Below are 72,089 nucleotides of genomic sequence, written 5' to 3'. Positions count from 1 at the left end.
GGTGTGAAAGAGGCACAAGGTATGCAGAAAGAAACAACAGAGGTATAGAAAGAAGCAAGAGCTGCAGAAAGAGGGAACAGGGGTGGAGAAAGAGACAAGAGAAGTGCAAAAAGAAGCAACAGAGATGCAGAAAGGGATAAGAGGGGTGGAGAAAGAGTCAAGAGGGGTGCAGAAAGAAGCAAGAGATGTACAGAAAGAAACAAGAGAAGTGCAGAAAGAAGGAACAGATGTGCAGAGAGAGGCAAGAGGGGTGCAGAAAGAGGGAAGAGGGGTGCAGAAAGAGGCATGAGGGGTACAGAAAGAAGCAAGTGAGGTGCAGAAAGAAGCAAGAGAAGTGCACAAAGAAACAGCAGGGGTGCAGAAAGAGGGATAGGGGTGTAGAAAGAGGCAAAAGAAGTGTAGAAAGAAGCAACAGAGATGAAGAAAGGGGGCAGAGGGGTGGAGAAAGGGGCAAGGGGGAAGCAGAAATAAGGTAGAGAGGTGCAGAAAGAAACATAAGAAGTGCAGAAAAAAGGAACAGAGGTGCAGAAAAAGGGAAGAGGGGTGCAGAAAGAGGGAAGAGCAGTGCAGAAAGAAGCAACAGAGGTGCAGAAAGAGGGAAGAGGGGTAGAGAAAGAAGCAAGAAAAGTGCAGAAAGAAGCAACAGAGGTGCAAAAAGAGGGAAGAGGGTTGGAGAAAGAGGCAAGAGGGGTGCAGAAAGAAGCAAGAGAGGTACAGACAGAAACAAAAGAAGTGCAGAAAGAATGATAATAGGTACAGAGAGAGGCAAGAGGGGTGCAGAAAGAGGGAAGTGGGGTGCAGAAAGAGGTATGAGGGATACAGAGAGATGCAAGGGAGGTGCAGAAATAAGCAACAGAAGTGCAGAAAGAGAGAAGAGGGGTGTAAAAAGAGGCAAGAGAAGTATAGAAAGAAGCAACAGAGGGGGAAGGGGGAAGAAGGGCGGAGAAAGATGCAAGAAGAAAGCAGAAATAAGCAAGAGAGGTGCAGAAAGGAACAAATGAAGTTCAGAAAGAAGGAGCAGAGGTGCAGAAAGAGGCAAGAGGGGTGCAGAAAGAGGGAAGTTTGTTACAAAAAGAGGCACAAGTGGTTCAGAAAGAAGTAAGAGAGGTGCAGAAAGAAGGAAGAGAAGTCCACAAAGAAGCAACAGAGGTGCAGAAAAAAGGGAAGAGGGGTGGAGAAAGAGACAAGAAAAGTACAGAAAGAAGCAACAGAAATGCAGAAAGGGGGAAGAGGGGTACAGAAAGAGGCAGGTGGGGTGCAGAAAAAGAAAGAGAGGTGTAGAAAGAAGCAACAGAAATGCAGTAAAGGGCAAGAAAGGCACAGAAACAAGCAAGGGTGGTTTGCACACCATTAGTACCAACTTAACAGCCACATTTAGCAATAAGTAACAGGTGACCATTCTAGGTTTGCAAAGGGGCTTCCACCATGCTGTAACACTTGTCGCTACAATTTTGGTAAGGTTTGAGCCGTTTGAGCTAGAAACAAGGTTTTTTTTGTTCAAATCTGCAGATTATGCGGTAGATGATGGATTATGTGGCAAATGCGGAAAATGTATAATTGTGCGAAAGTCGGTGCAGTCAAACAGTCACATGATTCCAGTGGCCCTGCTCATACCTCTGACTAGGTCCTGAAGTGTTCCTCAGTGGTTCCTTCTTTTTTGTCTCATTAAGTTTATAGCTTAACTTCTATGGAAAGGAGGAAGACTAAACATGAGGTTACCACTCCACAACACAGACTACCACACCATGTAGTTACTCTCCATAACACATAATCCCCCTCTACATAGTTCCTATACACTAAATACCATATACTTTCCATCCACATAATTTCACTGCACAACATACCACATAATTGCACTACACACAACCTACATCCACTCCACTCCAAAAAACATTAGTAAAAAGCTTTTACATCTGCAACGCCAATAGCTCTAACCCTGGCAAATGCAAGACCTATTACATTAAAAATGCTTCTTTAACTGGTAGTCGCGTTTGCAGAGTGGTGGAGAAAGTGGGCTGGACCTCCAAACAGCACCCAGAAAATTCGGCTTCTTGGCCCCCAAAGTCCCCCAGGAGTAAAGTGGACTTCATCCCCCAACCCATAGTGTGCCAAGAGGCATGTTTACAGAGTGGTAGAGAAAAGTGGGGCATGGCCTCTGAAGACCTCTTAGCAATCCCACTGTGTGGGATTTACTGGAGGTAACAGGTGGGGTAGTTGGCCCCCAAGGACAACCTTGGGTGCCTACTACCCCTCCTTTTACCTCCAGGAAGTCCCACACAGCAACATTGGTAAATTTTAATAGCAGGCCATGCCCCCTTTGACCACCAGTCTGTAATCGTGCTCCCTGGCATGCTCTTCGATGGGGATTAAAGTCGCTTTCGCTGCTGGGGGTCCTGAGGGGCCAACTAGCCTACCTGATAGCTCCAATAAACCACAGATAGTGGGATTGCTGAGAGGTGGACACAGACAACGCCCCTTTCTCCACCACTCTACAAATGCACCTCCCCTTGCCTTCTGAGGGTCCCTGGGGACCAACTAGCCCTCCTGTTATCTTTAGTAAGCCTGACAGCTGGATTGCTGAGAGTGGTCTGAGGTCACACCCCCTTTGCACCACTCTGCAAACTCCCCCCCTGGCGCACTGCTGCTTGGGGAATGAAGTCCACTTTAGTCCTGAGGTCCTCAGGACACAAGAGGACCTCATCACCCCACCAGCAGTGCGCCAAGAGGCGCGTTTGTAGAGTGATGTAAAAAGGGGCATGACCTCTAACCACCTCTCAGCAATCCCACTGTGCGGTGCTTACTGGAGGTACCTGGTGGGCTTGTTGGCCCCCAGGGACCTACAGGATACAAGCAGACTTTATTCCCAAAATTAGAACGCGCCATGAGGTGGTGCAATAGAGTGGGCAAGGCCTCCGGCGAGATGCAGGCTTTATTTTTTATCAGAAGGGGGCTATTTAGCCCCCCCTTCTCGGAATATTTTGTGGGCCCTGAGGGGCTGTGCCATTTTGCAAATATTGTTTTTTTTTAAATGGTAGGGGCCAGGTTGCCCCCCTCCCAAAGCCGATTTCGGCCACGGGGACCCCATCCCCCAGGCCATGGCCACCAATTTATTTATTTTTTAAAGGATGGGGGGCCGCGCAACCCCCTCCTGAGGCCATTATTGGCCCTGGGGACCCCCTCCCCCGGGGCATTGCCTTATTTCATTTTTATAAATTAATGACATAGAAGGGGGGCCGTGGCCCCCCTTCCCCTGGCCACTTTTGGCCCCAGGGACCCCATCCTTTGGGGCCTAGCACAGGTTGGGGACCGCGGAGGGAGCCCCAATGCCCATCTGGTCCCAGCCAGCTCCCCGCATCCTGCGAGAGCTGCCATTGCTTTTGGACAAGGGGAGCTGCTAACATGCAGCTCCCTTTGTCCGAAAGCAATTCTGCTTTGCTTAATGGAAGCAAGAGCATGTTTCCTGCTCTCGCTTCCATGAAGTGAAGCAGAGTTTGCAATCACAGGGCAAACTGCAATGTCCTGGGGTTGGGCACCCCGGGACATTGCTGGAGCAGGCCCTGGAGGATGGTGGTCCCCAGGGCCATAGAGGGCTCCACGATGGGGGCCATGCCCCAGGCCATGGCCACCTATTTATTTATTTTTTAAAGGATGGGGGGCCGCGCAACCCCCTCCTGAGGCCATTATTGGCCCTGGGGACCCCCTCCCCCGGGGCATTGCCTCGTTTCATTTTTATAAATTAATTAAATAGAAGGGGGGCTGTGGCCCCCCTTCCCCGGGCCACTTTTGGCCCCAGGGACCCCATCCTTTGGGGCCTAGCACAGGTTGGGGTCCGCGGAGGGAGCCCCAATGCCCATCCAGTCCCAGCCAGCTCCCCGCATCCTGCGAGAGCTGCCATTGCTTTTGGACAAGGGGAGCTGCTAACATGCAGCTCCCATTGTCCGAAAGCAATTCTGCTTCGCTTAATGGAAGCAAGAGCAGGTTGCCTGCTCTCGCTTCCATGAAGTGAAGCAGAGTTTGCAATCACAGGGCAAACAGCAATGTCCTGGGGTTGGGCACCCCGGGACATTGCTGGAGCCGGCCCTGGAGGATGGTGGTCCCCAGGGCCATAGAAGGCTCCACGAGGGGGGCCATGCGGCCCCCCCCTACCAAGGTAAACATAACCCTGGGGAGGTGGTAGACCCCAGGGCTGGGGTCTGCAATGGACACCCACCCTTAATTTAAAATTGTCCCGGGGAGGTGATGGTCCCCAGGGCAGTGTGGGGAGGGGCAGGAGCCCCCCACACTTTCTCTTTGAAATAAAGCTCCGGTAAGGTGGCAGTCCCCGGGACACAGGGCCCCCCACCCCATAATAAGGAATGTCCCAGGAGGTGGCGGTGACGGCCCTAAGGTCCCCAGGGCAGTGCGGGGGCAGGTGCCCCATGCACATTTTTAAAGAAGACACGGAGAGGTGACGGTCCCCACGTACCCCCTGCAAAAAAGCCCTGGGGAGGTAGTGGTCCCCGGGGCAGCATAGGGGGGCAATAGCCCCCATGCAGTTTTTTTGAAGAAGCCCAAGGGAGGTGGCCGTCCCCGGGGCTGCGGGGGCCCGCGCAGTCCCGCATATATTGACAACATTGCCCCAGGACCTGGCCCACCCAGGAGCTTATTAAAACGAGGCGCAGTAGTCTGCACTTCATTTTATATTATGTTTTCGGTGGGATTCGCGCACCCAGCCCGAATCCTGGCAAACTTTTTTTTTAAAATGCTTTTTCTTGCCTGAGCAGGCCTAGGGGGTCAGGGTAATTCTACCCTGCCCCTTATCTTGTTTTTTCAACCTTTTTTCTTGTGACTCTGTTCTACCGAGTCACAAGATGGCTGCCAACACTTTTTGGTTTAGAGTGTTGGCAGCAAATCAGAATTAAGCTTGTGCTTAGGAGAGTTCGCGGATCCACAGCGGTTACCAGATATCAATATTTTTTATTTTTGAATTTCTCTGGAACTGCTGAACTGATTTACACCATTTAAAAACGCTTTCTGAACCAAGAGCTACCTTTTTGCCAAATTTGGTGTACTTCCATTCAGCAGTTCGGGTTGTAGCTTTGTCTAAAGTTTCCCAAGGAAATTAACATGGGGTAAACGCGTTTTGAGACCCCCTTTTTCCTCGGCCCCCGCTTTACGAATACCCCCAAAACTTTCAAAACAGGAGCTGACCAGAGCGCCCCATTAGTTTTGAAAATTTCTTGATGATTCTTCAAACGGCGCCAAAGATATTGGTTAAAGAAAAAATGCTTTTTGAATAGAAACGAGGCCCTAAGGAAATATATATATATATATATATATTCACTTAAAAAACCATAGGTTTCACACATGTTATAGTTAGGAATTAGCATTTAAAAAACCTTGCAAATTCACTTAAAAAACCATAGGTTTCACACATGTTATAGTTAGCTGGACATTTCACTCGTGAAAAACCATTGAAATTCCCCCGTTATAGTTAGTGCAGGCAACTATAACTCACGCAACCGCAATCCTCTGCTGATGACGTCAGATATTACATCACTGTATTTAGACACTTATTTACCCATGTCTTCTTCCATTCATTTTTAGCTATACATATATTACAAATATTTTTTTTCAGAAAGACTCATATGTCATCAGTGATGTAATATCTGACGTCATCAGCAGAGGATTGCGGTCGCGTGAGTTATAGTTGCCTGCACTAACTATAACGGGGGAATTTCAATGGTTTTTCACGAGTGAAATGTCCAGCTAACTATAACATGTGTGAAACCTATGGTTTTTTAAGTGAATTTGCAAGGTTTTTAAATGCTAATTCCTAACTATAACGTGTGTGAAACCTATGGTTTTTTCAGTGAATTTGTACGGTTTTTTAAATGCTAAGTTATATATATATATATATTTTTTTTAAGGTTATTCACCGTGCGTGTACCATACGCGCATGGTGCGCTTCGCGCACTGTGCACGCGCTGTGGGCACGCGGTGCGATTCACGCACCGCGCGCCCACGTTACGCAGTTCGCGGAATTTTTCCCTTTCTACCGTACGCGCACGCTACGCGTACTCCACGATTTTTCGCAAAAGAATTAAAGGAAATTTTGGCCCTTGGGGGTCCTTCTGGGACCCCCTGACAAAGGCTAGGGGGTCAGGAACTGTCCACCCTGCCCCCTTTTCACGTTCTCCACCTTTGTTTTTCACCCCCTCAGACTGCGAGAGACAAAATGGCGGCCGACACTTCCTGGTTTCGACCGACTCGAATGTTTACTAAGATCTAGCAATCAATCAGAATCGCGCTCGCGCACGGCAGCGTGCGCGTACGGTAAGTTTTACCGTACGCGCACGGTGCACGCTTATAGATATATATATGCTTTTAAATGGTATTTTCTCAGGAAATACTGAACAGATTTACACCAGACCTGCAAAAGGCACATCCCTGACCCGAGGACTACCTCTCTGCCAAATTTCAAGTAATTCTGTTCAGCCGTTCGGGCTGTAGCTTGGACCAAAGGTCCTATGGAAAAATGCATGGGGAAAACGCGTTTTGGGACCCCCCTTTTTCTCAGCCCCCGCTTGACGAATCCCCCCGAGACTTTCAGGGAAGGAGCGGAGCGAAGCACCCCATCTATTTTGAAAATTTCGCGAGGATTCGTCAATCGGCACCAAAGTTATTCCAAATAGAATGTTGCAGATTTCCTATGGAAACTCGATCCTAACTATAACTATCTACTGGCGACCGCCAGTAGATAATATATATATATATATATATATATATATATAAAATTAAAAAACCATAGGTTTCACACATGTTATAGTTAGCTGGACATTTCACTCGTAAAAAAACAATGAAATTCCCCCGTTATAGTTACTGCAGGCAACTATAACTCACGCGACCGCAATCCTCTGCTGATGATGTCAGATATTACATCACTGTATTTAAACACTTATTGTGTGAAACCTATGGTTTTTTGAGTGAATTTGCAAGGTTTTTTAAATGCTAATTCGTAACTATAACGTGTGTGAAACCTATGGTTTTTTCAGTGAATTCGTACGGTATTTATAATTTTTTTTTTTTCAGATTTTTCACCGTGCGCGCGTTGTGGGCACTCGGTGCGCGGAGCACCCACGGTTCGCAGTGCGTGCCGTGCGCACGCGGTGCGCGCACCTCGCGATTTATTTTAAAAAAAAATATTGTTTTTTTCTCACTTGGGGGTGCTTCTGTGACCCCCTGACCAAGGCTACGGGGTCAGGAACTGTCCACTCTGCCCCCTTTTCACGTTGTCCACCTTTTTTTTTCACCCCCTCAGACTGCGAGAGACAAAATGGCGGCCGACACTTCCTGGTTTCGACCGATTCGAATGTTTACCGACATCTAACAACCAATCAGAATTGCGCTCGCGCACGGCATGGTGCATGCACAGTGCGGGGGGTCCCAAAACGCATTTTCCCCATGCATTTTCCCATAGGACCTTTAGTCGCAGCTACAGCCCGAACGGCTGAACAGAATTACTTGAAATTTGGCAGAGAGGTAGTCCTCAGGTCCGGGATGTGCCTTTTGCAGGTCTGATGTAAATCTGTTCAGTATTTCCTGAGAAAATAGCATTTAAATCAATATATATATCTATAGGCGTGCTCCCAGCGCGTACGGTAAGCTTACCGAACGCGCACGCTGCCGTGCCCGAGCTTAATTCTGATTGGTGGTTACATGACTGTAAACATTCGAATCGGTCGAAATCAGGAAGTGTCGGCCGCCATTTTGTGTGTCTCACACTGATAAACAAAGGTGTAGAACGTGAAAAGGGGGCAACGAAGAGAGTTGCAGACCCCTAGCGTTTGTCAGGGGGTCCAAGAAGGTCCCAAAAGTATGAAAATACATTTTAAATTTTTTTTAAAAATCGCGGGGTGCGCGTACGGTAAGCTTACCGTATGCGCACGGCAGAAAAAAATCATTAAAAAAAATAGAAGTAAAAATCAAATATATATATATATTCACTGAAAAAACCATAGGCTTCACACACGTTATAGTTAGGAATTAGCATTTAAAAAACCTTGCAAATTCACTTAAAAAACCATAGGTTTCACACATGTTATAGTTAGCTGGACATTTCACTCGTGAAAAACCATTGAAATTCCCCCGTTATAGTTAGTGCAGGCAACTATAACTCACGCGACCGCAATCCTCTGCTGATGACGTCAGATATTACATCACTGTATTTAGACACTTATTTACCCATGTCTTCTTCCATTAATTTTTAGCTATACATATATTACAAATATTTTTTTTTCAGAAAGACACATATGTCATCAGTGATGTAATATCTGACGTCATCAGCAGAGGATTGCGGTCGCGTCAGTTATAGTTGCCTGCACTAACTATAACGGGGGAATTTCAATGATTTTTCACGAGTGAAATGTCCAGCTAACCATAACATGTGTGAAACCTATGGTTTTTAAGTGAATATATATATATATATATATATATAGCGAAATTCCTTCTACTTTTCCGAGGCTCTCCCCGAGGCTCTCAGTAAAGGATCACAGCACCACGAACGACACTTCAAACTGATGCTTTATTCCTCACAAGTTCGTACAAGGCAACATAGACGGTAAGGACGGTCTACGCGTTTCGGCACCCAGCCTTCTACTGGACCATAGAGTCCTGGAGCCCAGAATGTCATTTTAAAGTGCCAGTGCATTAGTAAACAGTGAAGACATACTAGACATGTAAAGCATCGACAATTTTCAAATAAAGTTATTTTTCTAAGTGTTTTTCAAATTAATCCATATTTTAGAATGGGAGAAAAAAGGAATTCAAAATAATATAATAATATAATGCAATATTTGGTGTACTTCCATTCAGCAGTTCGGGTTGTAGCTTTGTCTAAAGTTTCCCATGGAAATTAACATGGGGTAAACGCGGTTTGAGACCCCCTTTTTCCTCGGCCCCCGCTTTACGAATCACCCCAAAACTTTCAAGACAGGAGCTGACCAGAGCGCCCCATTAGTTTTGAAAATGTCTTGATGATTCTTCAAACGGTGCCAAAGATATTGGTTAAAGAAAAAATGCTCTTTGAATAGAAACGAGGCCCTAAGGAAATATATATATATATATATATATATATATACATGCAAGGAACTTCATCTTCAGATTCCAATCCACCGGGAAAGACGACCACGGACCCAACGAGATAAAGTGCAAGGTGTAGTTTTTATTTCATTCGTGCACCTCGTACCACCATGACGCGTTTCGGCCTCAACACGGAGGCCTTGATCACATGACGCTTAGGGCGGAAGCCAGAAAATTTAAAGTGCAAGTGCAGGCAACACGTGATAGACAAGCCAATAGACATAGAAAAAGTATATCTTGTCACAAATGCAATCGTACATATTGTTAAGCGTCAAGACAGTCAACACATTAACCTGAACTCAGGCTATTATAAATCTGATCTAAATATTCCAGATTAATAGTGTAGATTAGTCAATGTTTGCATAAAAACAAATTGTGTCAAACACTGCAAACTATTAAAGATGCAAATGACTGTTGGTACCATGCCACCTATATTAAAGTAGATGAAATAGCAAAATTGCCTTTAGCGCTATGGATCTGATTGTGCCACCACATCTATATAGATGAGGTATAAATATATACACAAAAATAAGATTCTCCTCTTTTCCAGGAAATAATCGTCCAGCACTCCAGATGGGTTAGGTCTCTCGGTTCTTTTTATTTCAAACGACAAAACATCTACGCATTTTAGCAGTCTCAGCTGCCTTGTTCACGATGTTGGAGCGCCATCATTTTTTCATTAAAATACTCTATCACAGAGTAAGAACAATGAGAAAGGACTACCAGGATTTCAACACATTAGCCTGCTCGCTCTTTTTTTGTTGTTAAAAGTGGTGGCCATATTTGAATGTATAAGGTGCATACATAAATAACAAATCACAAGGATAGTTCCATTTTATACAATCTATTCTGTAGGAATAAAAACACAGAATACTCCTTATTCATTGATGTTCATGCCATATTTCAACTTTGTTCTCCTGGATATATATCATTAGCAGAGATATTTAACCCCTTGCATTTCTAATCCAGTTTGCCTGGTAAAAAAAGAATTATTTCTGGCTCTCTTGAACATCCAATTATAACAGAATAACATTTGTATGTCTTCAACCTATGAATTCTACAATGTATGTGTTTCTTTATATATTTCCACAGTGAAAAAAGGAAAAGTTTAACGGGGAAATAACGATGGTATCGTTTTTTGATCATGTATATCATTAAAAAACAAATTCTCAACTTTTATCCAAAAGTGCTAGTGCTTTGTGCAAATAAATCCTTGAAAGTGCCAGTGCTTCGAAATATATTCTCGTACACATTTCATAGACTCATTAAAAAAACACCTTATCAAAAAAATACATAATTAAAATATCATTACATATTCCAAAATTTGAAGTTTTATAAAGTGCAAGTGCTTTACAGTACATTATTATACATGTTTCATACACTTATCAAAACACTTTATCATAAAATTATATAATTAAACTATCATTATATATTATAAAACTTTTTACAACATGTGTTACTCTTCCAGCATTATAAAAATGTCCACACTTGATATACAGAAAAAAACCATCACCCCTAACTTCCTTTTTAGGCAGTTAAAAAATAGTATAAACAAGACCATACAATCTGACAGGGCCATTCCTTTTCAAAAGGAAAAAGAAAAAGAAAAAAACCCTATTTTTCTCCTTGCACTTCAGTCCTTTAATCCCATTATGTCCTTTTTTTCTCATCGTCTCAATCTCTCTATTAAAAAACAAAGGTCTCATTATGTGCAGCTTCTACCCTTAGCATCCCTCATCTCACTATCTTAGCATAGGCAGGTATACAAGTCCTCATCGACATTCAATCCATGAGGTTCCTTGCTATTGAACTCCAAGATGTAATACGTCTCCAATTTCCTGAGTTCCTTTTCTCTATCTCCTCCTCTCTTTTTACAGGGGATCTCAGCTATTGAAGACTAGAGGGATTGCTTTGATTAAATTTCTCAAAGTGTCTTGCGATTGGGTAAGTTCTGTCTTTGAATAAAATTGCTCTTCTGTGTTGGAGAATTCTCTTATATACAGGTAGAGTTGTACTTCCTATATATACTTTCAGACAATCACATTGCAATAAATAGACAACAAAATCTGATCTGAAGGTTAAAAAGCTTTTAATGTAAATAGTTTTATTGAAAAATATTTAAAATTTGTGCCATTCAATCCATGTTGGCACGCTTTACATTTAAAAAATTTTTTAAAACCTGCCTTTGGTTGGAGCCAATTCGATGGCCAACCTTTCCTGTCTTGGAACTCGCTACTCACAATAAGATCCTTTAAAGATTTAGATTTTGTAATCTAGAAGTAATATTTGGCTGTCTATCCAATTCTGAGACTATTTAAGGGTCTCCCCGAACCAGATACCAATGTTTTTTTTAAATGGTTCTGATTTCTTTATGATTGGTGTTAAATGTCATAACAAATCTCGGATTCTCTACATCTGTACTATCCTTCTTTTTCTGAGTTCGTGATGGTTCAAATAGTGCTTTTTGTCTATTAAGATTCCTAGCTTTCCTGGCTGCGCCTTTTATTACTTGTGGAGAATATCCTCTTTCCCTGAATCTATTCGCCATTTCTTGTTCAATTTTTCAATATTCCTCCTGGCTGCTGCATGCCCGCCTAGCCCTGTAGAATTCCCCAAAGGGAATACTCCGTCTCAATGGTGCTGGGTGGGCACTATCTGCGTGGAGAATAGTATTCCCTGCAGTAGCTTTTCTGAATATCGTGGTCTTAAGTTTCTCCCCCACTGATTGAATTCTAATATCCAGGAAATCTATGGTGGTCTTACTACACTGTCCCATAAATTTCAAATTCAACGAGTTCTGGTTTAGATGCATGACAAATTGTTCTACATCAGTTTCCGAGCCCTGCCACAGCACGAAAACGTCGTCTATGAATCTTACCCAGAGTAAAATGTTACTAGACCACTGCTCCAGGGGTGGCCCCCCAAGCACCTGCTCCTTCCACGAGCCTAGATGTAGATTGGCACAACTGGGGGCGAAGCAGGTGCCCATCGCCGTTCCCTGTTCTTGCAAGAAGAGTTCCTCACTAAACAAAAAAATATTTTTCGTTAGCTATAGCTCCATTAGTTTCAAGAGCATTTGGTTATGTTTCATGAATCTTAGCGGTCTCCTATTCAAAAAATACTCTGCTGCTCTTAGACCATCAATCAATCAATCAATCAATACATTTATAGAGCGCACTACTCACCCGCGAGGGTTTCAAGGCACTGAGGGCGGGGGGATGCTGCTACTGCTCGAACAGCCAGGTCTTGAGGTGTCTCCTGAAGGTGAGAAGGTCTTGGGTCAGTCGGAGGTGGGTGGGGAGGGAGTTCCAGGTCTTGGCGGCGAGGTAGGAGAAAGATCTGGCCCCTGTTGTTGTTCTTCTGGTGCATGGTTCGGTGGCGAGGGCAAGGCTGGCTGAGTGGAGTTGGCTAGTCGGGGCGTAGAACGAGAGGCGTTTGTTGAGGTATTCGTGTCCGGCGTTGTGGAGCGCTTTGTGTGCATGGGTGAGGAGCTTGAACGTGATCCTCTTGTTGACGGGGAGCCAGTGCAGTTCTCTCAGGTGGGCGGTGATGTGGCTGTGGCGGGGGATGTCCAGGATGAAGCGTGCAGAGGCATTCTGTATGCGTTGGCGTCTTTTCTGTAGCTTAGCCGTTGTCCCTGCATAGAGTGCGTTGCCATAGTCGAGCCGGCTTGTGACAAGGGCTTGGGTGACAGTCCTTCTTGTTTCCATGGGGATCCATTTGAAGATCTTTCATAGCATGCGGAGGGTGTTGAAGCAGGAGGAGGAGATGGCGTTGACTTGCTTGATCATAGTGAGCGATGAGTCCAGGACGAACTCTAGGTTGCGTGCGTGGTCGGTGGGTGTCGGTGCTGTGCCCAGGGCGGCGGGCCACCAGGAGTCGTTCCAGGCAGAGGGGGATGGTCCAAGGATGAGGACCTCCGTCTTGTCTGTATTCAGTTTCAGGCAGCTGATCTTCATCCATTCGGCGACGGCCCTCCTTCCTTCTTGGAAGTTGGATTTGGCGGTGACTGGGTCTCTGGTCAGAGAGAGGATCAGCTGTGTGTCGTCCGCGTCGGAGATGATGTTGAGGTCGTGTGCGCAGACGATGTCGGCGAGGGGGCTCATGTAGATGTTGAAGAGCGTCGGGCAGAGTGATGATCCTTGGGGTTCTGTCGGTGAGGAAGGAGGAGATCCAGTCCAGTCCAGGGCCTTTCCCTGGATCCCTGTGTTGTGGAGACGTGTTTTTCGGGTGCGGTGGCAGACCGTGTCGAAGGCAGCTGAGGGGTCTAGGAGGATGAGGGCTGTGGTTTCTCCGTTGTCGAGCAGGGTTCTGATGTCGTCGGTGGCGGCGATGAGGGCGGTCTCGGTGCTGTGGTTGCAGCGGAAGCCAGACTGGGACGGGTCGAGGGAGCTGTTGGTTTCGAGGAAGTTGGTCAGTTGCTTGTTGACTGCTTTCTCGGTGACCTTCGCCACCAGGGATGAGGCGCAGGCGGGAGCCTGCGGGTGGAGGAGGGCCTCGAACTTCCAGTAGTAGCAGCAGTAGCGAGGGGCAGGGACACGGCACCAGCAGGGTGTGCTGATGCGGCGGGGGAGCGGCCAGCCTGAAACAGGATAAAAGGCTGCTCCCTCGCCGCGTAGCGGCCTGCATTAAGAAGGGGTGGAGGGAGGGAGGAGCAGCTGGGAGGCGGGTAGCAGGAGCCAATGGGAGGGAGGGGGGCGGGCCACAGGGGACGCAGCGGTGGGAAAGAGTGGGAAGCGGGCGGCGGGGAAAGCAGGAAAGGACGGCGAAAAAAGCAAAAAAGACAAGGAGGCAACTTTATTCACTCAGGGGGGGGAAGCAGAGGGGAGCAGAGGCAGCACAACGGGGGATCACGGAAAACGGAAAGAAAGCGAGGTAGACAGACACAACGCAATCAGATGGACAGAAAACAAGCACAGATGAGCAGAGAGAGTGAAAGCAGACAGAACACAATCGGATGGACAGAGCAAGCACAAATGAGCAAATAAAGAGGGAAAGCAAACAGAAACTGGCAGAGCAATACTTACAATACTTACAGCCCACCATCTGCATTACGTATGCTTGTGTACAATGTAGAGATATCTAAGGTTATTAAAAACATGGTGGTGGCATCCCAGCGAATATCAAAAATACATTTAAGAAAGTCCGTGGAGTCCTTGATTTGTGAAGTCAATGTTTTTACAATAGGATTAAGAAAAAAATCGATATACCTCGATGCATTTTCAAATAAACTGCCACATGTAGAGATTATAGGTCTTCCCGGAGGTGTGGTAATACTTTTATGCATCTTTGGGAGCATATAAAATACAGGTATTACTGGTTTCTCTTTTTTAATGAATTTAAATTTATCACAGCTTAATAATTCATCTTGTTTCCATACCTCAAGTTTTCTGAAGAAAAGATCCTTTATGTCTTCGTATTCTTTCATGCTAATCCTTCGATAACATTCAGGATTATTTAATTGACTTAAAGCTTCTTTTTTATAGAGTTCACATCCCCACAAGACAACATTGCCCCCTTTGTCAGAGGGTTTTATCAAAATTCCGTCTTATTTTTGTAGTTTAACCACGGTCTTATGTATTATGTGTATATATATATATATAGTCACTTAAAAAACCATAGGTTTCAGGCACGCTATAGTTAGAAATTAGCATTTAAAAAACCTTTGAAATTCACTGAAAAAAACCATATGTTTCAGGCACGTTATAGTTAGAAATGAGCATTTAAAAAACCTTAGAAATTCACTGAAAAAACCATAGGTTTTACGGAAAGTTATAGTTAGTTGGACATTTCACGCGTACAAAACCCCAGAAATTCCCCCGTTATAGTTAGTTCAGCTAACTATAACTTGCGCCTCCGCAATGCACTGCTGATGACGTCACATATTACATCACTCATGACATGGTCAGTGACATCACTGATGACATCACTGATGACATCTTAAATGACGTCACTGATGATATCATCCAGTGACTTTGTGTTTGTGTAAAGTTTAAATATGTTTAATATATATAGGAAAAGGTGAATTGAAGAATGGGTGGGTGTATAAGTGTCTGAATGGATGATTTAGTAGGTGCGTGACTGACTCTATAAGTGAGTGATTAAACGTATCTTACTGAATGCATGGGTTAGTGACTAAACTGTGTGAATGTCTGTATCCGTCTGTCTGTTGGTGTATAAGTGGCTACATGGGTTTGTGAATAGGTACATGAGTGTCTATATAGGTTATTGATTGGTTGTCTGAGTATCTATATGGGTGCCTGAGTGTTTGTATGGGTGGGGTGTGTGTGACTGTGCATAGATGTGTGAGTGGGTGATTCACTGGGTGCATGGTTTCAATAGTGCCTCTGTGATGGACTGTATTTGTGGGTGAGTGTGTGTATGGGTGTGTTAGTGAGTGAATGTATATGTCAGTGGTACATGTGTGAGTAACTACATATGTGAAAGGCAGTATATATGTGTGTTGGAGTATATAAATGGTTATAAGTGAGAGTGTGTAATTGTGCGAGTGCCTGTATGGATGAGTGTGTGATTGTATCAGTGATTGTGTAAGAACGTAAGAATGTTCTAGTATTTGTATGAGTAATTGAGCTGGTGCATGTATAACTGTATAGGTGAGTAAATGGCAGTGTGATTAATTATTTGCGTGACTGACTAAGTGAGTGAGTACCTCTATGGATGAGTGGCGGTGTGTGAGTGTCTATATAGGTGTATGAGTACATATGATAGTTCTGTACTGAGTGACCATAAGTATGAGTGACTGTATGGGTGAGTGAGTGGATGTGTGTATAAACCTATGAATCAGTGATTGGGTATGCAGTTATTGGTGTTGGGGTGTCTATGATTTTGAGAATGGCAGTCTGTAATTTAGAGTGGGTGTATCAAAGGCTATATTAGGGTGTGAGAAGTTGCATCAAATTACCACATGGATGATGTCATCAGTGATGTCATCAGTGATGTCACTGACCATGTCATGAGTGATGTAATATGTGACATCATCAGCAGTGCATTGCGGGGGCGCGAGTTATAGTTAGCTGAACTAACTATAACGGGGGAATTTCTCTGGTTTTGTACGAGTGGAATGTCCAACTAACTATAACTTTCCCTACAACCTATGGTTTTTCAGTGAACTTCTAAGGTTTTTTAAATGCTAATTTCTAACTATAACGTGCCTGAAACCTATGTTTTTTCAGTGAATTTCAAAGGTTTTTTAAATGCTAATTTCTAACTATAACGTTCCTGAAACCTATGGTTTTTTAAGTGAATTTCAAAGGTTTTTTAAATGCTAGTTTCTAACTATGCCTACAGAGGTAGGACATGTGAAGAAAGAAGAAAAAGTGCACAGAAAGAAGCAAAAGAAATGCAGAAAGAAGCAACAGAAGTCCACAAAGACGAAGAAAAGTGCAGGAAGAAGCAAGACATGTGCAGAAAGTACCAACAGAGGAGCTGAAAGAGGCCTTGTTGCAAAATCATCCTGTGCCCACAACTTTTTCAGATGGGTACTGGTGGTAACTGACTCTGACTAACCAGGCCTAGACCCAGTGCAATGCTAAAAGACACTTAGAATACAGTGAAAACACCTACATACACTAGGGAACACTATGCATTGGGGTATCCCTGTGATTAGCATGACCTCCTCTGTAAGGCCCTAGTACATACTAGGGCAGGGGGATTAAAACTACCTCTAAGTCAGAGGTGCAGAAATATGCTACTTTAACTAGTAGTCGCGTTTGCAGAGTGGTGGAGTAATAGTGCTGGGTATCCAACCAATGCTCAGGAATTCCGCTGCGTAGGACTTACAGGAGGTACCAGGAGGGATTTTTGGCCCCCAAACTCCCTCGGGACTAAATTGGACTTCAACCCCCATCCCATAGTCTGCCACGAGGCACGTGTGCAGAGTGGAAGAGAAAGGGGGCCATGGCGTCCAAAGACGTCTTAGCAATCCCACTGTGTGGGACTTACTGGAGGTAACAAGAGGGGTAGTTGGCCCCCAAGGGCATCCTTGGGGTCCAACTTCCCAAACTATTACCTCCGGTCAGTCCCACACAGCAGCACTGATAAGTACTGTGCCAGGCCACGCCAACTTTGCCCACCACTCTACAAACGCGCTCCCTGGCGGGCTCTTGGATGGGGATTGAAGTCCCCTTCACTTCTGGGGGTCCTTTAGGGGCCAACTAGCCTACCTTTTACCTCCAGTAAGCCCCATGCAGTGGGATTGGTGAGAGGTAGACGAAGGCCATGCCCCCTTTCTCCTCCACTCTGCAAACGCACCCCATGGCACATTGTAAGTTGGGGGATTAAGTCCCCTTGAATCCTGAGGGTCCCTGGGGTCCAACTAGCCCAATAGGTACCTCCAGGAAGCGCCACAGAGCTGCATTGCAGAGAGGTGTAAAAAGGGGCGTGGCCTGGACCACCTCTCTGCAACCCAGCCCTGTGGTGCTTACTGGAAGCACCAGGTGGGGTAATTGGACCCCAGGGGCCCTCAGGATTGAAAGGGCATTAATTCCCCGACTTAAATGGCGCCATAGGGCATGTTTGCACACATGTCACCTCAGGCCCCGCCCCCTCCCTTCACCACTGTGCAAACGCGCCCTGTGGCGTGTTTTAAGTTGACGGATAAAGTCCCCTTGAATCCTGAGGGTCCCTGGGGTCCAACTAGCCCACCAGGTACCTCCAGTAAGCGCCACAGAGCTGCGTTGCAGAGAGGTGTAAAAAGGGGCGTGGCCTGGACCACCTCTCTGCAACACAGCCCTGTGGTGCTTACTGGAGGTACCTTGTGGGCTAGTTGGCCCCCAGGGACCCTCAGGATTGAAGGGGAATTAATTCTCCAACTTAAAATGTGCCACAAAGTAATTGCGACAAAGTTATTGTATTGCAGAAATATACTTATATGTCCTGCCCAAGTGGGCCATGTGATTTACTTGTGGAAAAAAGTGCAAAGTGTTAGTGCAAAATTCACAATTATTTACACTGTTCCAAATCACAGCCGTGATTTGATATGTAAAAATACAAAAAATCTTGAAAAATACTATGTTTAAAAATAAATGGGGAGGCACCAGTGTGACTGTTCCAGAATAAACAGTGCGAGTGGATTCAAATTTTTTTTATAGACAAGTAAAAAAGTCCTCACTCGCATTCAACCCATGGGGTTCCTTACAGTCCAACTCTAGGATATACCTAGTCTCCATTTGTCTTAGTAGTTGTTCACGGTTGCCACCCCTTCTCAAAGGCAAGACCGTATCGATGACAAAGTACTTCAGATGTGACAAATTGTTGTCATGTTTCTCCTTGAAGTGCCTTGCCACCGGATATGCGGCGTCACTGTTAGTGATGGCTCTGATGTGCTGGAGCTCTCGTTTGTGCACCTGCAGTTTCGTGCTCCCTATGTACTGCAAGCCACATGAGCACTCCAGCACATACACCGCATATTCAGTCTTGCAATTGAGAGATTTAGTGATTTTAACTGGTTTAGGCTGAAAAGGCGTATGGTATGATGATGCACTAGTACCGTATTTACATGCTTTTTAGGATGCACATTTGAAGAACCCCGTCCTACTGTTGAGCCATGTTTTAGTTAATCTAGTTTCAGGGCTACTCCTGACAAGAGAGTTACTCATGGAGCGCGCCTTTCTGAAGGCAATGCTGGGGATTTGACCAATTCTTTCCCCAGTACAGGATCATTGCATACTAGGGGCCAGCTTTTATTGATGATCCTGCTCAAGGTTTTGTGTTGCTTATTGTATGTCAGTATAAGGCGCGTAGGTTGATCCTGACTGTCTTTAGTAGCAACTCTATTTGTTAGTACAACAGCCCTCTGTATTTTGTTTGCTTTGGTCATGGCATTGTTGAGTATATTTTCAGAGTAACCCCTATCCAGGAATCTCTCTCTACACTCAAGTTGTGCTTGTGTGCACTCCCTGTCAGAGCTGCATATCCTGCGAATCCGCAGCATCTCCCCAAAGGGGATGCTTTTTATCAAATGTGGCGGATGATGGCTGTGTGCATGTAGGACTGTGTTACCTGCCGTGGGTTTCCTGTGGAGTCTTGTTTCCAATTTGTTATTACTTACAAAGACTCCCACATCCAGGTAGAAAATGCTTTTCTTACTCATTTGGGCAGTAAATTTAAGGTTCAAATTATTAATATTAAGTTGTTCAATAAAATGTTGTGCAGACTGCTCTGTGCCCTTCCAGATTAAAAACAGGTCGTCTATGTACGTATACCAACACAAAACCTGTGTGTTCAAAGTGTCACCATGGCGTGTCATCAGGACCTGCTCCTCCCAGAGTCCCATGTGTAGACAGGCGTAACTTGGAGAGAAGCTGGCCCCCATGGCAACACCTCTGACCTGTTGAAAGACCTGGTTTTGGAACAGAAAAAAGTTATTCTCTAGACAGGTAGAGATCATTGTCAAAAGCATTTTGTTGTGCAAATACCTATTCATGGGACGTGTGTTTAAAAAGTGTTCTGCAGCTTTTAAACCATCCTTATGATGGATACTCGTATATAACGAGGCTACATCTAAAGAGATGAGCACACAACCTGGTTCCCATTTCACATGTTTGATTTTGCGTAGGAAATCCCCTGTGTCCTGTATATATGAGGGTAATTTTTTAACATGATCCTGTAAAAAGAAATCAACAAATTTAGATGCATTTTCCATAATGCTACCTTGGGCAGAGATAATGGGCCTGCCCGGGGGTTTACATGCGTCCTTATGTATCTTAGGAATGAAATAAATAACAGGAATAACGGGATGTTCTATTTTTTAAAACTTAAATTCATCCATTGTCAACAATCCTGCTGTTTTTCATACCATCAATTTAGTATAAAAGTCATTCCATGACACTTTAACTGCTTGCATGTCTCTATGTTTATAGCAATCGCTGTCATTTAAATGGATGAGGGCTTCTTTCATATAGAGCTTGCATGGCCATAGAACTACATTACCCCCTTTGTCTGATTGGCGGATGATGATGTAGTCATCTGCTTGCAGTCGTTTCATCAATTGAAAATACACGTTATCTTGTTTTGTGTATTTTCTTGGGGCATGTGTAGTAGAGATTATAGGTCTTCCCGGAGGTGTGGTAATACTTTTATGCATCTTTGGGAGCATATAAAATACAGGTATTACTGGTTTCTCTTTTTTAATGAATTTAAATTTATCACAGCTTAATAATTCATCTTGTTTCCATACCTCAAGTTTTCTGAAGAAAAGATCCTTTATGTCTTCGTATTCTTTCATGCTAATCCTTCGATAACATTCAGGATTATTTAATTGACTTAAAGCTTCTTTTTTATAGAGTTCACATCCCCACAAGACAACATTGCCCCCTTTGTCAGAGGGTTTTATCAAAATTCCGTCTTATTTTTGTAGTTTAACCACGGTCTTATGTATTATGTGTATATATATATATAGTCACTTAAAAAACCATAGGTTTCAGGCACGCTATAGTTAGAAATTAGCATTTAAAAAACCTTTGAAATTCACTGAAAAAAACCATATGTTTCAGGCACGTTATAGTTAGAAATGAGCATTTAAAAAACCTTAGAAATTCACTGAAAAAACCATAGGTTTTACGGAAAGTTATAGTTAGTTGGACATTTCACGCGTACAAAACCCCAGAAATTCCCCCGTTATAGTTAGTTCAGCTAACTATAACTTGCGCCTCCGCAATGCACTGCTGATGACGTCACATATTACATCACTCATGACATGGTCAGTGACATCACTGATGACATCACTGATGACATCTTAAATGACGTCACTGATTACATCATCCAGTGACTTTGTGTTTGTGTAAAGTTTAAATATGTTTAATATATATAGGAAAAGGTGAATTGAAGAATGGGTGGGTGTATAAGTGTCTGAATGGATGATTTAGTAGGTGCGTGACTGACTCTATAAGTGAGTGATTAAACGTATCTTACTGAATGCATGGGTTAGTGACTAAACTGTGTGAATGTCTGTATCCGTCTGTCTGTTGGTGTATAAGTGGCTACATGGGTTTGTGAATAGGTACATGAGTGTCTATATAGGTTATTGATTGGTTGTCTTGTGGTAAATAAAATAAATATTACCGGACTGAATTTCATGCGGAATCTTAAATTAAAGTAAATAGCTCAAAATAACAAGAGGCAGAATCCGTGGTATAAGAGGTTTCTAATGGGCTTTATTCCATTCAAAATGGCCGACTCGAGTCGCGGCCCTCAGGTTCCGTCACCACGAAGGTTCAGGAAGTGAAGTACAATACTTTATTAACAGACATGTATTTTTATAATAAGTACATTACAATGAAACGAATGTAGAAGGCGTAACATTTGATAAGAAAAATGACGTGACAGTGACATAATCGAAACTAGGCGTAATAAGGAATAAAAGAAACATGATTGGTTAGAATTATCAGGCATAGGTGGATCTATAAGATAATACTTGGCATAGATGCGCGCGCGGCAGCATGACGTGTAATTGACGTGCAACTAGGGGGTGAAGGGGACTTGACATTTAGCTCTACATGTGGAGACGAGAAGTCTGGGGTCAAGTCATCCTAATCCCAAATCATATCTAACATCCTATGTTTAAAGAACTATGTTATCCACAAGGAAGAACTCTCGGACAGAATCTATTCTATACTGACTGTGTGCGTGTACAAGCGTCTAAGTGTCTATATGAGATGCGAGGGATAGAAAACTTTCCATGGCAACAGGGCTATGAATCACTTGCAGGAGGACGGAAAGGCTGAGTCCTTTGCTTGTGAGCCAAAGGAAATGTTTACCTAAATCACTGGACAGGAATGCATCGGCTGAAGAGCAAAATAGATAATTCGAAGGTGAAATACAACTTCTTGGCAGACAGGCGAAAACTAGCCGAGGCAGGCACCGTTAGCTGCACAGGGAGTAGGACAAAGTTCATGGATACAGATGCGAGCTCAAGCTGAAGCTGTCAGAGACAGAGAGCAGGGAAAGGCTTTGAGGACAGAATCGGGCCTACTCGCCTGAACTGTAAAAATGGAGTAACTTAGCCATATAAAGTCGGTGGCCTTTCATACTAAGGAATCGAATATCCAGCCCATTGATGGCGGATCTGACAGAGAACATGTTGACAGTAGACACACATATGTTTGCGTCTTAGAAACTGGAACTGGAGGGAACATACATGTACTTGTAACATGCATATAAAACCGTTGGGGTCCAAGATAGGGGACATAACTGATCAGGAAAATCCACATTTCCACATTCCCTCCTTGTCCCCTTCTTGCCCTTCACGAGACATCAATCTTCATCATTCCATTGATTTGCTCATGGAGCATCATTTCTTCTTCTTTCTTCTTCCGGGATCTTGAGCGAAAACTTTGATGTGGAATACACGATGTGGCACACAGACCACAAATCGTTGGTCCACATTGCAGGCATAGACAACAACTGAAGAGCATAAGAAGGCCAATACCTAGGAAGGATAGAACTCTCCATCCCCAGGCTGATATCACACTCCAAAACCACCCGGACCACGTCCAAGTGCCTGGATTCTCGTGTATCTGGCTTACAATCTTATGAAGGCGTGTTATAGCTTTATATACAGATGGCGAATTTTCTGGTATGAATATACAGCAGCTGGATCCGATGACCCTACAAGCTCCGCCCCTATCGGCCAGGATGACGTCAAGGACAAGACGATTCTGGAGAACAACAATTCTCATCACTGATTGTTCCTCTGTCAGATTGCCTAGGGCGGCTATAGTCTCGTTTACTACAGCTTCAAGAGTCTTGGTGAGTCTGCGTATCAGCTTACTATTTGATATAGTACCTATATAGGGAAAGATACCTTTATTGAAATCTACATACTTGTCCCATGATGTCTCAGTATAATCGACAACTGGGAGATCTCTTTGCTCTCTATTGTGTACTAAATGAACATTTCGATAATAATCAGGGGGAGCTAGGAAAACAGGTGGCAAAAGGAATGCTATGTAACAGGTACCATCCCAATCTAGAGGCAGACGCATATATGCAGTCTGACCACATATGAAGTAGGAATGGCGAGAAGCTCTAAATGAAGATTTACCTTGATCACTATATTCTACTGTAGTAACGCATTGGCTATGGCCCATATGTATGGAACCAACTTTTCTTACACATAATTCACCCTTAACTGGAAATACTGACATAGTGGGCAAAATTAGTTCAACTTCGGATTTGACATTCAGAATCATAAGATTAGGTGTAAAATTACCTAATCTATACACTTCATTTTCTAAATCAGTTCCTGTTCTACTGAGGTGACCCTCCTTATTAGGGTGACAGACTTTGAATAAAACTAGATTCAGATTTCCCCATATCCAATGTTGTTGATAAACTGCTGTGTCTGGGTCTATGGAATTTAATAAACTAAACCATGCTCCACAGGAGCCATTGTGTGTGAATGGATGTGGAAAGAAAGGCAGAACTCCTTTGTTATTCTGATAGGGAGGGAGTCGGCCACACACCCAACAATTGGTCGCATTACTAGTCTGATGGGAATGATGTAACATACTAATGAATGTGTTATTGCGCAGCGCAAGTCTATAGGATAATTCATGTGGCGGTAGGTCACTAAAAGAATGTTCATCAGTTATATTGAGAACACGTTTAGAAACAGGATAATACATATGCAACAATATACTTGTAATAACTATTAAAAAACTCAAGGAAAACAAAATTAATAAAGTCACAATACAGTGGTTACGCAGTAATTTACAATAAGCATGTCGTTTCATTATGATTCTGGACTCTACATCATTCAGACCTAAGGGATACATGTCGGGACAGATTCAACCGCTTCACCTTGGAGAGGACTTAAACAATCAAATCGTCCGACAGTTTAGATCTGGACCTGAGTTTCTGTTTATAGCACTGAGAGTCATTCAGTTCAACAAAAGGAAGTTTTGAATCAGTCTGTGAGGGAGTGCAGGGCACAGTGTCTATATCTGAAGGTAGTCCATGAAATTTTTTTATATGGGTGGAATGCACCCATCCTTTCCGTCCTTCGATCTTCACAGCTGTTCTGGTCGTCAGCAGGACCTGCTTAGGCAACTTCCACCTAGGATCCAATTGGCTTTTCCTATCAAAATTCCGAACCAGGACAAAGTCCCCGGGGACCACGTCATGGGGTTTCGCCTCAGTGTTGTCGGGAAAGGCTGCAGCTACCTGTGAACGAGAAGATTGTAGTGCAGACATCAAGGAAGCCAGGTAATCTGTCAGCATATTACAGTCAACATCAGTTATTTTACGTGGTATAGGCGTCCCCCACATATTCGGCGGTCTACCAAAGATCACCTCATACGGGGATAGCCCTGTTCTAGAGTGTGCTACCATTCTCATGTAAAAGAGTGCAACTGGTAATGCTACTATCCAGTCGACACCTTTCTCTCTACATATTTTGGACAGTCTGATTTTCAGTGTCTGGTTATGTCTTTCTACGAGACCTGCTGCTTCGGGGTGTCGGACACAGTGGAATTTCCACTGATATCCCAACAAGAGTGAGACATGTTTCATTAATTCGGATGAGAAAGGCTGACCGTTATCTGAATATACAACACGTGGTAAACCGTACCGTGGGAAGAATTCTCGAACTAGCTGCTTGGCAGTAGTCGAGGCAGTGTAATCTGATACGGGATACGCCTCTGTCCAACGAGAGAGAGCGCAGACAACTACGAGGACATATTTGAATCCTCGACAACGTTCCATCTGAATATAATCCATCTGGAGGACTTCAAAAGGATGGTCAGGAGGCTGAAATCCACCCTGCTCTACGGGAACACTCTTTCCTGGATTAAACTGACAACATATCATACAGGTACGAACTTTTTGTTTAGCTGCTGCTCGTAAATGTTTGTTGAACCAAATGTGCTGAATGCTGTCTAGCATAGCCTTCTCTCCTAAATGTGCTGGACTGTGAACTGTAGCTATAATGGCTTGAACCATGGAATCGGGGAGAAACCATACAGATTTCTCCTTCGTCATCCATCCTTGATCTGTCTGGATCCCTCCTAATTCAGTCCATTTCTTTATTTCTTCTGCTGTGGCATGTGTCTGTATGTCAATTACGTCAAGTGTGGGATCCTTAATTGCCATACACTGTGTTGGGGTCTGAACTATTGGCTTTGTCATGTCTAATGTGCGATTCTGAGCAGTCTGTTTAGCTGTTCTGTCAGCTAAATCATTGCCTTGAGAAATGGTATCAGTAACCTTCGTGTGTGCTTTACATTTCATAATCGATATAGCAGTGGGTAGATGTATTGCGTCTAACAAGGCATGAATGAGGGGTCCGTGCTGAATATGTGTTCCATGAGAAGTTAAATAACCTCTCTCTCGCCATAGCACGCCGAAGTCGTGTACAACTCCGAATGCATAACGTGAGTCAGTGTATACATTAACTTTCTTATTTGTGGCTTGAATACAGGCTTGCGTTAGAGCAATAAGTTCTGCTGCTTGGGCTGACAGAATATCTATACAATGTGTCTCAATAACTTCAGTGTCTGTTGTGACTGCATACGCGGCCACTAAATCTCCTTTACTTGTTCTCATGCATGATCCGTCTACATACAACGTCAGGTCTGGATCTAACAATGGAACGTCTGTCAAGTCTTGTCTAGGTTTCGTCTTTATTTCAATGATTTCAACACAATCATGAGCTAGTGGGTCTGTTCCAATTACAGGTAATAGTGTAGCAGGATTCAATGTATTACACCGTCGGATCTCTATGTGTGGTTGAAACAATGTCAGTTCATAACCAGTAAGTCTTGCTATGGTCAAGTGTTGTGTTTGCGTTCGGTTCACAAGAACCTCTACTGCATGTGGTACTTGTACTGTCAATGGATGTCCTAATACTATGGCATCGCTTTGTCTGATTGCTAAAGCTGTCGCTGCCACTGATTTCAGGCATGCAGGCAAAGCCTGAGCTACGGGATCTAATGTACTGGAAAAATAAGCACATGGCTTACATGCTCCTGCTTGTTCCTGAGTGAGTACCGCCAAGGCAGTACCTGCACGTTCTGTAACAAAGAGTGTAAAAGGTTTGCTATAACATGGTGTTGCTAAAACAGGTGCTTGACATAAAGCTTCCTTTAGGCTTTCAAAAGCTTGTGTATGTTCCTGAGTCCAAGGGAGAACAGTCGATGTGGCTGCCTCCTGTGTGGTTAACTGAATGAGTGGTTTTGCTAGAAATGCGTATTGGGGAATCCACTGTCTACAGTATGAAGTGAGGCCTATAAAAGCCCGCACTTCCTTTTGCGTCTGCGGTATTGGCATGTTTGCAATTAACTGAATGCGATCAGGTGTAAGCTGCCTTCCCTCCTTGGACAGCGAGTGACCAAGATAAATAACTCGCTGAACACAGAATTGCAGCTTAGAAGGGGACACCTTGTGTCCTTTGTCTGCTAGGAAATGTAAAACTGTCAATGAGGCTTTTTCACATTCGTGTTCGCTTCGTGCGGTGATCAGCAGATCATCGACGTATTGAAGCAATGCGGTGTTAACGGGCATGTGTATACTGTCAAGTTCTCGTTTCAGTGCTTGGCTATAGATGCTGGGGCTTTCTGTAAATCCTTGGGGAGCGCGTGAGAATTTAAAGCTGCGCCCATTTAAACTGAATCCGAACAAGTATTGGCTTTCCGGATCTATTGGGACGCTGAAAAAGGCATTCTTGAGATCAATTACAGTAAAGAATGTTGCTTCGGAATCAATTGCTGTCAACAATGATGATATATCAGGGACCACAGGGAATTGTGGTACAATACACTTGTTTAGTTCACGCAAATCAATAACCAATCGGTACACTGGGGGAGCAGTAGGATCAGTTCGTTTAAGAATCGGAATTATCGGTGAATTACATACATTGGAGTCTGTTTCTACAACTACTCCCTGGGCAATTAGCTCATCAATGATTTTCAACAAAGCCACTACAGCATCATGCGGTAACTTGTATTGTCGCATTCGTGGTAATACCACTCCTGCTTTCAATGTAACTCGATAGGGTGTAATGTTCATGCAGCCAACATCCGTAGGGCCTTGTGCCCATAGATGTACTGGTAAAATCTGTAGTCGGGGATCCATGTCTCTAGACACATAGTGACCTTTAAAATCACGCAAAAACAACCTTACTCCTTCCGGAGAACAACATATTATGGCTCCTAGTGCTTTCAGAGTTTTTATGCCTAACAAATTTTCTGGGCATGATTTAGTAAGCAATAAATCTGTAGTTCGTGTCAAAGGTCCTATCGTAAGTGGTAGAGGCTGTGATACTTCATTAACAATAGGTTTTCCTGAAAAACCAAGGGAAACATTTTGAGAGCCTGAGAGGGGTGCCCCTGGAACTTCACTACGTTTTATGGTTGTTCGACTTGCCCCTGTATCGAGTAAGAATTTTCTATCTTGACCTAATAATTCACTATGTATATAAGGTCCTTCTTGATCTACCGGAATCTCGATAAGCGGTAAGTCAACTTCCCTCTCTAGGCTGGTTCATGCGTAACGCTGATACTCAGGGTATTCATACTGTGCAGTCTGATACATTTGTTGTGTTGTGGTTTGTGTGGCAGTAGTAGGCAACGGTGGTGCAGCTGGCACAAACTGTATGGGTTGCTGTGAGGCTGGCATAGACTGTTGCTGAACTGGCACGGACTGTCCATGCTGCATAGCTCCTTTTTCATTCTGATCTTGTCTAACTAATCGTGGTCTCTCTTTTGCAATACCTGTAGCTATATTTCGTTTCAGGACTTGACAATCATGTACATAATGGCCTAGTTGTTTACAGTAATTGCAGGTTCCTTTTACAGGAACTGCAGAATCACCAGAATGTGTCACACCCTTTTTGTGACCATCTGCTGGTACTGTCTGAGAAACTAGCATTTTCATTTTTGTATCCTTCATGCGTCTATGCTCGTGTTCTTGTTCATCCCTAATTCTATTGTGATGATACTGTAACATTTGTAGCATTTGCGACGGAGTGTTACTTTGCCAGGTACTCTCGAATTTCAATATTCTATTCTTCACTGGAGGCAATGCATTTTCCACTAATTTTGTCACAAACAAATGTGGATATGAGTCACTACTTGCTTTTATACCACTATTTATACCAAAACATTTTTCAAATCGAGCATAATAATCGCTTGTGTCTTCATCTTGCTTTTGTTTACAGGCTGTGATTGCACCCCAATCTTCCTTTTTTGTAGTTAATAAACGTGGCAGTACCTGTACTAGTAAACCTGGTAATAGTTTAACTTTATCCCCGAGCCCTGAACCTGCGGCTCGGCCCCTTTCTTCCTCTGCTAATGCTGTCCAGTCTATCTTTTGGTCTCCCACTTCCCACTCTTTTTCTTTCAGTTTTTCATATATGCCAGCAGGCAAAAGCACTTTTAATATTGTCATAATATCAGGAAAGGTGTACTCTCCCATCAGTAACATGTCTTTAATTTCTCGGTGGAAACCCGCTGGATCTTTGTCATGACTAGGTACTACTTTTTTCATTTCTAATAATTCCATTTTTGATATGGGTGTGTAAACAAATACACGGTGAAACTCATTGTCTTCGCCTTTTATTGGGTGCACTTCTCGTAGAGGATTTTGTCTATCCATGTAGTACGGTGCTCTTTCTCTGGGGGGCAGGGAGAGAGAATCTGGATTTACAAAAAGGACGTACTGCTTACGTGACACTAATATCTCTTTAATTAACTTGTTACTAGAACCTTTCCATCTGTACGTGAGTAGTTCCGTTAATATATCAGGTAAAGGACCAGGATCAGCATGTTGGCTCTTATATAATATGAGGAGTTGCTGAATCATATAGATTCCAGCTAAACGTTGTTCATCTGTACTGAGGTTGAGAAACGTGTGTGCTACGGTCTCATCACCGTATTTTTCAGGACTAACAATCCAGTGAACGGCTGATCTGACTAATTCTTGCTCATCCATGGAATCGAGGAGGTGGTAACCTCTTCGTTCTCGTAGTATTTTATCTGCGGCTTGAAACGAATGTTCAGGAGACTTCAGATTTATTACAGGCGTCGGATACGTTCTGCTATTATTTGGACATACAGAGTGTATTGGATCAGAAAAACATCTAGTATTTTCACAAGATCTTCCTCTGCCTACATAGGCTATGGTCTCTGACTGTCTTGCAGAGTCCCCTGATTCGGACACTTCATCTTGCTCAAACTCGTCTGTTCCCAATCTCTCTTCATGAATACGCTCTATTTCTTTACGTATTTTTCGGCACATGGCTATTATACAATTTTGCTTATCGTGTCTCCCTTCTGATATATTCTGACTCCATCTTGTAAGAATAAGCATTGCATTCCGGTCTACCCCCGGACGATCTTGATTTCTGATCACACAGTTTATGAGGAAACGTAACAGTTCCCCTTGTATCTCTACTTTCTGGAATTCCATAGCTCTGTTAATACATCCTGGATCTCGTCCTGTTTGAACAAAATGATATATGTTATCTAGATGCGTAGCCATCCCTGGTAACCTTGCTAAATACTCTGCGGCTCGTCTGATACGTAATGATGCCAGGACCATTTCGTCCTCTTTACCAACCACCGGGTCATATCTACAATTTACAAGAAGTTCCTTAAGCGTACGTTCATTTACGAACTTAGGTGTACGTGAATGTGCTGACTCTTGAAAAACAAGTTTATTTATTCTAGGTGGCGTGAAAGTACTGCTAGCACCTCCCGTGGCCCCATCTGGGGCGTCGGGTGTGAAAGGGTTCGTCGAACGTGATACAGCAACTATGGGTGTCGATACCCCTGTAGAGTCGACTGCGGAGACAGATGCGGAAACAGATGTGCTTGCCGGAGCTTGCATCGGGACTTGCTGTTGCACGGGGACAGATACCTGATCCTGACGTTGAATCCCTCCGCCAGACGGTCTATGTGGTGTGGCGTTAGCATACTCGGGGGCTGCATCATCTAGATATGAGGAAAGGAAAACATCTTCTGCGGTTCTGGGATGCCCCTTTGGATGTACCTTAATTGGAAATAACGGGGGTGGCAAGTCTTTTGGCACCTCCGTAACAGCCTTAGGTAGTCCTTCGGCTAGAAGGGGATACATACCATTCATAAGAGCATTTCTTTGTCTATTTACTTGTTCTGATTTCACTCGGATACCTTCCTCAATTAATAGATTTTCTTGAACTTTATTTGAACTTTCTTTACTCCTCTCTTCTTGTCTACGTGCTTTTTCTGTTCGTCTATGAGATTCTTTACGCCATAACTCAACGGCGTCTTTCTGTGACTGTCTGACCTTTCTTTTCCATAACTCTTCCTCCACTTTCATGATGCACTCTGCATCCCAGGTTCCCGCTATGGGCCACCTTTGACTTTCCGGTAATCCCTTGGTATAATCTACCCATAGATCAAGAAACAATATGGCATCTATGCCATGTTTATGGTACATGAAATGTCCTGGAGTGTCTCTAGGAGGAATAGGAACTGCTTCTTCAAGCACCCCTTTTCTGGTAGTAATCTGTCTTAACTTCGAGAAGAGCGGCATATTGACAACTGATCTGATACTTACTCTTGAACTTACTTAATACGAGAAACACAATAATGAACAGTGAACAATGAACAGTCATTCATACCACAATATGCACGACATTTTCTGAATACTTTAAACATTAAACATTAAACATTATAACAATGATCGACAATGATGACAGTCTGCCTAACTAATCACCACGCTGAATTCTTGACAATAACTGAATACTTCGGAATACTTGATATACTGCTAAACAGTACATATACACTGCTAAACAGTGCAGACCGGATTTGTGTACCCAAATCCGTCTTGACCGGCACAACCTATGTGCGCGTCAACACGCCTCCTCGGCGATGGTACTCACCGAGTAGCTCCTTGAAACGGAAGGCCTCAGAGAATGGACAGGACTCGATAACTGCGGACATCGGACCCTCTGGACGTCGGAATTTCGGAAAACCTGGTGGGCCTCTGTATACCTCGGATCTTGCTCTCTCAGCTAGGCTCTGGTCGGGATACTTCGCACTTCTCACCGCCTCGTCTGGGTTGATCGCAGCCTCAGTCGCCCCCGCTTGACCGGAGGGAGCTTACAGGAAATCCTGCTGGTACGCGTTTATGGTCCGTCCAGCTGTGGCAGGAGACCGGGCCTGCAACGCACCGCCGGCGCGTGAGATGAGAAAGTGTCCCTATTCGGGCGCCATTATGTGGTAAATAAAATAAATATTACCGGACTGAATTTCATGCGGAATCTTAAATTAAAGTAAATAGCTCAAAATAACAAGAGGCAGAATCCGTGGTATAAGAGGTTTCTAATGGGCTTTATTCCATTCAAAATGGCCGACTCGAGTCGCGGCCCTCAGGTTCCGTCACCACGAAGGTTCAGGAAGTGAAGTACAATACTTTATTAACAGACATGTATTTTTATAATAAGTACATTACAATGAAACGAATGTAGAAGGCGTAACATTTGATAAGAAAAATGACGTGACAGTGACATAATCGAAACTAGGCGTAATAAGGAATAAAAGAAACATGATTGGTTAGAATTATCAGGCATAGGTGGATCTATAAGATAATACTTGGCATAGATGCGCGCGCGGCAGCATGACGTGTAATTGACGTGCAACTAGGGGGTGAAGGGGACTTGACATTTAGCTCTACATGTGGAGACGAGAAGTCTGGGGTCAAGTCATCCTAATCCCAAATCATATCTAACATCCTATGTTTAAAGAACTATGTTATCCACAAGGAAGAACTCTCGGACAGAATCTATTCTATACTGACTGTGTGCGTGTACAAGCGTCTAAGTGTCTATATGAGATGCGAGGGATAGAAAACTTTCCATGGCAACAGGGCTATGAATCACTTGCAGGAGGACGGAAAGGCTGAGTCCTTTGCTTGTGAGCCAAAGGAAATGTTTACCTAAATCACTGGACAGGAATGCATCGGCTGAAGAGCAAAATAGATAATTCGAAGGTGAAATACAACTTCTTGGCAGACAGGCGAAAACTAGCCGAGGCAGGCACCGTTAGCTGCACAGGGAGTAGGACAAAGTTCATGGATACAGATGCGAGCTCAAGCTGAAGCTGTCAGAGACAGAGAGCAGGGAAAGGCTTTGAGGACAGAATCGGGCCTACTCGCCTGAACTGTAAAAATGGAGTAACTTAGCCATATAAAGTCGGTGGCCTTTCATACTAAGGAATCGAATATCCAGCCCATTGATGGCGGATCTGACAGAGAACATGTTGACAGTAGACACACATATGTTTGCGTCTTAGAAACTGGAACTGGAGGGAACATACATGTACTTGTAACATGCATATAAAACCGTTGGGGTCCAAGATAGGGGACATAACTGATCAGGAAAATCCACATTTCCACAGTCTGAGTATCTATATGGGTGCCTGAGTGTTTGTATGGGTGGGGTGTGTGTGACTGTGCATAGATGTGTGAGTGGGTGATTCACTGGGTGCATGGTTTCAATAGTGCATCTGTGATGGACTGTATTTGTGGGTGAGTGTGTGTATGGGTGTGTTAGTGAGTGAATGTATATGTCAGTGGTACATGTGTGAGTAACTACATATGTGAAAGGCAGTATATATGTGTGTTGGAGTATATAAATGGTTATAAGTGAGAGTGTGTAATTGTGCGAGTGCCTGTATGGATGAGTGTGTGATTGTATCAGTGATTGTGTAAGAACGTAAGAATGTTCTAGTATTTGTATGAGTAATTGAGCTGGTGCATGTATAACTGTATAGGTGAGTAAATGGCAGTGTGATTAATTATTTGCGTGACTGACTAAGTGAGTGAGTACCTCTATGGATGAGTGGCGGTGTGTGAGTGTCTATATAGGTGTATGAGTACATATGATAGTTCTGTACTGAGTGACCATAAGTATGAGTGACTGTATGGGTGAGTGAGTGGATGTGTGTATAAACCTATGAATCAGTGATTGGGTATGCAGTTATTGGTGTTGGGGTGTCTATGATTTTGAGAATGACAGTCTGTAATTTAGAGTGGGTGTATCAAAGGCTATATTAGGGTGTGAGAAGTTGCATCAAATTACCACATGGATGATGTCATCAGTGATGTCATCAGTGATGTCACTGACCATGTCATGAGTGATGTAATATGTGACATCATCAGCAGTGCATTGCGGGGGCGCGAGTTATAGTTAGCTGAACTAACTATAACGGGGGAATTTCTCTGGTTTTGTACGAGTGGAATGTCCAACTAACTATAACTTTCCCTACAACCTATGGTTTTTCAGTGAACTTCTAAGGTTTTTTAAATGCTAATTTCTAACTATAACGTGCCTGAAACCTATGTTTTTTCAGTGAATTTCAAAGGTTTTTTAAATGCTAATTTCTAACTATAACGTTCCTGAAACCTATGGTTTTTTAAGTGAATTTCAAAGGTTTTTTAAATGCTAGTTTCTAACTATGCCTACAGAGGTAGGACATGTGAAGAAAGAAGAAAAAGTGCACAGAAAGAAGCAAAAGAAATGCAGAAAGAAGCAACAGAAGTCCACAAAGACGAAGAAAAGTGCAGGAAGAAGCAAGACATGTGCAGAAAGTACCAACAGAGGAGCTGAAAGAGGCCTTGTTGCAAAATCATCCTGTGCCCACAACTTTTTCAGATGGGTACTGGTGGTAACTGACTCTGACTAACCAGGCCTAGACCCAGTGCAATGCTAAAAGACACTTAGAATACAGTGAAAACACCTACATACACTAGGGAACACTATGCATTGGGGTATCCCTGTGATTAGCATGACCTCCTCTGTAAGGCCCTAGTACATACTAGGGCAGGGGGATTAAAACTACCTCTAAGTCAGAGGTGCAGAAATATGCTACTTTAACTAGTAGTCGCGTTTGTAGAGTGGTGGAGTAATAGTGCTGGGTATCCAACCAATGCTCAGGAATTCCGCTGCGTAGGACTTACAGGAGGTACCAGGAGGGATTTTTGGCACCCAAACTCCCTCGGGACTAAATTGGACTTCAACCCCCATCCCATAGTCTGCCACGAGGCACGTGTGCAGAGTGGAAGAGAAAGGGGGCCATGGCGTCCAAAGACGTCTTAGCAATCCCACTGTGTGGGACTTACTGGAGGTAACAAGAGGGGTAGTTGGCCCCCAAGGGCATCCTTGGGGTCCAACTTCCCAAACTATTACCTCCGGTCAGTCCCACACAGCAGCACTGATAAGTACTGTGCCAGGCCACGCCAACTTTGCCCACCACTCTACAAACGCGCTCCCTGGCGGGCTCTTGGATGGGGATTGAAGTCCCCTTCACTTCTGGGGGTCCTTTAGGGGCCAACTAGCCTACCTTTTACCTCCAGTAAGCCCCATGCAGTGGGATTGGTGAGAGGTAGACGAAGGCCATGCCCCCTTTCTCCTCCACTCTGCAAACGCACCCCATGGCACATTGTAAGTTGGGGGATTAAGTCCCCTTGAATCCTGAGGGTCCCTGGGGTCCAACTAGCCCAATAGGTACCTCCAGGAAGCGCCACAGAGCTGCATTGCAGAGAGGTGTAAAAAGGGGCGTGGCCTGGACCACCTCTCTGCAACCCAGCCCTGTGGTGCTTACTGGAAGCACCAGGTGGGGTAATTGGACCCCAGGGGCCCTCAGGATTGAAAGGGAATTAATTCCCCGACTTAAATGGCGCCATAGGGCATGTTTGCACACATGTCACCTCAGGCCCCGCCCCCTCCCTTCACCACTGTGCAAACGCGCCCTGTGGCGTGTTTTAAGTTGACGGATAAAGTCCCCTTGAATCCTGAGGGTCCCTGGGGTCCAACTAGCCCACCAGGTACCTCCAGTAAGCGCCACAGAGCTGCGTTGCAGAGAGGTGTAAAAAGGGGCGTGGCCTGGACCACCTCTCTGCAACACAGCCCTGTGGTGCTTACTGGAGGTACCTTGTGGGCTAGTTGGCCCCCAGGGACCCTCAGGATTGAAGGGGAATTAATTCTCCAACTTAAAATGTGCCACAAAGTAATTGCGACAAAGTTATTGTATTGCAGAAATATACTTATATGTCCTGCCCAAGTGGGCCATGTGATTTACTTGTGGAAAAAAGTGCAAAGTGTTAGTGCAAAATTCACAATTATTTACACTGTTCCAAATCACAGCCGTGATTTGATATGTAAAAATACAAAAAATCTTGAAAAATACTATGTTTAAAAATAAATGGGGAGGCACCAGTGTGACTGTTCCAGAATAAACAGTGCGAGTGGATTCAAATTTTTTTTATAGACAAGTAAAAAAGTCCTCACTCGCATTCAACCCATGGGGTTCCTTACAGTCCAACTCTAGGATATACCTAGTCTCCATTTGTCTTAGTAGTTGTTCACGGTTGCCACCCCTTCTCAAAGGCAAGACCGTATCGATGACAAAGTACTTCAGATGTGACAAATTGTTGTCATGTTTCTCCTTGAAGTGCCTTGCCACCGGATATGCGGCGTCACTGTTAGTGATGGCTCTGATGTGCTGGAGCTCTCGTTTGTGCACCTGCAGTTTCGTGCTCCCTATGTACTGCAAGCCACATGAGCACTCCAGCACATACACCGCATATTCAGTCTTGCAATTGAGAGATTTAGTGATTTTAACTGGTTTAGGCTGAAAAGGCGTATGGTATGATGATGCACTAGTACCGTATTTACATGCTTTTTAGGATGCACATTTGAAGAACCCCGTCCTACTGTTGAGCCATGTTTTAGTTAATCTAGTTTCAGGGCTACTCCTGACAAGAGAGTTACTCATGGAGCGCGCCTTTCTGAAGGCAATGCTGGGGATTTGACCAATTCTTTCCCCAGTACAGGATCATTGCATACTAGGGGCCAGCTTTTATTGATGATCCTGCGCAAGGTTTTGTGTTGCTTATTGTATGTCAGAATAAGGCGCATAGGTTGATCCTGACTGTCTTTAGTAGCAACTCTATTTGTTAGTACAACAGCCCTCTGTATTTTGTTTGCTTTGGTCATGGCATTGTTGAGTATATTTTCAGAGTAACCCCTATCCAGGAATCTCTCTCTACACTCAAGTTGTGCTTGTGTGCACTCCCTGTCAGAGCTGCATATCCTGCGAATCCGCAGCATCTCCCCAAAGGGGATGCTTTTTATCAAATGTGGCGGATGATGGCTGTGTGCATGTAGGACTGTGTTACCTGCCGTGGGTTTCCTGTGGAGTCTTGTTTCCAATTTGTTATTACTTACAAAGACTCCCACATCCAGGTAGAAAATGCTTTTCTTACTCATTTGGGCAGTAAATTTAAGGTTCAAATTATTAATATTAAGTTGTTCAATAAAATGTTGTGCAGACTGCTCTGTGCCCTTCCAGATTAAAAACAGGTCGTCTATGTACGTATACCAACACAAAACCTGTGTGTTCAAAGTGTCACCATGGCGTGTCATCAGGACCTGCTCCTCCCAGAGTCCCATGTGTAGACAGGCGTAACTTGGAGAGAAGCTGGCCCCCATGGCAACACCTCTGACCTGTTGAAAGACCTGGTTTTGGAACAGAAAAAAGTTATTCTCTAGACAGGTAGAGATCATTGTCAAAAGCATTTTGTTGTGCAAATACCTATTCATGGGACGTGTGTTTAAAAAGTGTTCTGCAGCTTTTAAACCATCCTTATGATGGATACTCGTATATAACGAGGCTACATCTAAAGAGATGAGCACACAACCTGGTTCCCATTTCACATGTTTGGTTTTGCGTAGGAAATCCCCTGTGTCCTGTATATATGAGGGTAATTTTTTAACATGATCCTGTAAAAAGAAATCAACAAATTTAGATGCATTTTCCATAATGCTACCTTGGGCAGAGATAATGGGCCTGCCCGGGGGTTTACATGCGTCCTTATGTATCTTAGGAATGAAATAAATAACAGGAATAACGGGATGTTCTATTTTTTAAAACTTAAATTCATCCATTGTCAACAATCCTGCTGTTTTTCATACCATCAATTTAGTATAAAAGTCATTCCATGACACTTTAACTGCTTGCATGTCTCTATGTTTATAGCAATCGCTGTCATTTAAATGGATGAGGGCTTCTTTCATATAGAGCTTGCATGGCCATAGAACTACATTACCCCCTTTGTCTGATTGGCGGATGATGATGTAGTCATCTGCTTGCAGTCGTTTCATCAATTGAAAATACACGTTATCTTGTTTTGTGTATTTTCTTGGGGCATGTGTAGTAGAGATTATAGGTCTTCCCGGAGGTGTGGTAATACTTTTATGCATCTTTGGGACCATATAAAATACAGGTATTACTGGTTTCTCTTTTTTAATGAATTTAAATTTATCACAGCTTAATAATTCATCTTGTTTCCATACCTCAAGTTTTCTGAAGAAAAGATCCTTTATGTCTTCGTATTCTTTCATGCTAATCCTTCGATAACATTCAGGATTATTTAATTGACTTAAAGCTTCTTTTTTATAGAGTTCACATCCCCACAAGACAACATTGCCCCCTTTGTCAGAGGGTTTTATCAAAATTCCGTCTTATTTTTGTAGTTTAACCACGGTCTTATGTATTATGTGTATATATATATATAGTCACTTAAAAAACCATAGGTTTCAGGCACGCTATAGTTAGAAATTAGCATTTAAAAAACCTTTGAAATTCACTGAAAAAAACCATATGTTTCAGGCACGTTATAGTTAGAAATGAGCATTTAAAAAACCTTAGAAATTCACTGAAAAAACCATAGGTTTTACGGAAAGTTATAGTTAGTTGGACATTTCACGCGTACAAAACCCCAGAAATTCCCCCGTTATAGTTAGTTCAGCTAACTATAACTTGCGCCTCCGCAATGCACTGCTGATGACGTCACATATTACATCACTCATGACATGGTCAGTGACATCACTGATGACGTCACTGATGACATCTTAAATGACGTCACTGATGACATCATCCAGTGACTTTGTGTTTGTGTAAAGTTTAAATATGTTTAATATATATAGGAAAAGGTGAATTGAAGAATGGGTGGGTGTATAAGTGTCTGAATGGATGATTTAGTAGGTGCGTGACTGACTCTATAAGTGAGTGATTAAACGTATCTTACTGAATGCATGGGTTAGTGACTAAACTGTGTGAATGTCTGTATCCGTCTGTCTGTTGGTGTATAAGTGGCTACATGGGTTTGTGAATAGGTACATGAGTGTCTATATAGGTTATTGATTGGTTGTCTGAGTATCTATATGGGTGCCTGAGTGTTTGTATGGGTGGGGTGTGTGTGACTGTGCATAGATGTGTGAGTGGGTGATTCACTGGGTGCATGGTTTCAATAGTGCATCTGTGATGGACTGTATTTGTGGGTGAGTGTGTGTATGGGTGTGTTAGTGAGTGAATGTATATGTCAGTGGTACATGTGTGAGTAACTACATATGTGAAAGGCAGTATATATGTGTGTTGGAGTATATAAATGGTTATAAGTGAGAGTGTGTAATTGTGCGAGTGCCTGTATGGATGAGTGTGTGATTGTATCAGTGATTGTGTAAGAACGTAAGAATGTTCTAGTATTTGTATGAGTAATTGAGCTGGTGCATGTATAACTGTATAGGTGAGTAAATGGCAGTGTGATTAATTATTTGCGTGACTGACTAAGTGAGTGAGTACCTCTATGGATGAGTGGCGGTGTGTGAGTGTCTATATAGGTGTATGAGTACATATGATAGTTCTGTACTGAGTGACCATAAGTATGAGTGACTGTATGGGTGAGTGAGTGGATGTGTGTATAAACCTATGAATCAGTGATTGGGTATGCAGTTATTGGTGTTGGGGTGTCTATGATTTTGAGAATGGCAGTCTGTAATTTAGAGTGGGTGTATCAAAGGCTATATTAGGGTGTGAGAAGTTGCATCAAATTACCACATGGATGATGTCATCAGTGATGTCATCAGTGATGTCACTGACCATGTCATGAGTGATGTAATATGTGACATCATCAGCAGTGCATTGCGGGGGCGCGAGTTATAGTTAGCTGAACTAACTATAACGGGGGAATTTCTCTGGTTTTGTACGAGTGGAATGTCCAACTAACTATAACTTTCCCTACAACCTATGGTTTTTCAGTGAACTTCTAAGGTTTTTTAAATGCTAATTTCTAACTATAACGTGCCTGAAACCTATGTTTTTTCAGTGAATTTCAAAGGTTTTTTAAATGCTAATTTCTAACTATAACGTTCCTGAAACCTATGGTTTTTTAAGTGAATTTCAAAGGTTTTTTAAATGCTAGTTTCTAACTATGCCTACAGAGGTAGGACATGTGAAGAAAGAAGAAAAAGTGCACAGAAAGAAGCAAAAGAAATGCAGAAAGAAGCAACAGAAGTCCACAAAGACGAAGAAAAGTGCAGGAAGAAGCAAGACATGTGCAGAAAGTACCAACAGAGGAGCTGAAAGAGGCCTTGTTGCAAAATCATCCTGTGCCCACAACTTTTTCAGATGGGTACTGGTGGTAACTGACTCTGACTAACCAGGCCTAGACCCAGTGCAATGCTAAAAGACACTTAGAATACAGTGAAAACACCTACATACACTAGGGAACACTATGCATTGGGGTATCCCTGTGATTAGCATGACCTCCTCTGTAAGGCCCTAGTACATACTAGGGCAGGGGGATTAAAACTACCTCTAAGTCAGAGGTGCAGAAATATGCTACTTTAACTAGTAGTCGCGTTTGCAGAGTGGTGGAGTAATAGTGCTGGGTATCCAACCAATGCTCAGGAATTCTGCTGCGTAGGACTTACAGGAGGTACCAGGAGGGATTTTTGGCCCCCAAACTCCCTCGGGACTAAATTGGACTTCAACCCCCATCCCATAGTCTGCCACGAGGCACGTGTGCAGAGTGGAAGAGAAAGGGGGCCATGGCGTCCAAAGACGTCTTAGCAATCCCACTGTGTGGGACTTACTGGAGGTAACAAGAGGGGTAGTTGGCCCCCAAGGGCATCCTTGGGGTCCAACTTCCCAAACTATTACCTCCGGTCAGTCCCACACAGCAGCACTGATAAGTACTGTGCCAGGCCACGCCAACTTTGCCCACCACTCTACAAACGCGCTCCCTGGCGGGCTCTTGGATGGGGATTGAAGTCCCCTTCACTTCTGGGGGTCCTTTAGGGGCCAACTAGCCTACCTTTTACCTCCAGTAAGCCCCATGCAGTGGGATTGGTGAGAGGTAGACGAAGGCCATGCCCCCTTTCTCCTCCACTCTGCAAACGCACCCCATGGCACATTGTAAGTTGGGGGATTAAGTCCCCTTGAATCCTGAGGGTCCCTGGGGTCCAACTAGCCCAATAGGTACCTCCAGGAAGCACCACAGAGCTGCATTGCAGAGAGGTGTAAAAAGGGGCGTGGCCTGGACCACCTCTCTGCAACCCAGCCCTGTGGTGCTTACTGGAAGCACCAGGTGGGGTAATTGGACCCCAGGGGCCCTCAGGATTGAAAGGGAATTAATTCCCCGACTTAAATGGCGCCATAGGGCATGTTTGCACACATGTCACCTCAGGCCCCGCCCCCTCCCTTCACCACTGTGCAAACGCGCCCTGTGGCGTGTTTTAAGTTGACGGATAAAGTCCCCTTGAATCCTGAGGGTCCCTGGGGTCCAACTAGCCCACCAGGTACCTCCAGTAAGCGCCACAGAGCTGCGTTGCAGAGAGGTGTAAAAAGGGGCGTGGCCTGGACCACCTCTCTGCAACACAGCCCTGTGGTGCTTACTGGAGGTACCTTGTGGGCTAGTTGGCCCCCAGGGACCCTCAGGATTGAAGGGGAATTAATTCTCCAACTTAAAATGTGCCACAAAGTAATTGCGACAAAGTTATTGTATTGCAGAAATATACTTATATGTCCTGCCCAAGTGGGCCATGTGATTTACTTGTGGAAAAAAGTGCAAAGTGTTAGTGCAAAATTCACAATTATTTACACTGTTCCAAATCACAGCCGTGATTTGATATGTAAAAATACAAAAAATCTTGAAAAATACTATGTTTAAAAATAAATGGGGAGGCACCAGTGTGACTGTTCCAGAATAAACAGTGCGAGTGGATTCAAATTTTTTTTATAGACAAGTAAAAAAGTCCTCACTCGCATTCAACCCATGGGGTTCCTTACAGTCCAACTCTAGGATATACCTAGTCTCCATTTGTCTTAGTAGTTGTTCACGGTTGCCACCCCTTCTCAAAGGCAAGACCGTATCGATGACAAAGTACTTCAGATGTGACAAATTGTTGTCATGTTTCTCCTTGAAGTGCCTTGCCACCGGATATGCGGCGTCACTGTTAGTGATGGCTCTGATGTGCTGGAGCTCTCGTTTGTGCACCTGCAGTTTCGTGCTCCCTATGTACTGCAAGCCACATGAGCACTCCAGCACATACACCGCATATTCAGTCTTGCAATTGAGAGATTTAGTGATTTTAACTGGTTTAGGCTGAAAAGGCGTATGGTATGATGATGCACTAGTACCGTATTTACATGCTTTTTAGGATGCACATTTGAAGAACCCCGTCCTACTGTTGAGCCATGTTTTAGTTAATCTAGTTTCAGGGCTACTCCTGACAAGAGAGTTACTCATGGAGCGCGCCTTTCTGAAGGCAATGCTGGGGATTTGACCAATTCTTTCCCCAGTACAGGATCATTGCATACTAGGGGCCAGCTTTTATTGATGATCCTGCGCAAGGTTTTGTGTTGCTTATTGTATGTCAGTATAAGGCGCGTAGGTTGATCCTGACTGTCTTTAGTAGCAACTCTATTTGTTAGTACAACAGCCCTCTGTATTTTGTTTGCTTTGGTCATGGCATTGTTGAGTATATTTTCAGAGTAACCCCTATCCAGGAATCTCTCTCTACACTCAAGTTGTGCTTGTGTGCACTCCCTGTCAGAGCTGCATATCCTGCGAATCCGCAGCATCTCCCCAAAGGGGATGCTTTTTATCAAATGTGGCGGATGATGGCTGTGTGCATGTAGGACTGTGTTACCTGCCGTGGGTTTCCTGTGGAGTCTTGTTTCCAATTTGTTATTACTTACAAAGACTCCCACATCCAGGTAGAAAATGCTTTTCTTACTCATTTGGGCAGTAAATTTAAGGTTCAAATTATTAATATTAAGTTGTTCAATAAAATGTTGTGCAGACTGCTCTGTGCCCTTCCAGATTAAAAACAGGTTGTCTATGTACGTATACCAACACAAAACCTGTGTGTTCAAAGTGTCACCATGGCGTGTCATCAGGACCTGCTCCTCCCAGAGTCCCATGTGTAGACAGGCGTAACTTGGAGAGAAGCTGGCCCCCATGGCAACACCTCTGACCTGTTGAAAGACCTGGTTTTGGAACAGAAAAAAGTTATTCTCTAGACAGGTAGAGATCATTGTCAAAAGCATTTCGTTGTGCAAATACCTATTCATGGGACGTGTGTTTAAAAAGTGTTCTGCAGCTTTTAAACCATCCTTATGATGGATACTCGTATATAACGAGGCTACATCTAAAGAGATGAGCACACAACCTGGTTCCCATTTCACATGTTTGATTTTGCGTAGGAAATCCCCTGTGTCCTGTATATATGAGGGTAATTTTTTAACATGATCCTGTAAAAAGAAATCAACAAATTTAGATGCATTTTCCATAATGCTACCTTGGGCAGAGATAATGGGCCTGCCCGGGGGTTTACATGCGTCCTTATGTATCTTAGGAATGAAATAAATAACAGGAATAACGGGATGTTCTATTTTTTAAAACTTAAATTCATCCATTGTCAACAATCCTGCTGTTTTTCATACCATCAATTTAGTATAAAAGTCATTCCATGACACTTTAACTGCTTGCATGTCTCTATGTTTATAGCAATCGCTGTCATTTAAATGGATGAGGGCTTCTTTCATATAGAGCTTGCATGGCCATAGAACTACATTACCCCCTTTGTCTGATTGGCGGATGATGATGTAGTCATCTGCTTGCAGTCGTTTCATCAATTGAAAATACACGTTATCTTGTTTTGTGTATTTTCTTGGGGCATGTGTAGTGGAACAATAAAGTTTTTTCAATTCAGATGTTATGTTATCATGAAAGAGGTCCACATTATCACGTATCATAATAGGACAGAAAGTTGATTTGGCTTTAAAATTGGTTAGAGTACCACCTCCTGGATATATGGATTCCTGACCTCCTGCCATGACATCTTTGTTGTTTTCATCCTGAAGTTGTTGCATTGCCATAAGGAAATCTGCATCACCTGCCGTAAGTGCTTTTTCATTCTCCTGCACTTGCAGAGCATTCACTGATCTTTCTTTATTGTGTGTACCTTGAATCAGATGATATTTGCACAGTTTTAACTTGTGAACAAATTTGTAAATGTCAATCCTAGTCTGGGTGTAATTGAAGTCACTAGGTGGACTGAAAGACAGTCCCAAAGCAAGCACATTTCTGTCATCATCACTTAGCACGCAATCAGTTCGATTTATTACTGATTGCGGGTTTAACCCTTTCATTACTTGCGATTCCATTTTTTGTTTGTTTGTTTTCTGTTGTTTTTGCCGTTGGCACCGCTGTTTGCGCCGGGCCGTCTTTTTTAATTTCGTCCTTGTTGGTGCTTGCATTTTGGGCACGAGGTCGTAGTGTTCTTATTCTGTCCTGCCTTACATAATCCAGTTCCTGGGCAAGACTTGGCTTTGGAAACCCCAATCTTCTTGCTATTGCCAATTGTTCATTATCGGATTCGCTATCTATGGCAGAACTCAAATCCGAAGCAGACGTGGATGCTGGTATTGTGCCGCTGGTGTTTGGTTGTGCAGGTTTTGGGGCACCCGGTATATTTGCCGCTTTCACCGCATCATATTTTTTCTCAAAGGTGAACACACGACCCTGCTCGTAGTCCACCTTTTCTCTTTGGAATTTAAAAGCTTTGCGTTTTTATTACTTCCTCATCTTTTTGTAAACTAAACATCATATCTTCTCTGTGTTTCTGAGTCACAGACGTGATTCCAAGCTTTTCTATCTCTGCGTTTGTTTCATCAATTTTTACCTGAAGGGCTGCTCTGTCACTTTCATATATATATCCTCAAACCACTGCACTGTAAGCGAGCGCACACTCTTTCTGGGGTAAATTACTTCCACGAAGCCATAAATCCAGATGCTTGGAAAAGTTCTTTTATTTTCTCATCACAAGCTGGAAAACTCTATATTTATATATATATATTGTTTCACTTAAAAAACAAAAGTTACATGTACGATATAGTAAGGCTCAGGTTTCACTCGTACAAAACCAGTGAAATTCAGCAATTATAGTTACCTGAGCTAACTATAACTCACTTGCCCACAATGCACTGCTTATACCCTCACATATCACATCACTCATGACTTGATCAGTGGAATCAATGATGACATCTCAGATCAATCACTGCTGACATTATCCAGTGACTGTGACTGTCATTAAACAGTTTATGAATGTTAAATATACAGACCTGGGTGTATTTGTGAATCAGTGAGTGTATGAGTGCCTGTATGAATGATTTATTGGTTGTGTCACTGACTGCATAGTGAAATATGAAAGTACTTTGAGCGGTGCATATGCTAGTCTCTTATTTGGATTGAGAAGGATAGTGGAGGAATAAAAGAGGGAAAAGGTTGCATTTTTATAGTTCTTGCTACCCCTGATGAGCTGTAGAAGGGATTTTTTGGCAAGTAGCACTCTACTCCGGAACCCATAAAGGATTAGTGGTGAATTACTATAGTGAAATATGAAAGTAATTTGAGCTGTTGATATGTTAGTCTGCTATTTGAATTGAGAATGATAGTGGAGGGATAGAAGAGGGGAAAAGGTTTGCCTTTATATAGCACTTGCTACACCTGATGAGGTGTTAAAGCGTTTTTCGGTGAGTAGCACACTACTCTGGAACCCAAACAGGATTAGTGGGGAATTAGCAGAGGGAAATATGAAATTATTTGAGTAGTGGACATGTTAGTCTGTTATTTGAATTGTTAAGGAATAGTGGAGGGATAGAAGAGGGAAGGGTCTACAATTTTATTTTTGTTTTCTTTTGGAGTTCCTAGCAGTAGGAGGGGTTTGCAATGAGTTAAGGGGAGTTGGAAGGGGAAGAGTCAGAGTGAAGGGTATAGAAAAGTATTTTTGGGAGATCTGAACAGTAGAAGAAGTATGAGACGATGCAAGGCGGCGCAGAAGAGGAAGGAGTCTAAATAGGGTTATTATGAGGATCATTGTAGTGGTGTTGGGTTTGGGATAAAATAAAGAGTATATGTAGAGGATATATTGATAGAGCTATAGTATGAGAAATAGGGTAGTGCATTGGATATGTGAAAGTCTGTAGATGTGAGTGATGGGGTATATGAGTGAGTGTATGGGTGTGTGAGTGATTGTGAGACTTGCTCTAAAGTTGAGTGTGTGCTTGTGTCAGTGACGGTATAGGTGAGTGAGTATGTGTTAGTATCTGTATGAGTAAGTGAGTGGCCTTGTGTTTAACTGAATGGGTGAGTAAGTGACGGTGTAATTCACCGTATGCATGAGTGAGTAGGTGTGTGAATAGCTCTATGGGTGAATGTCTCAGTGGCTGTATAGGTGTATGAGTGGATATGTCAATGGCTGTATTACTGAGGGGTGGTGGTATGAGTGGCTGTATGGGTGACTGAGTAGATGTTTGTGTATACATAAATGTGTGAGTGGGTGTGTAAGTACTGGTATGGGTGTGTAAATAAGTTTGAGAATGGTAGTGTGGAAGTTGGAGTGGGTGTATGAAAGGTTATATGGGGGTATGAGTGGGTGCGTCAGTAATTCTGTGGATGATATCATCAGTGATATCATGAGTGATGTCACTGATCATGTCATGAGTGATGTAACATATGATGTCAGAAGGAGTGCATTACAGGGCTGCAAGTTATAGTTATCTCAGCTAACTATAAAATTTCACTGGTTTTGTATGAGTAAAACCTGAGCTTAACTATAACGTCCCTGCAACCTTTGTTTTTTCCAGTGAATTTCTAAAGTTTTTTTATTACATTTCCTGACTATAACATCCCTGTAACTTTTGGGTTTTTTCAGTGAATTTCTAAGGTTTAACTAGGAATGGTGTTTCCAGAGTGGTGGTGAATGGGGCGGGCCTCTGACCAGCTCTCTGACATCCCACTGTGTAGGACTTACAGAAAGTACCATGATGGGCTTCTTGGTCTCCAGGGTCCCTCAGCATCCAAAAGAGCTTCATTCCCCAACCAGTAGTGTGCAAGGAGCCCCTTTGCAGAGTGGTGGAGAAAAGGAACGTGGCCCCCAAGGACCTCTTAGCAATCCCACTGTCTGGGATTTACTGGAGGTAACAGGAGAGGATGTTCGCCCATTAGGCCCTCAGCATCCAAGGGGACTTCATCACCAAATAGTAGTGTGCCAGTGGGGGTGTTTGCAGAGTGGTAGAGAAAGGGCCAGTGCTATAAAGACCTCTTATTAATCCAGCAGTGTGGGACTTACCGAATATAACAGGAGGAGTAGGTAGCTCACAAGGACGTCCTTTGGGACCAACAAATCCTCCTGTTACCTCCAATAAGTCACACACAGTGCAATGTATGGTGGTGGTCCCCGGGGCATGGGGGCAGCGTACCTTCCATACAATTTAATGAGATCCCGGAGAGGTGGCTCACTCGCAGCTGTAGGGGGGTCACATGTGCCCCCGTATTATTTTACATATGCCCCAGAGATGTGACCGTCCCCGTGGCTTCAGGCTGGCCCAGTGGGCCAGCCCGCACACATGATAAGAAGTGCCCTGAGGAGGTATCAGTCCCCCGTGCCTTCATAAGCCCTAGGAGGGGGGTACCGTGCATCACCCACTATTTTTATTATATGCCCCTGGATGGTGAAATCCCACCAGGGAGAGACAAACAAGCGTTCTTGAACACTGATATTGGGAGCCTAGTGGACTCCATTTCCCATTATGTCATGCGTCCAGAGACGTGCAGCATTATCACGTTAACCAGGTGCCTTCATAATCTCTTCTAGGGCACTTAACGCTGCTGATTAGTCTGTGTACGCTGACAGAGGGAGGTCTGGTGAGCCGGTCCGGATAAGGGTACTTTCTGCACCATCTTTACTATTTGCTTAGTGCTCTTTAGGCGGGAGCCTTTGAGGAATCGTGAGGTGCGGTTCCTGTAAAATTGTGATCATAAGCATTGCGTGTTCTCCTCTGTTGGCAAGTCTCGGCTGAGACTCATGCAGAGGGGAAAACGAGTGCTGGTTGGTTTTCCCTTATGTAATGCAAAGGGGTCTTTTCTCTCCATTGGTGAGTTTCTGAGAAGCTCAAGCGGAGAGGAAGGTAAACAATCAACGAGATCCAAGCCTTCTGATATATACTTATATTTCATGGTAAAGACGAACCCGAAGGAGTGAGGTACACTCCAGCAGCTGGGAGCTAGACTATTGTTACTGTGTCTAAGGGTATTTTCATTACCCCTTGGTACCTGAAGTGGGAGCCGTCTTTTGCCTTTGGATTCCCATACGTGTCTGAGACTTATTTTGAATCAGTGGAACTCTTTTTTGTATGAAGGATGCTGTGAAGGAAATAGCATGTTGATCCTAATTTTCCTTTCTTATTATCTGCCATGCTTACAACAGGGAAAACCTGTAGGAAACCTGGTTGGATAGTTCGCAACTCCTCTGTGAATCAACATTTTACAGATAAAGGGGTATGTAGATGAAGCGATAGGAGTGTAGCGGTACACAGTTGGTAAGGCACTGTAATTTATAATCTTCTTTTCTTCTTCTAGCATATCGCCTCACTACTTGTAGTCAGACTAGCACAAACATTGAGAATACAGCCTACAAATACACACCTTGCCTTCTGGTCATCTTTAGGTCGAGCTTCTGTATTCTGATTGATAATGAGGCTTGTTAGTGCCGCCTTACTATGCCATATCCTTTGTATCCTTCCAAGGCTACTGGCCCCTTTACTTTGAGTGTTACACTGTACCATAGGAAGCACTATATTTTCCAGCTCCCCCGCCCGCACTCCATTGTCCTTGCCTTCTTGCACCCCCGTCCTCCCCTCACCCACTCCCGCAGTCCATGCCTTCTCACCCCTTACCCCCACCCGCACTCCCATTTGCAATGCAATAGGTCTCTGGTAAATGCAAGTCTTATTGGATTGCAAATGCTTGTTTTTTTAGGTACGGGTCTGAAAACAGCCCAACAGAGAAATGTTTTACCCGCTCGCAGACTAACTCCTTGTCACATTCTCCAAATGGAGTGCAGAATCTTTTTTCATAGTCTCACCCGCTGGACCATCCTAACTGAAGTGTTGGCAGCGAATCAGAGCTGTGCATTTCACTGCACAAGCTTGTCTTTTTTCGCGAATGCTTTGTGACCACAGATTTCACTATAGATTTCAACTTAAATTTCTGAAAAAACACCTGAGTGGATTTGCACCAAATACCAAAAGCACAATCTGCGTAACAACATCTACCTTTCTGTCAAATTTGGGGTAATTCTGTCTAGCAGTTCAGGCTGTAGGCTCGACAATGCGTTCCTATGACAATTAAAATGGGAAAACCCACTTTTCTTAACCCCCCTTTTTCTTGGCTCCCACTTAACGCATCACCCCAAAATTCTCATGCACAAGATAACTAAGGGTGGGCGGGCGCAGTGGTCCGCTCCGCCTGCGGAGTGTGCGTAGTACTGCCCACTTCGCGCTTCGCAAAGTAGGCGTAGCAGGGGCAGACTACGCACACCCCGCGGTGGAGCACAGTTGCCCGCTGCCCGGGTTGGAGCCCCGGGACGGGGCAGCTCAGGTAAGTAATTTTCTTTATGTATTGTTTATAAGTAATTGTAAAATGAGGGCGGGAGGGAGGCGGGTGGCACGTAGTGGGGCTACTCGAAGTGTGCGGGTGGGCATAGATTTGCCCCCACTCCGTAATACTTCACGTAGCCTCACTACACCCACTACGCCCAGGGCTGAAGATAACTTATTTTGACACTTTTTGGGAAAATCTTGTAAAGATTCGTCAAACGGCGCCAAAGATATAGGCAAGTCAAAAAAAGCTTTTCTTAAGGAAACTAGGTCCTAACTATAACTACCTACTGGCGACCGCCTGTTGGTAATATATCCCTGCAGGATGGGGTCCCACAGGGCCTAATGAGGCCATGTTTCCATAGGAAAAGTGTTTTTGACTTGCCTATATTTGGTGTCATTTGATGACTCGTCACAGAATTTTCCAAAACAAAGTATTCATGGTGAGTCTAGTTGTGCATGGAACGTTTTGGGTGATCCATCAAGCAGGGGCCAAGAGAAAACGGGTCAAAAAGTGCATTTTCCATGTTAACTCCCAAAGGTAATTTGCACAAGACTACAGCCGGGACTGCTGGATGGAATTACTCCAAATTTGGCAGAAAGGTAGCTTTTGGTTCTGTTCAGTAGTTTTAGAGTTATTACAAGAAAACTAAATTTGGATATTGAGGGATGCCAATCTCTCACAAATTGTTGACGGCACTTTGTGAATTCACACGCTAACAACACAGCTAAGATTGGCTGATTGCAACCTGAGTAGAAAGTTACTGGTGCAATTTTATGCACCAGGAAACAGTCCAAGGTAGCAAAAAAAATATGAAGGGCAGTGTAGAGGTATCCTGACTTCTGGAAGGAATATAGGGGTCTGTGGGGGACCCCTGGTGGAAAGAGCATGCCCGCAAATGTTTGTTTTTCACATGCAAATATTTGCGAATCCATCATGGTGCGGCCCCTGTGTAACTTTGCAACGGATTCAGGATTTCTCTCAAAACTAATTTTAAAAAAATGCTCAGACACTCACTCAGATACTTAGCCATCCACTCACAGAACCACTCTAACATGATTGCACCCACTCACACACCCATTTTGAGACTTGTGCACTGACTCAGACACCCACTCAGACACTCATGTACCCACTCACAAACCCACTGAGACAATCATGCACCTACTCACAGACCCACTCAGAGATTCAGCACCCACTCACACACCCACTCAGATCCTCATGTACCCACTTACAGACCCATGGAAACACTCATGCATCCAATCACAGACCCACTCAGAGACTCATGCACCCACTCACACATCCACTCAGACCCTCATGTACCCATTCACAGACCTAATGTGATACTCATGCATCTATTCATGGACCCCCTCAGAGATTCAGGTACCCACTCACACACCCACTAACAGACCCTTTCAGATTCTCACATACTTACTCATAGAACTACTGAGTCACTCATACACTCACTCATGGACCCACTCAGAGACGCATGCACCTACTCACAAAACCCACTCAGCCACACACAAATGCACTCACACACCCACACACCCACTCAGACACTCTCACACCTACTCACAAATTTACTCATACACTCACACACCCACTCAGACCCTCATGCACTGACTCATAGGCCCACTCAGAGACTCATGCACCCACTCACACACCAATTTACACATCTACTCAGAACCTCACATACCCACTGAGACACTCATGCACCCACTCACAGATCCACTCAGAAATTCACACATCTACTCAGATCCTCATATACCCTCTCACAGACCCTCACTCAGCCACTCACGGACCCACTGAGAGACTCATGCACCCACTCACAAACCCTCTCAGCCACTCACACACTCACAGACCCACTCAATCAGTCAATCAATCAGGGGTTTGTGAAGTGCTCTTCTCACCTGTAAGGGTCTCGAGGCACTTGGGGTGTGTGTGCTTCTTCATTGGGGTCATTTGAAGAGCCAGGTCTTGAGGTCTTTTCTGAATTGGCACAATGTCAGGCTTTGCCGGAGGTGGAGGGGGAGGTCATTCCAGGTCTTGGCTCAGAGGTAGGAGAAGGATCTTCCACGCGCTCTGCTCCTGTAAAAGCATGGTACGGTGGCTTTGGAGAGGCCGGCTGAATGGAGGCTTCTCTTGGGGGCATGGAAGGAGAGACAGTTGTTGAGGTATTGTGGTCCGATGATGTGGAGGGTCTTCTAGGCATGCATGAGCAGTTCAAAAGCTATTCTTCTTTTGACAGGGAGCCAGTAGAGATTGTGGAGGTGTTGGGTGATGTGATTGTGCCGGTAGATGTTGAGGATCAATCTAGCTGCAGAGTTCTGGATGGTCTGGAGCTTGTGGAGCAGTTTTTTGTTGATTCCAGCGTAGAGTCATTGCCATAGTCCTGTCTGCTGGTGATGAGGGCATGTGTGGCTGTTTTTCTGGAATCAGCGGGTATCCATTTGAATGTTTTCCAGAGTATGCAGAGGATGTTAAAGCATGTGGAGGAGACGGTGTTGATCTGGCACTTCATAGTGAGTGATAAGTCCAGTATGGTGCCGAGGTTATGTGCATGGTCTGCCTGGATGGGTGGGTTTCCGTGGGCAGGAGGCCACCAGGTGTCGTCTCATGCTGCGGGGGTGGAGCCGAGGACAAGGACTTCTGTTTTCTCTTATTTAAGTTTCAGGCAGCTTTTCTTCATCCAGGTTGCGATGGCTTTCATCCCTTCTTGGAAGTTGTGCCTGGTAATGTTGAGTTCCTAGGTGAGGGAGAGGATGAGCTGGGTGTCATCGGCGTGTTGAGTCCGTGGTTTCTGACGATGGTTGCAAGGGGGGTCATGTAGACGTTGAAGAGGGTGGGGCTGTTGGAGGATCCTTGGGGTACTCCCCATCTGGTCTCTGTTGGTTCTGAGCGGTAGGGAAGGAGTCTTACTCTCTGTGTTCTACCTGTGAGGAATGAGCATATCCAGTCTAGGGCCTTTACTTGGATGCCAGCGTCGTGGAGTCGGGTGACTAGTGTGCGGTGGGAGATGGTGTTGAAGGTTGCTGATAGGTCCAGGAGGATGAGGGCTGCCGTTTGGTCCTGGTCGAGGAGGGCGCTGATGTCGTCTGTGGCAGTGAGGAGGGTGGTCTCAGTGCTTTGATTGTTGCTGAATCTGGATTGGGAGGTGTCTAGGATGTTGTTGGCTTTGATGAAGTATAATAGCTGGGTGTTGACGCCTTTTCAATGACCTTGGCTGCAAAAGGAAGCATGGGCTTGAAGTTTTTGAGGTCGGTCGGCTCTGCAGAGGGTTTCTTTAGGAGGGGGTTGACTTTGGCGTGCTCCCAGTTGTCTGAGAATGTGGAGGTCTCGAAGGAGCAGTTGATCATTCCATGTAGCTCTGGTGCAATGGCTGTGGTGGCCATGTAAAAGATGTGTGGTGGGCAGGGGTCAAAAGGTGCTGAGGAGTGGATGCTCTTCATGGTCTTTAAGATTTCTTCTGTCATGAGTGAGGTCCAAGTGAGTCTAGTCTGTGTTGGGTGGTGTTGCTGGGGGTTGGGGTTGAGCCAGTGCAGAGTTCTTAGTCATCAAATTCATCGTAGATAGTCTTGATCTTCAGGTGAAAAAAGGAGCTGAGTCTATTGCAGAGGTCTTGGGAGGGAGCGACGTCTGTTGTTTCACTGGTTGGTTTAGCAAATTCCTGTATGATGGAGAAGAGTTCCTTGGAGTTGTGGGTGTTGGAGAGGATTCTGTCTTGGAGGAAGTTCTTCTTTGTGACTTTGATGAGTTGGTGGTGTGGCTGTTTTGTAGGCGGTGCGTGTTTCCGGGGTTTTGCTGTTTCTCCACTTCTTTTCCAGTCATCGGCAGGAGCGCTTGGATTCTTGGAGGGCTGTGGTGAACCACTTTGCTTTCTTGTTGTGTTGTATTGCAGCCTTCTGGAGGGTGGCGAGTGTGTTGGAGTAGTTGGAGATTGTAGGAGAGTAGGATCTGCTTCACATGGGTACCCCCACTTTTTGCTGGTGTTTCACTGTTTTTCGACCTTAGTCTGGCTGTGACCCTGCTAATCAGGACCACAGCCTAGCTGCTTCCTCTCTAAAATGGTTTGCATGTACATTAGGTACATATCTAATTGGATTCTGGAGTGCCTTATAAGCCCCTAGTATATGGTATACTATGTACCTAGGGCATAGGTACCTCAGAGGCCTACCAGGGGCTGAAGCATGTATTATGCAACCCCTGGGAAGCACTCCAAAATGGCACCGCAGGTCTGCTACTGCAGCCTGGGTATGGGTGTGCTTGCACTCCTTACATTGGTATAGGCTACCTATATCCACCTATATATACAGACACATATAAACCTATAAGTCACTCCTATGGCAGGCCTTGACAATCCTGAAGGCAGAGTGCTTGGTTTTGTGTGAGAGGGTGCCCAAGCATGAGCTGAGCCCCTCTGCAGCTTTCGGAAATACTTCCTTATGGCTGTTCTGTGATACAGCCATACCATATACTCTTAAGTGCATTATAACCTCGCGGTAAATGCTAACTTTGGAATGGCTGCATCAAAACATGTCGTGTTTGGTGTCAAACGCTTTGGAATACTACCCCCCTGCCAGTTCTGGTGGTGGGGTTAGCATTCCACCCTTCTAGAGGGAGAGACCTGTTCACACTGGTCTAACCCGGTAGGACTTTCTAGAGCCCTGGCATCACAAAATGGATGCCTCTGCCACAGACACGGGTCTGGCCTCCTGCTGCTGACCGAAACTCCGGCAGGGGAGGTCTGGACAATAGGTTTCCTGTTGAAGGGAGGTGTAACCACCTCCCCAGACAGGCAGATGTGTATTGGGGCTGGGCGGGAGCACTCTCTGGTGCTTTGAAGTCCTGCACTGGGGGCACACTTGGTGTCCCTGTGCATAGTCCAGTTCAAACCAGTTGCAGGGGCTACCTGCCCCTGCTCTGGTGCGAAACTGGACAAAGGAAATGAGTGTAACCACCCCTCTTTCCAAACCCTCCCATAGGTGGGTCCCTAGAGTATGTCCAACCCCCAAACTTAGTATAAGTATGGGAACCCAGTCCTAGACACTTTAGATTACCCTGGATGAAACTCTGCATCATATATCCTGGACCTTCGACTTTCTATTTCGACTACAAGACAGAAGAAATCTCCCTTGGGGTCAAGGAGTGACTCCCTTGCTTGGCAGGCACCAAAGAACCAACTGACCGGTCTGCATCGCTGAAGCTCCCGCTGGACGCCGAACTCTGTGCATCACCAGACATAGATTTCCAGTCTTCGCCGAGGCTACCCTGAGTCCACAGCAAAGCTGAGGCCCGTGGCTATCGTGGGTGATGTGGAACCATGACCCCTGGACACTGTGAACTTTTGCAGCAGCACTATCTTCTGGGACTTCCTCGAAGTTGTGCTTTGGAGTCCAAGTAGCCCCAGCCTTGAGCACCTCCTGCACCAAAGATTGCTGGCCTCCACTCCACAAGTGACCCGTGGGCCAGTATCAAGTGCGACCGCTTGAGGCTTCTTCGCAATCGTTAGCCCATTGGCTAGTAGGTCCCCATGAAGGCAACTCCTCTTCTGCTTGGGCTTTCCTGGTTGCACCAGATGTGCCCTGACTTACCCTTGCTGGGTGAGTCCCTCAGACCTTGCTGGTCTGCACCGCAGTCCTTTCTCTGAATTCCAGTGACTTGCTGTTGCCAAGGCTTGTTGGGTTCAATCTGGTCGCCGACACTGCACCATTTGACAGACTTTGTGGGACAGCTCGAATCCAGCTCGTGGACTTTGTCGATGAATCCTGGACCTTGTGGCTGAAGAGTCAAGGCACCTGTCAACTCACCTGAAGTACCCGACATCTGTGGGCATTGGTCCATCCTGCCCTCGGTCACTGGCTAGTGACCCAGATTCTGTCCCCTCTGCTTTCAGGTTCCTTCCATCCTAGATCAAGGCTTGGATCTCTTCGGACACTTCTCCTCTTCACGGCAGCAGCAGTTCTTTGCAGGCTTCCATTGCAATTGATGAAGCGACCCGACACCAAAAGACACCTGTTGGACTTGGCCCTTCTGGCAAGTTCACCCCTAGAACTTTTTGCATTATCCTAGCCTTTTTCCTATGTTGTACTAGTGGTTTTAGGCCTCTAGGCGCTTTCACACTGTGTCCCAGTGGAAAGTGCGTGCGCTCTTTGTATGTTTTAGTGAGACTGACCTGCCCTCCCATAGGAATGCATGGGGGATCTGATGTGAGAGGAGTGCAGGGTCGAGTTTGGTATGTGCGAACTCATGAGAGTGAATGCTGCGCAATGATGTGTGCGGCGTTACGGTGTCTCGTGTAGAAGGGCCACTTCTAGAAGCTGGCCTGTCTCTGTAATAAATGTGCAGTGACTGTCTGGCTTGTGATTGGCTGGTGTGTCTGGCTCCAGGAGTCAGGATGGGTCTGCCCCGGTGGTGAATGGAGAGATCTGCATGTGTTGGCAGGGAGGAGTACACCTGGGACCTGAATAGGGCTGGGCTTTCCCTACACAATGCTGGCTCCACCCCCTGTGGTGCGTCTGATGTCCCTGGCCTGTCCTGTGAATAGGGAGAGGGGCTGAGCAAAACAAAGTGCTCAGGAACCAGTTGCATCTGGTTCGCCCCTTCCCTGCACCTTTGGAGACAAAGGATTCTGTGTATAAAAGAGGGGCTGTGACCCCATGAAAATGTTCTTGTTCTTGGACTCGAATCGACCAGGGGCGTGCTGCTGCTGGGGCCCAGGGGAAGGCTTGCCTCCCTGGGCCCTGCCCAGCCCTTGGATGCCTGATGGACTTCTTGGACCTATTTGCTTCCTTTTACTAACCTTATGGATTTTAGGCTGCCCTAGCGCCCTGTGACCGCTTTGCTTTATTTCTTGATTTGCCCCAGGACCTTTGCCTTCTTCTAGCGCCTGGGAGCGCTTTTACTTATTTGGCCCTTTATTTTAGGAAGAGCGCGGAGGCCTTGCTGCGCTGCTTCCCAGGAGAGAGAGGGAATCCCCAGCTGAGGGATTCCCCTGTGATGCCGGCCTGGCGGGTGCCCACCCCTCTCATTTTTTGCTGTTGGTGCGCAGGTGCCCACCCTGCGTCTTCGTTGTGCCGGCGGGATTAAAGCGGGTGCCCACCCCGCTGATGTGAGCCCTTGCGGGTGCCCACCCCGCTTGTTTCGTTGTTTAATGCGGGTGCCCACCCCGCGTTGTGTGCCTTAGCGGGAGCCCACCCCGCTTCATCTTTATTTAAAGTTGCGGGTGCCCACCCCGCACTTTACCCAGGGAATCACCGCCGCGGCCCGGGCCGCACATTTAATTCCTTCCAGGCCGCTGCCCGGCATGACCCGGAAGGCAGGGACTCCGTGGGCGGGGCTTCCGGGAAGGGAAGCCCCGCGAGTGAACAGTCCAGCACTAGGCGGGTGGCATGAGAAGAAGAGTCCCGGGTCCCAGGAGGGGGCCCGGGTGAAGAGACGTGCAGCCGGATCCCCAGCGAGGCTCTCATGAGCGAGAGAGCCCCGCCTGCTGCCCGCGGTGTCCACAGTGAAGAGGAGCGCCTCCCCAGACCAATCCGGTGGGTGGGGGCTCCAGGGTGTACATTGTCGGTAGAAGTACCGAGTCAGAGCGGCCCCGGATGGCAGCGGGCCGCTCCAACAAAGGGGGCAGAGTGGTTTACAGAGCCCCGTGTGGCTCTAGCGACTGGCATAGTTATTTCAGAGCCCTGAGTGGCTCCAACACGTGGGCAAGTTTGTTCTTAGAGCCTAGATGGCTCCAACGTTTGGCGCATATTAATTTCAGGAGCCCCGTGTGGCTCCACAGTACTGGGGGACATGTTGTTTGTAGAGCCTAAGTGGCTCCAACGTTTTGGCATATTGTGTCGAGGACCATTTGAGAACCCATGCCTCATCTTTTGACTTCCACAGCTGCGCAGCACTTAGTGCCAGCTGCAGCCTTTAGGCCCTGCTCTTGTCCCCAGTTGCCCAGAAAGTAGTGGGCAGCTGCGACATTTAGGTTCTGGCGCAACCTGGACCCTAATATGATTTAGGTGTTATTCTGATTTATATACTAATGCGTTGGGTGTTAGGAAATGTACTGTGTGTAGTATGTTTTGCGCACCCTGTGCTTTATACCTTTAGATATGATTTCTGCATGGGAGGTTGTTTTACCTGTTTAGGTTGATGTTAGGGAGATAATACTTCCCTGGGTGATGTACGCCCCTAGTGTAATTATACTTAGGTGGTAGTGTCTAATGCGTAAGACTTATGAGAAATTGCATAATGTGTTTATGCCCCTGTGATGTATGCAGGATAGGTTTTATACCTGATTCTATTATGATAATGCTGAGGTCATTATTGCGCCAGTAGTTACTGGTTGTGCTCTACAGTGATAATTTGTGTTACAGTTGGTATATGTTCTACATTTACAATTGGTGATTGGTGCTAATTCTGACAGTGGTCCATGTGGCCCTGTCTTGTGTAAATAGTCCCCTGTAAAATTCTGCCCAGTGCCAGTTGGCACAGTGTAAATTATGTGATTATCATCTAATGTGTTTATTATAATATAAAGGCTATTTTTTATGTAAACCTTGTGTGGAGTTTCTTTTGTGGTGGGCCTAGGGTGTTGTTGCTGTGTGAGCGCGCAAACGCTTTACACATTGCCTCCGGGATAAGCCTGACTGCTCGTGCTAAGCTACCAAGGGGGTGAGCAGGGGTTATCTTTGGCGTGTAACTCCCCAGCCCTGACTTAGAGTGGTGGTTTCTGCCTGGCTTTGGCGCAAGCCCTAGCCAACCAGAAATCCCATTTCTAACAACACCTATGCACCCTGCTTCCCTGGGTGAGGTAACTCGAGTACTCCGGTGCTCCCATGGGTGCTAGCCCTAGAACTTCTTAAGTCCAAAAGGGTTTGGTCCTGACTCGATTCTAAGTGTCCCTAATCTTTAAATTTCCAACCGTGACATTGCCCATAGAAGATAACGGGAACCCTCGGTTGTGTTCACACACTACATACAGTCCCCGTGGGTCCCCTGTGTCACTACCTTGGGTGGTTCCTTGGGGTCCCAGCGATTCTCCAGGCTCTAGGCCTCGTGTCTAGTTCAGTCGTGGTTCTTATACCACTTTTTTGGTATATTGTTTGGTACGCCACTAGGGCCCAAACGTGTATTTGTGCTATTACTGATGATTGCTCACTTGTAACTTAAGTACTTCGAACTCCAGTCTCATAAAGAGACTAGAGGGTGTGTTTTAACCTAAATACATATATTTTAAATATATACCTGGTGTGGTTGTCCTTTCATTTGATCATTCAAGAGATTATAGACTGGTAAAACAAGCTGCTTTACATTCCTTCAAGATTTAGCCTTAAGGCTGCTCTCCATAGCTACCACTAGGATAGCTTTCAATAAAGGTTGTCTTTAACCAATTTACCATAAGGGGTTGTTTGGACTGATACAAGGTGCCCACTAGAACTAGTGGACAGCATACATCAGGCCACCTTCTCACATTGGTGTGCAGCGTGTGGGATTCCAGCTTGCTATTATTTTACCAGATAATCTCAATTGAATTGATCAACTGAAAACCACTAAAGGTACCTGAGGTACATATAATATCAAGTTTAGCTACAGTAAGTTCTACTGAACTTAGAGTTGTGTGTCAAGGGATAGCACACCCTTTATACAACTCAAGAGAGTTTGGTAGGCCGCACTAGTGTAGGTAGTGCAATACACCACACCACATTAGTAATGTCTAACCAGCCAGGAACCAGTGGGTCCCTACCAGGAACCAGTGAGCTCCTTCCCTATACATATGAGGATCTCTCCTTTGCTCAGCTTAGGGCCTTATCTTCCATTAGGAAGCTGAAGACAGGCAAAAGTCCATCCACCCAGCATCTCATAAGGATACTTAAGCTGGATGATATCACAGAGCCTAGTGGGCCTGATGGGGTAGACAGTGTGGGTGGGGCACAAGGTGAGGGTGGGCCTAGGGGTAGCAATTTCCCTGACCCTACCTCTAATGCTGACCAGGCTGATGACAATGATCAGGATCTGGTGAACACAGCTCTCCTGGATGAGGATGAGGAGGATGACAACAATGCTCCTGCCTTTATTCCTCCAGGTAGAGTTGAACATAGGGTTAGAAGGGATAGATCTCTGTCAAGGGGATCTGTCCAGTCTAACTCCTCTATAGGGACCTCTGTCTCTTCTCACAGAGGAAGGGAAACCTCCCAGGAGAGGAGAGAGAGACTGCTGACGTATGAGCAAGACAAGTTCAACCTCAGAAAGGAGCAGAGGCCTTAGATAGGGAGGCCCTAGAGCTCTACAGAGCTTTTAAAAAGGGGGGACTAGAGTCCCTTGGTGGCAGCAATTTCCCTAGAGATAGGGAGAGGTCTTATGACCATAGAAACCTAAGTAAGATTGTCCCTCCCTACCAGAGTGGGGATGACATCCACAAATGGATAACTGCCTTGGCGAGGGCCTGTAAAGTACAGAAGGTCCCTCAAGGTCAGTGGGCAGCAATTGTATGGCTCTCCTTGCAGACAAAGGTACAGATAAGCTCCTCACTGTAAGAGAAGAGGATGCTGATGATTACCAGGTCTTGAAAAGTGCACTGATAGATGGGTTTGGCCTAACCACTAAACAATACAGGTTAAAGTTCAGAGACACCCAAAAAGCCCAAAATCAAGACTGGGTTGACTTTGTTGACTGTGCTGCTAAGGCTCTGGAAGGTTGGTTTTTGGACAGTAAAGTGTGTGACTTCAAAGGATTGTACAATCTGATAATGAGGGAGCAGATTCTTAATAACCGTCAAAATCAGCTGTTGCACCAGTACCTGGTAGACTCTGATCTGAACTCTCCCCAAGAATTGGGAAAGAAGGCAGACAAATGGGTCAGAACCAGGGTGAGGCAGAAGGTACAGAACCAAGGTGGTGACCCTAAGAAGCAAGATTCCAAGAACTCTGACAAGGGTGGGACAAGGGCAAAGACCAGAAGTCTTCTCAAGTACCCCAAAAATCTTCTTCTAATGGGGAGTCACAGTCAAATAAGGGTAAAGGCCAAAAGAAACCTTGGTGCAAAATCTGCAAGCAGAAAACTCACTGGACCAGTGACTGCACCAAGGCTAAGGAAAATACTCAAGCCACCACCAATGCCCTTAAGGCACCTGCTCCCCCTAGTGCAGTTACAATTGGTGGTGGGAATACACAGAATAAGGGTGTAGTAGGGTTGACCCTGGGTCCTGAGATGGACTCTAGCCTAGTCAGAGTACCAACTCAGGCTGGGCTTGTCAGTGATGGGGGCATGGATCTGTCCCCCTTTGTGAGTGCCAGTAACCTGGGCAAATACAGACAGCAGCCTTCAATACATGGAGTAGAAGCTTGGGCATTCAGGGACACAGGAGCAAGTGTCACAATGGTGACAAAAGATCTTGTGGATCCTGGGCAGATTATACTTGGTGAAATGTACCAAGTTACCAATGCTAGCAATGTCAGAACAGATCATTCTCGGGCAGTTGTTAACTTCTCCTGGGGAGAGGTAACTGGCCTTAAGAAGGTTGTGGTAAGTGCAGACCTACCGATACAGTGCTTGTTTGGCAATGATTTAGAGACTTCAGCTTGGGCTGAAGTGGAGCTCAGGACACATGCAGAAATGTTAAGGATCCCTGCTCATGTCTTTGCTGTGACCAGGTCACAGGCTAAAATGTCTAAAACTGGACAGGCCCTGAATTCTGGAATAATGGACCTGGTGCCTCACAAGAGGAGGAGCAGTAGGGTTAGGGCAGAGCCTTCCCACCTGGCTCAGAGTGCTGATCGGTCTCCTCAGGAAGATGATCTTGAGCCTGAAGAAGGAACTGTCCGAGAGGAGCTTGAACCTGACCAAGTTGAGTTCTTGGGGACAGGGGGCCCTTCCAGGTCTGATCTGAGCCAGGAGCAGAAAATGTGCCCCTCTCTTGAACCCCTCAGACAGCAAGCTGCTCATGAGGCTGTTGGGAATGCTAGTGGCACCCATAAAGTTTATTGGGATGATGGACTCCTATACTCAGAGAGTAGAGACCCCAAGCCTGGTGCATCCAGGAGGTTGGTTATACCTCTGAAGTTTAGGGGTTTCCTATTGACACTAGACCATGATATTCCCCTAGCAGGACACCTGGGCCAGAACAAGACTTGGGACAGACTTGTTCCTCACTTTTACTGGCCCCACATGTCTGAAGACACAAAGGAGTTTTGTCGCTCCTGTGTAACCTGGCAAGCCAGTGGCAAAGCAGGTGGCACTACAAAGGCCCCCCTGATACCACTACCTGTGGTGGGGGTACCCTTTGAAAGGGTAGGGATTGACATTGTTAGTCCCATGGATCCCCAAACAGCATCTGGGCACAGATTTATACTGGTGGTGGTGGATCATGCCACCAGGTACCCAGAGGCAATTCCCCTAAGGACCACTACAGCACCTGTGGTGGCAAGAGCTCTTTTGAGTGTGTTCTCAAGAGTAGGCTTTCCTAAGGAGGTAGTATCTGACAGGGATGCAAACTTCATGTCTAGTTACTTGGCTGCTATGTGGAAGGAGTGTGGAGTGAACTGCAAGTTCACCACACCCTATCACCCACAATGCAATGGTTTAGTTGAGCGATTCAACAAAACCTTAAAGGGCATGATCAAAGGACTCCCAGAGAAGCTTAGGCGAAAATGGGACCTGCTCTTGCCCTGCCTTTTATTTGCATACAGGGAGGTGCCTCAAGAGGGGGTTGGCTACAGCCCATTTGAACTTTTGTTTGGACACCCTGTCAGGGGTCCATTGTGTTTGGTGAAGGAAGGATGGGAGTTACCTCTCAAGCCCCCAAAGCAAGACATAGTGGACTATGTACTTGTTCTCTGCTCCAGGATGGGTAAGTACATGAAAAAGGCAAACAAAAACCTTGAGGCTAGCCAGGAACTGCAAAAAGCCTGGAATGACCAAACGGCTGTACTGACTGTTTACCAGCCAGGACAGAAAGTGTGGGTGTGGCCAGGACAGAAAGTGTGGCTGTGGCCCCAGCAGCCCTCCAGGACAAATGGAGTGGCACCCATACAATTGTTGAACAAAAATGGGAAGTTACTTACTTGGTAGACCTTGGAACCCCTAGGAGTCCCCACAGGGTACTTCATGTCAACAGACTAAAACCATATGTTGACAGGGCAGACATGGGCTTGCTCCTGGCTACTGATGAAGGGCAGGAGGAGGAGAGTGACCCACTCCCAGACCTGCTTTCTCAGAACCTTGATGATGGGTCAGTTGATGGTGTAGCCTTGGCAGGCAGCCTCACTGCCCAGCAGCAAACTGACTGCAGAAACCTTCTCAGACAGTTTAGACATATGTTTTCTCTGACTCCAAGTCAGACCACCTGGTGCACTCATGAAGTGGACACTGGGGACAGTCTACCTGTGAAGAATAAGATCTACAGGCAACCTGACCATGTCAGGGACTGTATAAGGACAGAAGTCCAAAAGATGTTGGATCTGGGTGTGATTGAACCCTCAGTTAGCCCTTGGTCTAGCCCAGTAGTCCTGGTACCTAAACCTCACAAAAGTGGTGAGAAAAGAGAGATGAGGTTTTGTGTAGACTACAGGGGTCTCAATGCAGCCACTAGGACTGATGCCCATCCCATCCCCAGGGCAGATGAGCTAATAGATACTTTGGCATCAAAGCATTTTTGACCTGACAGCTGGCTACTGGCAGATCAGACTATCTGATGATGCAAAGCCAAACACAGCATTTTCTACCCCTAGTGGGCACCTTTGGTTTGAAGAATGCACCTGCCACTTTCCAAAGATTGGTGAATCAAGTCCTTACAAGCCTGGAAGACTTTAGTGCAGCATATCTAGATGATATTGCTGTCTTTAGCTCCACCTGGGAGGATCACCTGGTCCACCTGAGGAATGTTTTGGAGGCCCTGCAAAAAGCAGGCCTAACTTTCAAGGCTACTAAGTGCCAGATAGGGCAGAGTCAGATTGTGTAACTGGGCCACCTTGTAGGTGGAGGCCAGGTTCAACCATTACAGAGCAAAATCCAGACCATAATGGACTGGGTTGCTCCAACTACCCAGACTCAGGTGAGAGCCTTCTTAGGCCTGACTGGGTACTATAGGAGATTTGTCAAAGGGTATGGATCAATAGCGATACATTTGAATGACTTAACTTCTAAAAAGATGCCCAAAAAGGTTCAGTGGACAGCTAGCTGTCAAAAGGCATTTGATGACCTGAAGCAGGCCATGTGCGTTGCTCCCATTCTGCAGAGTACTGACTACTCCAAGAAGTTCATTGTCCAAACAGATGCATCTGAATTGGGGGTAGGGGCTGTACTGTCACAATTGAATGATGAAGGTCAGGATCAGTCAGTAGCTTTCATAAGCGGAAGGCTGACCCCTAGAGAGAAACGTTGGTCAGCCATTGAGAAGGAGGCCCTTGCTTTGGTTTGGGCTCTGAAGAAGTTGAGGCCTTACTTGTTTGGTACTCACTTCCTTATTCAGACAGACCATAAGCCCCTCTTATAGCTAAAACAAATGAAGGGTGAAAACCCCAAACTGCTTAGGTGTTCCATTTCCCTACAGGGGATGGACTTTACAGTGGAACATAGACCTGGGAGTAACCATGCCAATGCAGATGGACTCTCTAGGTATTTCCACTTAGAACATGAAGACTCAGCTGGTCAAGGTTAGTTTAATGTCCCTGTGCTTGGGGGGGGGGGGTGTGTAGGAGAGTAGGATTTGCTTCACATGGGTAACCCCACTTTTTGCTGGTGTTTCACTGTTTGTCAACCTCAGTCTGGCTGTGACCCTGCTAATCAGGACCACAGCCTAGCTGCTTCCTCTCTAAAATGGTTTGCAAGTACATTAGGTACATATCTAATTGGATTCTGGAGTGCCTTATAAGCCCCTAGTATATGGTATACTATGTACCTAGGGCATAGGTACCTCAGAGGCCTACCAGGGGCTGAAGCATGTAGTATGCCACCCCTGGGAAGCACTCCAAAATGGCACCACAGGTCTGCTACTGCAGCCTGGGTAAGGGTGTGCTTGCACCCCTTACAGTGGTATAGGCTACCTATATCCACCTATATATACAGGCACATATAAACCTATAAGTCACTCCTATGGCTGGCCTTGACAATCCTGAAGGGAGAGTGCTTGGTTTTGTGTGAGAGGGTGCCCAAGCATGAGCTGAGCCCCTTTGCAGCTTTCGGAAATACTTCCTTATGGCTGTTCTGTGATACAGCCATACCATATACTCTTAAGTGCATTATAACCTCGGGGTAAATGCTAACTTTGGAATGGCTGCATCAAAACATGTCGTGTTTGGTGTCAAACGCTTTGGAATACTACACCCCGCCAGTTCTGGCAGCGGGGGTAGCATTCCACCCTTCTAGAGGGAGAGACATGTTCACACTGGTCTAACCCGGTAGGACTTTCTAGAGCCCTGGAATCACAAAATAGATGCCCCTGCCACAGACACAGGTCTGGCCTCCTGCTGCTGCCTGAAACTCCAGCAGGGGAGGCCTGGACAATAGGTTTCCTGTTGAAGACAGGCAGATGTGTATTGGGGCTGGGCGGGAGCACTCTCTGGTGCTTTGAAGTCCTGCACTGGGGGCACACTTGGTGTCCTTGTGCATAGTCCAGTTCAAACTAGTTGCAGGGGCTACCTGCCCCTGCTCTGGTGCAAAACTGGACAAAGGAAATGGGTGTAACCACCCCTCTTTCCAAACCCTCCCATAGGTGGGTCCCTAGAGTATGTCCAACCCCCAAACTTAGTATAAGTATGGGAACCCAGTCCTAGAGACTTTAGATTACCCTGGACGAAACTCTGCATCATATATCCTGGACCTTCGACTATCTATTTCGACTAGAAGATGGAAGAAATCTCCCTTGGGGTCAAGGAGTGACTCCCCTGCTTGGCAGGCACCAAAGAAGCAACTGACCGGTCTGCATCGCTGAAGCTCCCGCCGGATGCCGAAGTCTTTGCATCACCAGAGGTGGATTTCCAGACTTCCCCGAGGCTACTCTGAGTCCACAGCAAAGCTGAGGCCCGTAACTATCGTGGATGACATGGAACCATGACCCATGACCCGTGAACTTTTGCAGCAACACTATCTTCTGGGACTTCCTCGAAGTTGTGCTTTGGGGTCCAAGTAGCCCCGGCCTTGAGCACCTCCTGCACCGAAGATTGCTGGCCTCCACTCTACGAGTGACCCGTGGGCCAGTTTCAAGTGCGACTGCTCGAGGCTCCTTCGCGATCGCTAGCCCATTGGCTAGTAGGTCCCCACGAAGGCAACTCCTCTTCTGCTTGGGCTTTCCTGGTTGCTCCAGACGTGCCCTGATGTACCCTTGCTGGGGGAGTCCCTCAGACCTTGCTGTTCTGCACCGCAGTCCTTTCTCTGAATTCCAGTGACTTGCTGTTGCCAAGGCTTGTTGGGTCCAATCTGGTCGTTGACACAGCAGCATTCAACTGACTTTGTCTACATGAGCCCCCTCGCGGCCATCGTACGCAAACACAACCTCAGCATAATCTCCTACGCCGACGACACCCAGCTGATCCTCTCCCTGACCAACGACCCCGCCGCCGCCAGAGCCAACCTGCACGAAGGGATGAAAGAGGTAGCCGAGTGGATGACGACCAGCCGCCTGAAACTGAACTCGGACAAGACGGAGGTCCTCATCCTGGGCACCACACCCTCCGCCTGGGACGACTCCTGGTGGCCTCCTGCCCTGGGCACCGCACCCAAACCGACAGACCATGCACGAAACCTGGGCTTCATCCTGGACTCCTCCCTCTCCATGACCAGGCAAGTCAACAACGTCTCCTCGGCGTGCTTCAACATCCTACGCATGCTACGGAAGATCTTCTGGTGGATCCCCACCGAGACCAGGAAGACCGTCACCCAGGCCCTCGTCACCAGCCGACTGGACTACGGCAACGCCCTCTACGCCGGTACCACCGCCAAGCTCCAGAAGAGACTCCAGCGGATCCAGAACGCCTCAGCCAGACTCATCCTCGACATCCCACGAACCAGCCACATCTCCGGACATCTGAGAGACCTTCACTGGCTCCCCGTCAACAAAAGAATCACCTTCCGCCTCCTCACCCACGCACACAAGGCCCTACACGACCAAGGCCCGAGCTACCTCAACAGCCGAGTCAACTTCTACGCTCCCAAACACCACCTCCGATCAGCCAACAATGCCCTCGCCGCCGTCCCCCGCATCCGAAGAGCGACTACAGGAGGAAGGTCCTTCTCCCACCTGGCCGCCAAGACCTGGAACTCCCTCCCGACCGACCTGCGCCTGACCCAAGACCACCTCTCCTTCAGGAAGAAGCTGAAGACCTGGCTGTTCGAGCAGTAGCGGCACCCCCCCCCCATCCCCCCAGCGCCTTGAGACCCTACGGGTATGTAGCGCGCTTTATAAGTGTCACTGATTGATTGATTGAATCCGGCTCATGGACTTCATCAACGCCTCCTGGACCTCGTGGCTGAAGAGTCAAGACACCCATCAACTCACCTGAAGCATCCGACATCTGTGGGCATTGGTCCATCCCACCCTTTGTCACTGGCTAGTGACCCAGACTCTGTCCCCTCTGCTTTCAGGTTCCTTCCATCCTAAAGGCTTGGATCTCTTCATGGCAGCAGCAGTTCTTTGCAGGCTTCCATTGCAATTGACGAGGCGACCCGACACCAAAAGACACCTATGCACCCGGCTTCCCTGGGTGAGGTAACTCGAGTACTCTGGTGCTCCCATGGGTGCTAGCCCTAGAAATTCTTAAGTCCAAAAGGTTTTGGTCCTGACTCGATTCTAAGTGTCCCTAATCTTTAAGTTTCCAACCGCGACATTGCCCATAGAAGATAACGGGAACCCGTGGTTGTGTTCACACACTGCATACAGTCCCCGTGGGTCCCCTGTGTCACTACCTTGGGTAGTTCCTTGGGGTCCCAGCGATGTTACAGGCTCTAGGCCTCGTGTCTAGTTCAGTCGTGGTTCTTATACCACTTTATTGGTATATGGTTTGGTACGCCCCTAGGGCCCAAACGTGTATTTGTGCTATTACTGATGATTGCTCACTTGTAACTTAAGTACTTCGAACTCCAGTCTCATAAAGAGACTAGAGGGGTGTGTTTTAACCTAAATACATATATTTTAAATATATACCTGGTGTTGTTGTCCTTTCATTTGATGATTCAAGAGATTATAGACTGGTTAAACAAGCTGCTTTACATTCCTTCAAGTCTTAGCCTGAAGGCTGCTCTCCATAGCTACCACTAGGATAGCTTTCAATAAAGGTTGTCTTTAACCAATTCACCAGGGGTTGTTTGGACTGATACAAGGTGCCCACTAGAACTAGTGGACAGCATATAGCACGCCGCCTTCTCACAGAGATCCATTGGTAGAGGTTGCTTGCCGCAGTGTTGGTGACTGTCGTGGTTGGGGGTGGAGTGCAAATCAGGGTGGAGGTGAGGTGTTCCTCTGAGACTTTGTTCCAGCTTCTGCGTGGTAGGAAGGGAGCATGCATGTGTGTGGTGTGTTTTCTAAAGGAGAAATGGATGCAGTGGTGGTCAGTCTAGAGCAGTTCCTTGGTATGGTTGAAGAAGATGCTGTTTCCTCCTGTGAAGATGGGGTCGAGTGTGTGTCCTGCTGTGTGAGTGGGGACGGAGACAAGTTGCTTCAGTCCCAAGTTGGTGAGGTTCTCTAGAAGGGCAGTGGTGTTGGGGTCATTGTGGTTGTCCAGGTGGAAGTTTAGGGCTCTGAGTAGTATGTTGTCTGTGGAGGCAAGGGCATGGGGTGCAATGAGGTCGGCGATGATCTTGGTGAACGGAGCACAGGGGCCAGGTGGTCTGTAGAAGAGGGTTCCGCAGAGTGTCACTCTGGGGTTTGTCTGGATCTGGAAGTGGATGTGTTCCATGGGGGCAAGGCATCATCCGGGTCAGTGATTGTCATATGAAGGGAGCTTTTGTGGATGATGATGAGTCCTCCTCCAGGGCGGGTGGGGCGTTCTTTTTTCAGGATCTTGTTCCCATCGGGTATGGAGGTTGTGATATCGGGTGCAGAGCTGGCATTGGTCCAGGTCTCTGTGAGGAAGGCGACGTCGGGCACGTGAGTGTTGAGAAGGTCCCATATTTCCCATTATGGCGTGACTGTGCACCGGGCGCACGTTGAGGAAGATGTAGTTCAGTGGCTTGCGTGTGCTGACATCCGGTGGGCTGGGGCCTGCTGCTGGGGTCCAGAGGTGCGGCGGCAGTGTTGGCAGGAGATCAGGCCTTGGGGGTTGCTCGGTGATGAGAGCTGGCAGTTGTTGCTGTGTCCGGGTTTGAGAGCATGGAGGTTTCTGGGGTTGTAACTGCGGGGGGTTGAGGGACCAGGGTCCCTGGTGCTGGTCGAGGTCAGGTCGTGGATGGGCACAGATGGGTTTGCCTTTGGTGCGCCAGCGGCACAGCCACACAGAGACTGCCATTAAGTAGGGGTCGGGTGGGTGGTCAGTTGGGAGGCGGAAGTGAGAGCGAGGCGTTGAGGGATGGGCCACAGGGCAGCAGCGGAGGGGAGCTTGGGAAATACAAAGAGAGAAAACAGAAGGAGCAAAAGAGAGAGGGCAAAACAGAGGAGTAAAAGAAACAAGGGCAGTCAGAAAGAGCATAAGGGAAAAAAGCAGACAAAGAATCCAGAAAACAGAGCGGAATAGCAGGAGAGCAGAGTGCTCTTCCACTATACCAACAGGGATGAGGCGCAAGCAGGTGCCTATGGGTAGAGGAGGGCAAGGAACAACCACCTGGCACAGAGCTCGGGCTCAAGGGCAGTCCCTCAATGGTGAAGCTGTACAAGGGAGAGCAGTGATACTGGCCAGGAAGGACAGTGGTACTGCTCTTCCTACCGTGCAGAGGTCACCATTAAGTAGGGGTTGGGGGAGGGTGGTCAGTTGGGAGGCGGAGTGAGGTGCTGGGTGAAGGGGCCACGGGGCAGCAGTGGCAGGGAGTGTAGGAAAAGGCAAAGAGAGAGCAAACAGAAGGAGCAAAAGAGAGAGGGCAAAACAGAATAGTAAAAGAGAAAAGGGCAGACAGAAAGGAGCAAAAAGGGAAAAAAAACAGGCACAGAAACCAGAAAGCAGAGAGGAATAGCAGATTAGCAGAATGCTCTTCCACTAGACCACCAGGGATGAGGCGCAGGCAGGAGCCTGCGAGTGGAGGATGGCCTCAAACACCTACCTGGCACGGAGCTCGTGATCAAGGGCAGTCCCTCAATGGTGGAGTTGCGTGGGCGGAGAGCAGTGATACTAACCAGGAAGGTCAGTGGTCTTGCTCTTCCTGCAGCACAGCGGCCCACATTAAGAACGGGTCGGGTAGGGCGGTCAGCAGGGCAGCAGGAGCGGGAGCAAGACTCTGGGGGGAGGGGCCACAGGGGCAGCAGTGGCAGGGAGCGCAGGAAAAGGCAAAGAGAGAAAAAACAGAAGGAGCAAAAGAGAGATGCACAAAAATGGGCACAGAAACCAGAAAACAGAGCGGAATAGCAGAATAGCAGAGTGCTCTTCCTTTAGCCCACCAGGGATGAGGCTAAGGCAGGAGCCTGCAAGTGGATGAGGGCCTCAAACACCTACCTGGCATGGAGCTCGGGCACAAGGACAGTCCCTCATTGGTGGAGCTGCGCCGGGGAGAGCAGTAATACTGACCAGGAAGGTCAGTGGTTTTGCTGTTCCTGCCATGCAGCAGCTGCCATTAAAGAGGGGTCGGGGGAAGGTGGTCAGCTGGGAGGGGGGAGCGAGACCCTGGGGGGAGAGGGGAGGGGCCATGGGGCAGCAGTGGCAGGGGGAGCAGGAAAAGGCAAAGAGAGAGAAAACAGAAGAAGCAAAAGAGAGGGGGCAATACAGAGGCATAAAAGAGAAAGAGCAGACAGAAAGAGGAAAAGGGAAAAAAGGACACAGAAAACAGAAATTAGAAAGGAATAGCAGAAGAGCAGAGTGCTTTAGGAATGAGGCAGAGGCAGGAGCCTGAGGGAGGAGGAGGGCCCCGAACACCTGCCTGGCACGGAGCTCGGGCTCAAGGACAGTCCCTCAATGGTGGAGCTGCACGGGGGGAGAGCAGTGGTACTTACCATGAAGGTCAGTGGTCTTGCCCACTGACACTTATGCAACCATTCACAGACCCACTAAGAGACTCACACACCCATTGATTTTTATTTCAATTTTTTTTTATTAGGGTTTTGCATGCATTTCATTACATTGAACTTTCGCTTATATATACTCCAATCATGTTATTACATCATCATCAACCGTGGCGTGATCTATAGTGAGTGGGTGCTGTAGTCCGTTAGATGCCGAGGGTACCTGCTATAATTAGGCCTGGGCGAAGCACTACGCTACGCTCGCGTAGTTTGCGAAGTTCGCGCTACTTCGCACTACGCGAACTGCACGTAGCACAGTGCGAACACGCGTAGCGTAGTGTTGCGTAGTGCTGCGGTCATTTTTTGCTTGCTCGCGGTCCTCAACGTCAAGTTGGCGACCGCGAGCAAGCAAAATGACATCCTGGCGAGACTTTTTCCTTGTTCGCGATCGCGAGCATGGAAAATAAACCTCCCGGCGAGATTCACAACGCGAGAAGGTCAGGTTTCTCATTGCGAGGGGTCGCGTATGCTCGCGACCGCTCGCGATGAGAAACTACCAGTTCGCGTTGAGAAAGCTGCAGCTCGAGGAAAAATCTACTCGAGCAGCAGAAAACTACAGCTCGCACTGTGCAAGATGCCATTTTCAATGATTGCACTGTGCCGGTTGCTTGTCCGCACTGTGCAATCATTGAAAACAACATCTTGCACAGTGCGAACATGTTACTTCGCAGTTCGCGAAGTGCTACGCGTAGCTCGCGTAGTGCGAACTTCACTTTGCGTAGCTTCGCGAAGTGCTACTTCGCGAACTACGCCCACCCTTAGCTATAATCGGTAAGGCTGGTCGCCCCCTAGTGCGCTCTGCTCGGTCCCCGTGTATGTCTGCACGGTAATGTCGCCAGCGTCTGTCTCTATCGGGGTCAGCACTACCTCCCCAATGCAGTGTATGCGACGTACCCTTCTTTCCCAGCTTCACTGTCAGGTCATGTATCTAGGACCGCGGCGTGTGAGCCGTCAACCGGGGCAACTACCGCCGACAGGGCGGTTTGGAACGGGCCCTAGGGAGGGGGGGGGGGCCCCAAACCGTGAGAAAGACGGGGAGGGGAAAGGAAGGGTGTAGGAGGTGAAAAATGGAAGGGGGGTGGGGGTGCGGGACTGGTGGGGGCGAGGTTCTCGTGCCTGATTGTGGGAGGACTGATGGCTAGTGCGAGCGATCCGTCCTGAGGCCTACCTAGGAGAGGGGGGGTCGAGCCTGTCGGTTGTCGCCTGTCGCGACACAGGGGGCCGGGTCCGCGCTCGCTCTCGCACCTAGGTACGCTGCCCACCTACGGAGTCGTCCGTGACCTCCGCCAGGCCGGGGCGGCCAGGGGAAGCCGAAGAGGCGTGAGGGGTAAGCTGTGTCGCGTCTGGGGCGTCCCTCGACTCGTAGTTTTGCTTAAAAAGGATGAGGAGTTGCGCCCATTCCATAGATATCGGGCGTTTACGGGCGCCCTTCGCCTCCTCCTCCCTTAACAGTTCCTCCTCAGCTGCTCCCCATTTGAGCACTGCGCCTGCCCATGCCGGTGTGGACGGTCCTCCTGGGGCCCTCCAATGCATCGCGATATTCCTCTTCGCGAGGAGCACGGCCAAGGACATAAACTTCCATTGCACCTTCGCGGTTTTCTTCTTCGGGGACAACCCCAGTGCGCATTCCTCCCAGGTGGTGGCAGCTGGGATTTCAGTTGTAGCTCGCACGGTTTGGTACACCTCCCCCCAAAAAAGGTGTATGGAGGGACAGGCCCAGAACATATGCTTGAAATCGGCGTCCACCAGGTGACATCGGGGGCAGTCGAATCGCGCATCGGGGTAAAACCGGTGGAGTTTGTCCAGAGTAAGATACGCCCGGTGGAGAATGTTGAATTGGATATTTTTAAATCGCGCGTTCCTGGACACCTTTTTGGGGGACTCCAGGGCTTTGCGCCACTCCGCATCGTTGAATACGCGGCCTGCATCGTCCTCCCACGTTTCCCGGAGTTTGTCCAGGGAGACGTCCGCCAACTCCCGAATCGCTTTGTAATGCCAGGTGACTAGGTGACTGCCCGCTCCCATACGCAGCACTGTGTGCAATACCGGATGCGTCGGGGGTTCC

Source organism: Triturus cristatus, chromosome 6, assembly GCF_964204655.1.
Source record: "Triturus cristatus chromosome 6, aTriCri1.1, whole genome shotgun sequence".
NCBI lineage: Eukaryota > Metazoa > Chordata > Amphibia > Caudata > Salamandridae > Triturus > Triturus cristatus.
Note: the sequence above shows the minus strand (reverse complement) of the source record.